This window comes from Lissotriton helveticus, chromosome 8 (genome assembly GCF_964261635.1).
Source record: "Lissotriton helveticus chromosome 8, aLisHel1.1, whole genome shotgun sequence".
NCBI lineage: Eukaryota > Metazoa > Chordata > Amphibia > Caudata > Salamandridae > Lissotriton > Lissotriton helveticus.
Window position 1 is genome coordinate 854,781,113 of NC_136069.1, and position 72,089 is coordinate 854,853,201.

Here is a 72,089-nt window from a genome sequence, read left to right on the forward strand (position 1 = left end):
AAAGGTTTTGGACCAAGAATGTTGCAGGCCTTGAAAGCTTTATATGTCTTGCCAACTGCCTCTATTAAAACAGCAGGAAATGAATCTGCTCCTCTACCGATATCTAGAGGAACCCGGCAAGGGGGCCCATGTTCCCCGCTTTTATTTGCCCTATATATTGATGTTTTTTTTAAATAAATTGAATTCAGCAAAAGATATATGGCCAGATTCATGAAAGGGCCGTTTTGCGAGTCTTTAATAGCGATTCATAAGGATTCGCTATTAAGGACTTGCAAAACGGGATTCATGTAGGAATTGCTAAATAAATAGCGATTCCTACACATTCCTTATTTGCGATTAGCAATTTGCTAATCGCAAATAAGGATGCGATTTCAAGGGTGCGGGGTGTCCAAAGGACACCCTGTAGCACCCCTGAAATGTGAATTTACACTGATGTTGTGCACACACATGTCCAAAGGACATGTGTGAGTCTAACATGCAACTTAGAAAAATGCATTAAAATTCATTTTTCTAAGTTTTCGCTATTTACCACGAGGTTTGACTTCATGGTAAATAGCGGTCCTAAATTGCGAATTCGCAATTTCAAAATGGTTCATGAATTGCATTTAAGGAATCTAAAATAGAGATTCCTTAAATGCAATTCCTCGCAAATATGCGATTTCTTTATTAGCGAATTTTGCATTTGGGATGATGAATCCCAAATGCAAAAATTGCACTTGCAAAGGGCCAGATTCTCAGAATCTGGCCCTTTGCGAGCGCAAATAAGCTTGATGAATCTAGTTGCTAGAGCCTGTCAAAATCTCTAGGATGAGTTACAGAGCATTAGCTTATGCTGATGACATCGTAGTAATAACCACAAATATTAAAAAAACAATTCCAGTTATAGAAAATTTGGGCTCCTTTTCTGGCTATAAATTGAACACCTCTAAAACCCAAATACTATATTTAGCAGAAGAGCCTTTACCTCGTATGCATTTTAAAACGGTCTCAGAGGCTACCTACTTAGGCGTTAAAATTGGCACCCCATTGTCTGATATCCCGCGTACAAACTTTGAGGTAGTTTTAAGAAAAACTAACTCAATGTTGGAAAGGATAGATCACCTTCATTTTTCACTAACTGGCAGGGCGAATATCTTCAAAATGATGGTCCTCCCAAAGTTTTTATACATGTTTCGAGCGATCCCCTTAGAATTTCCTCCTAGCTGTTTCAAAGAGCTAGAGAGAATGTCGACTAGATTTCTATGGAGTTATAGACGGTATAGGCGAGCATATAAAAGAATGATTCTACATAAAGAAAGAGGAGGGTGGGGTATCCCTCACTTTCTGTATTATTATTTGGCTGCTGCTTTACAGTACTTAGGTCCATTGGTGATAGGTGATAAAGCTAGATTAGCCCCGTGTCATTCCCCATCTATCTATGAATTTGCCTTGAGCCAGGAGCACAGAGCTGCTTTAACAAAAATAATTGAACCTAGCTATTTTAAAAAGACCCGATTTAAGGTTTGGAGAACCGCGTACAAGGTTTGGAGTTTAATCAAGCGCCAAAGCGGAATATCGAATGTAACACTATATACTCCAATTGACGCTTCACACATATTGCCATTGATTTGGCAAGATAATATGATGTCTAGATGGCGTTTGAAGGGCATCGGCTGGCTTGGCGACATAATTTCTAATGGGTCTCTTTTATCGTTCTCTGCCCTGCAGGATAAATTTAACTTATCTAGTTCTGACTACTTTAAATATGTACACATTCACAGCTACATTACTAAAGTAAAAGCACCTTTGGTTAGAATTCCTATCATGGACAGTTTACACAGAAAACTTCCATTGGCGTGTATTATAAATTGTTGTTAGAAACCCGCACTGATGATTTGGAAGAAATTAAAGGAAAATGGGCAGTAAGACTGGAATTGGAACTAATCCCTCTAGAGGAATCAATTAAATTAGCTAAAGAAGTCTTAATTACAGGGCGCTCCAAAGCACAACACTATATGGCAATTTTCGATCTTTACTACACTCCCAGTAAGATATCAAAATGGCAGACCTCCACAGGAACGGCGTGTAGCAGATGTGGGGAGGCTGCTGCAGATGCAACACATATGTTTTTTTCATGCTTAAAACTGAAGGGATGGTTTTCTTCCATTGAAAAATTCTTGACTATAGTTCTTCACTCGGAAGTAGGCATTACGGGGGAATTAGTTTTGTTTGGAGTAACTGCCGCAGTATTCCCGGTAGAGAGAAAACAATTATTATTTATATGCATGGCAGTTACTTGGTCTTGTATCACGCGAGAATGGATAAGTACTGCCCCTCCTGCCTTTGAGACTTGGCGAGCGGGGTTACTCGCCAAATTTAATCTTGAGCTGGCGATATATAGAACTAAAGGGTGGAGGAAAAGGAGTATGGGCATGAAAATGTGGTCGCCCCTGATGGATTGGTGCAAAGGGTAAAAATATGTAGATATGTAGCCAAGAGGCCGGATAAGTTCATTGCATAAAATGTACGGGTCACATTTATCTACCAATGTCCAAATGCTTTAATGTTTTTTTTTCACATATCATAATGTATTACTGTATACTGCTCTGTTTCATGTACTTGCTTGCATAAAAATATAAAAGTGTTAATAAAAAAAAAAAGGTTATTAGGGAGGTTATAGTTTGGCATCAGTGATATCATTTGAGATGCCATCAGTGATGTCATGAGTGATGTAATATGTGAGGTTATAAGCAGTGCATTGCGGGGGAGTAAGTTAACATTAGCTCGGGTAACTATAACTGTTGAATTTCTATGTTTTTTTACGACTCACATCTGAGCTAAACTATGACGTCGCTGTAACCTTTGGATTTGTATTGAATTTTGAAGATTTTTTACATTCTAGTCCCTAACTATAATGTCCCTGTAACCTTTGTTTTTTCAGTGAATTTCAACAGATTTGTTTAGATTTTATTTCCAAAGTGGAACCTGTCACCTTTGAGAGTGGTTGTGTGAGTGGCCGTATAGCTCAGTGAGTTGGTGTGTGTGTGACTGTACGGATTTGTGAGTGAGTGTGTTTTAATGGGTATGTCAGTCGATGAGAGAGTGACAGTATGGGTCGGTGAGTGGGTGTGTGATTGGTTATGGGTCTGTAGGAGGATGTGCGAATGCCTCTATGGGTTTATGAATGAGTGTGTGAGTAGCTCAATGAGTCAGTGAATGGGGTGTGCAGGTGGCTTTATGGGACTGTGAGTGGGTGTGTGAGTGTCCTAATGGATCTGTTAGTAGTTGTCAGTGTGTGAGTGCCTGCCCAGGTCTCTCAGTGGGTGTGTGAGTATCTGTATGGATCTGTGAGTATCTGTGTGGGTCTGTGAGTAGGTGTGTGAGTACCTGTGTGGACCTAGGAGGGGTTCTGTGAGTGGTTGTAAGGGTCTGTGAATGGATCTGTGAGTGTCTGTGTGGGTCTGTGAGTGGGTGTGTGAGTACATGTGTATGTCTGTTAGTGGGAGTATAAGTGGTGCTATAGATTTTGAAGTTTGTATACCCTAAGGTATTTAAAAGGACGGAAGAACCATGGACTATGCTATCACCAGGAGGCAACAAGAAAGAAACCACAGTCACATCAGATCAGATTGCACATGAATAGATTAATAATGCATTCACCTCCGTTACAGATTTCATATTGTTTTTCAATGTGTAATACAAGAGGAAATACACTTGTTTTGCCTTTTCGAAGCTCGAGAAGTGTTAGTTTGTGGTTTACCGAAGTAGAGCTTCAACTGGGGCACCTGCTATGTTTATATTTGTAACTGCTTCCCATTGACGTTTAATTTCTGTGAAATGAGCAACAAAGCTAGAATGGAACCTAGTTTTTTCCAAGAAGAGTTTTGCTGAAAATGCCTACCTAACTGGAATACTTTCTACTGGTTAATTTGTAACTGCTACCTCATTGGGTAAATGTCTAGTGCATATTCTACACTACAGCTGCATAAAGGACCACGAGATAATGTCTCCGGTGACCTTGTGTGCAAGTAATTTCAGGAATGTGAAATTTTATTCAGCGTCTTCACCAACAAATCTGAGATAACATGAATCCTCCGTAAGAGAAGAGAACACGGCTACAAAGAGGTGAATGTCCAACAAACAGAGGCCCTTTTTTAACTATATAAAGTAAGTGCTTGTTTGTTTGGTGACGATGCCCTCATATTCCTCTGCATGAAGAATGTGTCACCAAAGTCGCGCAGCGGACTATTTGTAAATTTACATCAATGTGGGAATAGGCGGGAAGATCTTTGCATACTACTAAAGAAAACAGGGAGGGGCCAAACAAGCAGCGCTTGCAAATGCTTTTGGACATTGGCATAGTCAGAGTAATTAAAAGGGAGACCAATTGTCTCTATTTTTTATATTTTTTTCAAGCAAGGGGGGATGCATCGCCCCTTCGCTGGACTTTTCTTTGCCCGGATATCCCATCCTTCAGGGCCTGGCCAAACCTTATTGGGGAGAGGGGCCGCGCTGCCCCCTCCCAGGGCTGATTATGGTCCCAGGGACCCCATCCCCTGGAGCCCAGACAAAATGTAATGGGGAACAGCGAGCAAGAAAACAGATGAAAACTCCGCTCCCAGTGTCAGGATTATGGGTACTGTCCGGGGCTCTAGGTCAGAATCTGTAGCAAGGTCGAGACGGCGCAAAAAGGTGCCATTAGTTCCCCGTGGGAGAAGAGGGTTCCTAGTGTCCAATCTTATGTGGAGACTATGTTTAAGGGCACTATGTAATCCTCATCAATATGGCCGCCAAAAGTCCAGTGATCGCTGTCCAACGGCAGCGGTCTAGCGCTCAAGAGCTCGCTCTGGCAGTACAGCTGAAGCTCCGTTTCGAACTAAGGAATGACGCACTTCAACTGAATTTGCACCGTAGCGGTCGCGTTATCTGTGAAGTCTGCCGTTCCAGTTTTCTGTTTCTTGTCAAGACTTTCAGCTTTCAAGGTTTCTACAGTCCTCGGAATCTTCTCCAAGCAAGTCGCATGCGCTACGTGGGATCACCAGCATCATTTGCAGTTCGGAGTCAAGTAAGCGTTTTCGAACTCAGTTTTGAGGCACAGGACGTTAGTGCCATCTACAGGTACTTTTCTAAAGACAGTTCGTCAAAAGACTTGTATTTAGTTTATTTCATTTCTGAAGGAACAATTTCATACTGAGGTCTTTGGGAGTATTCCTAGGGTTCTGACATTACCGCCATGACAGTGGTGAGGCGTAACTCTTCCTAGATACTCCCAGGGTTTCATTCAGTGATCTGGACTTATCTTTTCACAGTTGAAGTTAATATACCAGGAACTCTCAGTTAATTCTTGGTAACCTACAAGGCAACAAAACACATAGAGTTGGTGAGTAAAGGTTCTGGAATAAAAATTCTGAGGTGAAGTAAAGTTACCCACGCCATAGCAAAAGTATAAATAATAATATATTATACATATATGTTTTGCAGACATAGAACAGTCAAATCAAACGAGTAGCTGTCAGTCACTCATCATATAAGAGAGAAGCATATAGCCAGGTCTTCCAGGTAACGTTAGTGATAATTAGACTGGTTATTCTTTGTAAATTGTTTAAAGTATCGGTGAAGGTTAAGTGTGTGTCTTACTGCAGGTGCCAGAGTTATTCTTCGACGTTGGCAGAAGACCCGTGAAGAAAACCTTCAACCAGGCTGTCTCTCTTTTTCAATACACTTCCCCTTTTCCTTCTGCTTCAGAAGCGGCTTAGATAAGTTTCTGGCCGTTGCTGAGGTGGTGGGGCATTGGGAGCATTGTCGGCTTCGATGGACTTGGAGTAGCCTTCTGACAGATTGAAGTGCCAACTTCCCATCTAAGCCGCGATGGCAGAGGGATTTGATTTGAAAACTCTGGCAGGAATATTGGATGGACTGCAAAGTCAGTTGACTCAGTCCGTCGATGATAATAGGGTTTTAAGAGAGGAAATGAAAAGGTCCCAACAAGAGAATCATATAATTAGGTCAAAAATTGAGGAACTCATAGCAGGAAGGTCCTCGGAATCGAGTAGAAGTTCTGCTTCGGAAGCAGCTACTCAGGTAATTCATTCCGTTGCTCCAGTAGTACCATTGGCTAATCCAGAGAGATTTGGGGGAGACCCATACAAGGCCCAGATATTCCTCACGCAGTGTTCGCTGCACTTTCTCTGTCGACCGGTTGTATTTAAAGATGATAGAGTGAAGGTTGCGTTCATGCTGTTCTACATGAGCGGTGATGCGGCCGCGTGGTCAATGCCGTTGATTTCTAGAGATGACCCAGCCCTGTACAGCTTTGATGTCTTTAAAAAAGAATTTTTACGGATTTTTGATCGCAGAACTGCAGAACAGGCCACCGACAATGAACTTTTGGACCTAAAACAAGGAAACCGGGAGTTATTTGCCTACATAGCTCAATTTAACAAACTAATCGTAGAGACTGAATGGCCTGAAAGTAAACGCTCCGCCATTTTTTACAGAGGCCTGAGGGACAAGCTAAAAGATGCATTGGCGCAGATACCTAAGAGACCACAAGAGATATCAGAATTAATAGACCTGGTCTTGCAGCTGGAACATCGACTTTCAGGAAGGAAGTCAGAGAAGAAAAAAGATTTTCGGACCTATTTCCCATGTCTTGACCGGGTAAAGAGTGAAACAAGTCGATCTGAAAACAGTGTAGGGGAGGAACCTATGCAAATTGGCTCCATCAGGAGAACACTGTCTAAAGAGGAAAAGGAAAAAAGGCGAGCCAACAACTTGTGCCTGTACTGTGGTGTGTCAGGTCATTTCGTAAGAGATTGTTTGAAAAAACCTAAGGTCAGTGTAAGTTTAAAAGCCAAATCCCACCAGTAGAGGGAGTTGCTCTGGTGGGAAAAGAACAAAATTCTACTCCGGAGATGCAGCAGTTAATAAACACCCTTCAGTCGGCAGCTCCACATTTGACGGTCTCATTCGTTGTGAGATTCGGCACTAAAGAAATTTCTGGGGTATCAGTCATGATTGACTCCGGTGCCACAGGCAATTTTTGTGATCTGTCTTATGGCAAAGAAATGGGGATTCAGACTGTAACTAAGAAACACCCGGAAATAGTCAAAGCAGTCGATGGCACTAATCTCACTTCGGGACCCATCACTAAAAAAACTGAAACTTTAGAGCTGTTGGGATTACAGGGCCATTGAGAATTTCTTCGTTTCAATCTAATAGATGCTCCACAGTTCCAATTAATATTGGGACTGCCTTGGCTCACGGAGCATAATCCAAAAATCGATTGGGAACAGAGATCAGTGGAAATGATCTCGGCACATTGTCGTCAGTCTTGCTTTACCCCTTCTCATCAGAAAACAGAGGGTTCACCGGCTTGGGAATTGGCTCAACTTACCCATCAGATTTGTGCACTGAAAACTATGGAAATTCCCCCAGAATAGCAGGATTTGGCCAGTGTGTTCGATAAGGGTAATGCAGAAAAACTCCCACCGCATCGTGAGTACGATTGTAAAATTGAGCTTGAACCCGGTGCCAGGTTGCCGTGCAGTCGAATCTATGCACTTACAGAAGCGGAGAATAAGTTTTAAAAAAAATATTTGGATGATTATTTGAAGATTGGATTCATACGACCCTCTCAATCACCCGTCTCTTCGCCTCTGTTTTTTCGGCCGAAGAAGGATGGTACCTTACGCACTTGTATTGACTACCGAGCATTGAACTTGGTGACAGTAAAAAATCGCTATCCACTTCCACTCATCTCGCAGCTACTAGACCAAGTGAAGGGAGCGAAAATATATACTAAATTGGACTTAAGAGGGGCGTACCATCTGGTAAGAGTCGCTGAGGGTGAGGAGTGGAAGACAGCTTTTCGTACCAAGTACGGTCTTTACGAATATCAGGTAATGCCTTTTGGATTGAGCAATGCTCCGGCGGCATTTCAACACTTTGTAAACTACGTTTTAAGTGAATTTTTGGATCGAGTAGCCGTCGTTTACATTGATGATATCCTGATCTTTTCGGACAGCATTGAGGATCACGTTCTTCAGGTGCGAGCAATTTTAAAGAAATTGCTAGAAAACCATTTGTATGTCAAGCTGGAGAAGTGTTCTTTTCACGTGAGAAAAGTGGAGTTCCTAGGATTCATCTTGTCGGCTGACGGGGTGGCCATGGATCCTTCCAAGGTACGAGTCATCCAGGAGTGGTCATCTCCTAGGAGCGTCAAGGAAGTACAGAGCTTCTTAGGCTTTTCCAATCTTTACAGGAGGTTTATTCCGTATTTTTCGGCCAAGGTTCAACCCATTACTCAACTCCTTAAGAAAGGGAAGGAGTTCCTGTGGTCCCCTGAAGCGGAAGAGGCATTTCAGTTCCTTAAGAGGGCGTTTGTCACAGCCCCTATCTTAATGCATCCAGACCCTTTACGGATTTGTTGAAGCCCCTTTGCGGACCCTGATACTCGGAGGGAGGACCGTGCACTCCTGCACCTGAGGACACCGACACCGTTAGCACCTCGCCGGACCCGCTTCGCGGGTCCCGCAGCGCTGCTGACATTGACTCTGGGAGCTGTTTGTGGGAGTTGAGAGGAGCGCGGGGCAGGTGAGCGAGCTAGCGGGGCTGCGAGCATTGAGGCAGGGACTCCAGCGTCCAGGAGTCCCTGCGCGCCCAACCAGTCACACCTGGGCTGCTCTCCCCGCTGGCCACGCCCCCCGCCTACGGAGTCAAAAGCGGAACCATCACTTGACTTCCTGGGACCCTTTACGGATTTGTTGAAGCCCCTTTGCGGACCCTGATACTCGGAGGGAGGACCGTGCACTCCTGCACCTGAGGACACCGACACCGTTAGCACCTCGCCGGACCCGCTTCGCGGGTCCCGCAGCGCTGCTGACATTGACTCTGGGAGCTGTTTGTGGGAGTTGAGAGGAGCGCGGGGCAGGTGAGCGAGCTAGCGGGGCTGCGAGCATTGAGGCAGGGACTCCAGCGTCCAGGAGTCCCTGCGCGCCCAACCAGTCACACCTGGGCTGCTCTCCCCGCTGGCCACGCCCCCCGCCTACGGAGTCAAAAGCGGAACCATCACTTGACTTCCTGGGACCCTTTACGGATTTGTTGAAGCCCCTTTGCGGACCCTGATACTCGGAGGGAGGACCGTGCACTCCTGCACCTGAGGACACCGACACCGTTAGCACCTCGCCGGACCCGCTTCGCGGGTCCCGCAGCGCTGCTGACATTGACTCTGGGAGCTGTTTGTGGGAGTTGAGAGGAGCGCGGGGCAGGTGAGCGAGCTAGCGGGGCTGCGAGCATTGAGGCAGGGACTCCAGCGTCCAGGAGTCCCTGCGCGCCCAACCAGTCACACCTGGGCTGCTCTCCCCGCTGGCCACACCCCCCTGTCCGCCGACCAATCACGAACAGTAACAGGGCATAAGGCAGAGCACTATTCCCGCTCCGCGGGAGCGAGCGGGAGCGCGCCGGGAGAAGCCCGGGACAAGGGCGGGACCGTTTGAGGCCGTTCGAGGCCTAAGAGGACTGGCCTGGCCCACCCCCCTTGGTTTGCACTTTTTGACTTCGGCCCTGCCTTCTGATATCAGTGAGTACGCCACAAGATTTACATCTGCCATAGATCATGTGTACCAGGGGGAGCCGTAGTAAGACCGCACTGGGCCTGACCAAGCCAAATGGCACCCTGGATGACTTTCTAGTAAAGACAAATTTGGCAATAGACGCCGAAATTACCAAAATACAGAATAGGGTTTCTATTGAGCTGGACGCTGCGCGCAGGCTCTCCCAAACATTTGCTAACTCTAAAAAATCATCTTTGGGACACATTGCGTCCGCTGCATCCCCCAAACAGGCTGCACACCCCCTCCCTCTGCTAGTACATGCCGACATTCATCATTCCTATCCTTCTTCCTCTTCACCCCCATTAGATTCCTCTTTTATTTTTACACCCATGTCCCCTAAACCCACTGAGAATAATTTTTCTACTGCACAGGAAAAGCCTATCATTATGCGGGATATCCCTGCCCCCTCCTTTTCGGTAGCAAAAAGTAAACACCTACATCGTCAAACCACGAAAAGGAAGAACTTAGCTAAACTTGCCTATAACCGCAAGAAAGCAAAAATTGCTAGGCATCAGTTCTTCAATTCTAGAAGAACTCTGCCCAAATTAGGGGACCTTAAACAAACCTCACTTGCAGTTTTCCAGCAAATAGGGGGGGAGAGTGATCCTACCTATCTTAACACCACTTCTGTTCCGGCTGTAGAGAATTATGCTGTCTCTGGTGACAACTTAACATCGGGAGGCCAGAACGATCCGGGGAGGGATATGGGCAAGGCGGGTGAGGATGAACATTTTCTCAAAACAGTCTGGGTTACTTTGAAACAACTTCTGTCACCTTTTGAATTAAGACTGTCACGTATTGAGACTCACCTGCTTGAAATGGATAAAACTTTAGTTTCCTTGGCCACGCTTAGCCTAAAACAGCTGGAAGCTACATACCCCCAGATTACCGAGGGTCTCCCACAGGCGAGAAAAGATGGCTCCCAACCCGTATCAGCCTCAAATGCTGGCATTCAATCGGTACTAGTGCCTAACGGGGCACTCCCAGCTCCCAAAATTCTCCCCTCTCCTTTGCCCTCCCTACCACTCAAACCTATTCCAATTCCTAAACCCCGGAAAATCCCAAACGTCCTTGTTTCTTTGCCATCAAGTTCAGCAAATCCTGATACAAAATCACCCCTAATAAAAGTGCAGCCCAAAAATTCTTCTAGAAACGATCAAAATGTCACCAAGCCTATTATTCCCCTTTTACAGCGTACACTTGACCAACATCCAAATAAACAAAATTTTCGTGGGGGCTACATTGACCTCCCTCCCGATGCTGGGCCCTATGTTGCCATTTTGGCTGGGGTACCCACACTTGCCCCTGACACCGTGGAAACCCAGTGGTCCTTAAAGAACAAAGTGATCCACTGGCTAAATGCCAACAGGCAGCATCCACATACCACCACAAGCAGGGTCTTAATGGTTAGGCGAGTTCCATGGGTGGGACGCACTAATAAAACCATATCAGGAGACTGTATTGTGGTGTCATTTGCAGACCCCCATACAGCCCACCTTATTACCACATGGGATACACATGCGATGCACCATTCGATTGTGACTAAACCCCTTACCTTTTTCTACCCTCCTAAACAGATAGTGGAGCGTTCTGGTGGCTGGTCCATAGCCCACAATCACAGAGGGAAGGGGATCGGGCAGGGATGGCAAACCAATAATAATTGGTGGGAAGGCGCACCCACTATGAACAGGTTTGAATGCCTAGATCAGGTGGATTGACTGGAAATGCTTGAGCTTTCACCCCGGTCGAGCACTTTAAATCTTTCAACCAAGGCCAGCAACACTGACAATTACCCAACTGTAAATAAAAATAAAAATCATAATTCCCGGGGTGCAGAAGAACTATGCCCAGTCCACCGTCCCCTTGCTGTGTGCGCCACACAACATCTAGAGACGGTACACTCCGTAGCCTCGACCGACGCAAAGGGAAATCTTGATCAACCACTGCAGAAAAACAGCGACTCAAACCATTCACTGCTATCTTGGAATGTAGCAGGCCTGGGTAATAAGATCACCCATAAACCCTGGTTGGAGATTATACAGAAGCATGGCGTTTTATGCCTGCAAGAAACTTGGCTTGTTGTGGAAAGTCATATTCTGGGGTATCGAACATTTCATTCACCCGCTGTTCCCTCTCCCCAGGGTCGAAACAAAGGGGGCCTGTGCATATATATATCGAACGTGGGAGACATAAAGGTATATGACTTCCATTCCCACCAATACTTTCAAATTCTTTCATTTAAATGGGGCACCACACAAAAGGTGATATTGGTACATTTTTATAATAATATGCCAGTAAATGAAATGGAACAGACCTTGAATAAAATGTCACACCACATTCATAAAGTGAGAGATCAAAACATGGGGGACCACTTAGTGTTATGGGTGGGAGACTTTAACTGTGCCATCTGCCCATTTTCCGAGTCAGGTTTGTGCGGCCTTACGGATCGTGAGGAGGACGGCCCTTTCCATTTCTCACACACTAAGTTGGGGTCCCTCCTCAACAGCATTATCTTCTCTTTTGATCTCACTTTTATTAATCAGGCTTGTTCCCCCCCAGTTCCCTTTGCCCCAACATATAATGGCAGAGGCTGTGAGACCATAATTGACTTTGCACTAGCATCCCCCATCAATCCCAATTTTATAACTTTCTGGGAGATTGGGGACGATCCAATGAGCGATCATTATCCAATTTCTTTTGGGGTAATGATCACAGAGGAGAAAGCAAAGGAATCTAGTGGGCCGCTGTATCCACTGGAGGTCACTTTAACACAAATAAACGGCTATGTGATAAAGTGGGAGAAAATGAATCCTTTAACCTTCTTCCATAGCCTCATATCATCTTGCTTTACAGACATACTTGTCTGTTTAGAAGAGGATATGGATCCAAAGGCGATTATGGCAGCTTTCGCTAACATTCAGCGTTACATCAAAGACACGCTAACGAGGAGCCATAAAAAGAATGAGAAACACACACGTGGGTGGTTCGATTCTAGCTGCACAGCTGCCCTGAAGAAATTGAAGAAAGTTCTAAAGGCTACTCCAAAAGACAGGGTGCACATCTCCAAGGCCAGACAAGAGTATAAAAGGGAAATTAATCACCGCAAGGCCACAATGAAAAGGGAGGCCTGGGAAGCTCTGGGGGAAGCCGCAAGGAATAAGGATGCTAACCTCTTTTGGAAAGTTATAAGATCGGTATATAACATAAAAGCGAGCGAAAATTCCATAGATGTAGCAATCACGGCAGACCTCTGGGTAGAACATTATGGCAAACTTTATTCCAATAGCCAGGGGGTTACTCAGATCCAACAAAATGAACCCTTATCTTTGAATAACACATTTTATGATCACCAGTCAATTGACCCCCTAGTATCCCCCTATCCAATTGACTTGGTTTTTACTGCACTAGAAGTGGAAAATGCCATCAGGGAAAGCCCATCAGGGAAAGCTCCTGGCCCTGACTTCACCCCTGTGGATGTTTACAAAACAAACCTCGATTTTTGGGCCCCCCTCTTAACTAATGTTTTAAATATGGGAAACAAATGTGGCTTAATTAACACCTGGTCAGATGCAATTGTAGTGCCCATTTTTAAAAAGGGGAATAGGGACGATCCTGCTTGCTACCGTCCCATATCTTTATTGGACGGTCTTATGAAAATCGCAGGAAGGATCGTCCTTAAGAGAATTCAATACTGGGAGACAGAGAAAAAGGTTATTTCCGAAACCCAATATGGGTTCCGTAAGGGAATGGGTACCCAGGAACAATGCCTTAACCTGTCCCTATTGATCTCCAAATATACCGAGGCCAAAAAAGGGGACCTGTTTGTTACCTTTGTTGACCTCAGTACAGCATTTGATTGCGTGGACCACCTTCAGCTCTGGTCAACATTGGAACTTATCGGGGTGGATCCCACTATTATCATATTTATAAAAGAACTATATAGAGATGCCGGAGCTAGAGTGAGGTTCGGGTCCCAGGGTCAATGCACACAGAAATTTCCCATAAATAGAGGGGTTAGGCAAGGTTGCATACTTGCGCCACTCTTATTCTGTTTCTATATAAACTCTATTGCAGAGCACTTAATAAATATTCCGAGTGACTATCCAGCAATTAATGGTAGGCCTGTACCCATTCTTTTATATGCCGATGACGCGGCAATCATGTCTAGAACGAAGGTAGGGTTGCAGAGAGCAGTAACTGAATTCTCTTTCTATATGGGGAAGCGAAATTTGAAAGTGAACATTTCTAAAACCTTCACCATGGCATGCACCCAAAAATATAAAAGGCCACAATGTTCGATATATTTGGACGAGCAAAGAATTGAGTGCACAGACACCTTTTGCTACCTAGGTGTCGTTTTTGATAGAAAAGGAGGTTGGAAACATGCAGTATCTGCCAGGAAACTTGCCTTTAGTCACGCCATTGGGGCCCTGCGAACTTTCGCAGTAAAAATTGGGGGAAAACCAACTGCTGAGATGTTACAGATCTATCAAGCTAAGTGTATAGCGACAGTCACCTATGGAGCAGGCCTATGGGGCTTTGAAAACGTGTCCTCACTACAAACCTGTGAAAATCTTTTTATCCGTTATTTACTAGGTGTGAGCAAATCCACTTCGACTTTTTCCACCCACATTGAGACTGGCATCAAATACCTTAGCGACACTATAAAGTTATCACCGTGTTTGCTATGGCACAAAATCTGGACCACTATGGAATGCCAACTTAATAGAGAACTCATTATGGACTGTAAAAACTTGGATGGTGCACCCAAAATCAAGTGGTTACGACATGTCCAGCTGATGTTCTCTGAAATTGGTCACCCTGAATATTATGACACTCCAGAGTCCTTAGAAAACTTGTCCAGGCCAGCTCTTAAAAAACTTTTAATTATACAACTGGAAAGTGCCAGATGGAATATCGAGAAACATAAGAGTTCTACCCTCCTGTACCAAAAAATAACCCCTATTGAAGGTTTACAAAAGTATCTCAGGACCGAAACTATACCGTATCCACGTATGCTTCTTACAAGGCTGCGTTTAGGTACCTTCTTCCGAATGGTCACCCTTCCAAAACACAACGATTGGACTTTGGCGAATTTACTTTGCCCATGTGATGACCATTCTTCGCAAAGTAACATTCATATAATGTTCTTTTGTAAATTTTACTCTGCCCCGAGGAAATTAATCCTCTTACCCCTTCTTAAATCATGGGGCATAAGAACATGTAAATCTGCTTATCTGAAGTTACTAATGCTAGATGAGGTACATGTAATCTTTGTTGTTTCTCGCTTTTTAATGTCAGTGATAAAATACAGGAATTCGATGGTGTAAGTCTAACATGTTTAGATTCGCTAGAATTTCTTTAAACTTGAGACTTTTCGAGTACATGTTCATTGCTGACCTCTTATACATGGAAAATGTTTTACAGATTCTTTATAAATTTTTCCCAATTTTTTTTTTTAAAGTGGAAACCGTTTTAAAAATGTATGATATTAACTGTCTTGTATGCTTTTATGATTTCTTATGTAAATCGAATAAAGCTAAATTTGATTTGATTTGATTTGCATCCAGACCCAGAGCAGGAATTTTTTGTGGAAACAGATGCACCAGATTTCGCTACTGGTGGAATTTTGTCACAAAGAAACAAGCTTACTGGACAACTTCATCCTGTGGCTTATCGGTCGAGGAAATTGTCTGAAACTGAATTTAATTACACCATTGCAGACAAGGAGTTACTAGCAGTAAAGGAAGCATTTCAGGATTGGCGCCACTATCTGCTTGGGGCTAGGCACAAGGTAACTGTGTACACTGACCATCGGAATTTGCAATTTTTAAAATCAGCCAAAACTCTGACTCCTCGTCAACTTAGGTGGTCGTTATATTTTTCTGAGTTCGATTTCGTCATAACTTTCAAACCATGAGTGAAGAACGGCAAAGCTGACGCTTTATCACAAATGAATTGTTCAGAAGATAAAAGAGTCCCAGGTGATGAACCAATAATTCCTCGAGAGAGAATTGTGGGAGCTATTCAGTTAGAAGACTTCACCAAGGAGATATTGAAAAAATGCACGAATTGGAAAAGTGGGCAGCAGACGATGAGAAAAAATCGATAAAACATTCTTTACCATACTATGAAGAAGCTTTGTATTTGCCCACAAGAGAATTACAGGAAAAGGCATTGGCCAGTTGTCATGATGATCCGCTGGCTGGACACAAAGGCAGTAAGAAGACTTTGCAGTTGTTACAGAGGAATTTTTGGTGGCCAGGAATGGCAGCTCAAGTGGGACAGTATGTCGCAACCTGTGAACTGTGTATAAAAGGAAAGCCTTCCAGACAGAGTCCAGAGGGGTTATTACAACCTCTACCAAACGCCCCAGGCCCATGGCACACAGTATCATTAGACTTAATTGTAGATCTACCACTTAGTCAGGGGTACACTGCCATTTTGGTGATGGTAGACGCCTTTTCTAAAATGGGTCATTTTGTTCCTTTGGAAAAAGTTCCATCCGCCCCTCAGCTGGTGAAATTATTTAACCAGCATGTGGTGCGAGCTCATGGTATTCCTCAGATTCTAATCTCGGACAGAGGTGCTCAATTTGTGTTTTGTTTCTGGAAGAACTATATGCACAGTTTGGGCATAGACACTCGGTTCTCAACTAGTTTCCATCCGGAGACAGATGGGCAGACCGAGCGAGTTAACCAGGAGTTGGAGCAATACCTGAGATTATATTTAATGGAGCAAGAAGGGAACTGGTCAGAGCTGCTGTGGTCGGCTGAGTTCGCTTACAACAATGCTGTTTATGCCTCCACAGGGTTTACCCCATTCTATCTAAACTATGGCCGTCACCCTAAGATAACTTTGGGGAAAATTATTGAGGAAAATCCAACTGTGGTAGAGTGGGTAGCAAACTTGAAAAAATGTTACCAGCAGGCTCAGTTAAATCTCACCAAAGCGAAGATTTCATATAAACAGCAGGCTGATAAAAAGAGGAGGGTAGGAGAAAATTTTGAGGTAGGTGATCAGGTTTGGTTATCCACTAAACATCTAAGATTGAAAGGTATTAGGAAGTTTCAGCCTAGGTTTATTGGCCCTTTTAAAATACAGAGAAAAATAAACCCAGTAGTAGTCAAATTGCAACTTCCCCGCAGTTTAAAAATTCATCCAGCCTTTCATCTATCTTTGCTAAAGAAAAGTCCTCCTAAGGTTCGATACAAAGGTAAACCAGCATCAATCAGAGTAGAATCAAATGAGGAATTTGAAGTTAGTAGAATCTTAGATTCTAAAATCTCCAGGAAGAAATTGTTCTATCTAGTTGATTGGAAGGGTTTTGGCCCAGAGGAAAGATCATGGGAGCCTTCCAGTAACGTTCATGCTCCCAAATTAGTTAGACAATTTCATCAGACCAATCCCTCGAAGCCAAAATTGGGAGGGTTCCCTTTGGAGGGAGGTACTGTCAGGATTATGGGTACTGTCCGGGGCTCTAGGTCAGAATCTGTAGCAAGGTCGAGACGGCGCAAAAAGGTGCCATTAGTTCCCCATGGGAGAAGAGGGTTCCTAGTGTCCAATCTTATGTGGAGACTATGTTTAAGGGCACTATGTAATCCTCATGAATATGGCCGCCAAATGTCCAGTGATCGCTGTCCAGCGGCAGCGGTCTAGCGCTCAAGAGCTCGCGCTGGCAGTACAGCTGAAGCTCCGTTTCGAACTAAGGAATGACGCACTTCAACTGAATTTGCGCCGTAGCGGTCGCGTTATCTGTGAAGTCCGCCGTTCCAGTTTTCTGTTTCTTGTCAAGACTTTCAGCTTTCAATGTTTCTACAGTCCTCGGAATCTTCTCCAAGCAAGTCGCATGCGCTACGTGGGATCACCAGCATCATTTGCAGTTCGGAGTCAAGTAAGCGTTTTCGAACTCAGTTTTGAGGCACAGGACGTTGGTGCCATCTACAGGTACTTTTCCTAAGACAGTTCGTCAAAAGACTTGTATTTAGTTTATTTCATTTCTGAAGGAACAATTTCATACTGAGTTCTTTGGGAGTATTCCTAGGGTTCTGACATTAACGCCATGACAGTGGTAAGGCGTAACTCTTCCTAGATACTCCCAGGGTTTCATTCAGTGATCTGGACTTATCTTTTCACAGTTGAAGTTAATATACCAGGAACTCTCAGTTAATTCTTGGTAACCTACAAGGCAACAAAACACATAGAGTTGGTGAGTAAAGGTTCTGGAATAAAAATTCTGAGGTGAAGTAAAGTTACCCACGCCATAGAAAAAGTATAGATAATAATATATTATACATATATGTTTTGCAGACATAGAACAGTCAAATCAAACGAGTAGCTGTCAGTCACTCATCATATAAGAGAGAAGCATATAGCCAGGTCTTCCAGGTAACGTTAGTGATAATTAGACTGGTTATTCTTTGTAAATTGTTTAAAGTATCAGTGAAGGTTAAGTGTGTGTCTTACTGCAGGTGCCAGAGTTATTCTTCGACGTTGGCAGAAGACCCGTGAAGAAAACCTTCAACCAGGCTGTCTCTCTTTTTCAATCCACTTCCCCTTTCCCTTCTGCTTCAGAAGCGGCTTAGATAAGTTTCTGGCCGTTGCTGAGGTGGTGGGGCATTGGGAGCATCGTCGGCTTCGATGGACTTGGAGCAGCCTTCTGACACCCAGCAGTTTTCCTTCTCCCGCCTGCTGGGAGAGGAGTTACTGATTGCTTTCACTTGGCGAGAGCTGTCAACGCTCCTGCCAAGTGAAGGCAAACAGTTTTGTCCCTGTTATATTTATACATCCACAGGGAGGTGGTGGTTCCCAGATCCCTTAAGGGCCTCAGGATGGGAGCGGTGCGGCCCTCCAATTAAAATTAGATACAGTCTGCCTCGAGGAGGTGGCAGGCCCCGGGAACAAGATTGGCCAAGGGGAAGGGGGCCTCATCAGGATATTCCTACGTTGCCCTTCTTCTCTTTTATTTTAGCTTTTTGTTTGAGATTCATCTGAGACTGAGTCCCAAAATGGCTGCTAATACTTCCTGGTTGAAGTGTTGGCAGCTAATCAGATCTCTGCATGAGATTGGGGGGATTTGCAGAGGGTTTGCACCTCTAGACATAGAAATTAGTTTTTTTTAATATCTCCAAAACTACTGAACAGATTTACACCAAAACACAAAAAGGTTGCTTTCTTAACCAAGACCTACCTTTTTACAAAACTTAGTGTAATTCCTTTCAGTAGTTTGTGCTTGTAGTCATGTCTATAAATCGCTATGGAAATGACCATGTGAAATGCACATTTTTGACCCCCCTTTTTCTCAACCCCTGCTTGACGATCCTCCCCAAAACTTTCCATGTACAACTATACAGAGTACTGCACTTTTTGGGAAAATTTCCTGAAGATTTGTCTAACAGCACTAAAGTTCTAGGCAACTCACAAAAGGCGTTTCCTAAACTACCTTCTGGCGACCACCAGTAGGTGATATAAATATATGTTACACTGTGAAACATGACACTGGGTAATTATTTCAAATTTGGCACCATTTGATAAATCTTCATGAAACTTTCCAATGAAAGTGCTCTTTTTTGCATAGTTTATTTATTGAAGGTTTGGGTGTGATCTGTCAAGTGGGAGCTGAGAAATCTGGGGGGTCACAAGACAAAAAATCCCCATTCATTTTCAATAAACATGTTATGGAATGCAATATCGCAAAAACTGCTAAACAAACTATGCCAAATTTAGTAGGAAGCTAGATCTTGGTCCAGAAAACATGCTTTTTGTCATTTGGTGTAAATCCATTAAGAAGTTTTTGAGAAATACCAGAGCCGATTCACAAAGGTAATCCGAGACAAAAGTCTAACTTTACTACTTTTGGTATTCACAGAGATAATTTACGTGTCGTATCTTTACGTCCTTAGTAATGCCAGAATCTCCACACCCAGCCTAATCCTCTGCACCCAGGCTGTACTTTCCGGCTCAGGACTGGATGAAGTATAATCAATAGGACAGATGTAATTTTTACAAAAGGGAACATTAGGAACGTGTGATAAATGTTTGAGGAGGTCATGAAAATCGGTTTGGGCAGGGAAAAAGGTGTTTCCAGACCCTATATTATACTCCAGAAATGTTTGCTTCTTTGCATCATGGTACAATTTGTGCTCTTGGGAATGGGCCAAAAACAAGGCCCCAGTGGGTAGGGTCTCCCTGGCCGAAGTAGTTTGTGAAGTAGCATGACTTACAGACAAGTTTTTTAATCAAAACTTTATAAAAATAGTTTATAATAATCACTATGATTGTATTGTGTGAATTACTGAAATATTTATTTGATGAAAAATATTGGTGATTTTTTAAAAAAGATGATAGATCTGCATCATATATATATATATATATATATATATATATATATATATATATATATATATATATATATATATATATATATATATATATATATATATATACATACATATATACAGCTGAATGCTGCCTTGCCTTCAGCCATGCTCAGGGTTACTCATCTGCAAAGGGTGTTGAGAAAACCTGCTTTGTAAATGCGTGCAGAGTAAAGTGTCCTATTCCACATACACATCAATCTGGACCACCCATAGTTGTCGAGCTATAAACATTGGGCTCAATGACCCACAAAATACTTCTTACCAAATTGCAACCGATAATTAGTTGACTGGACAGAAAATTAGTCTGTGGTGGTTCTGGTGTTCACAGCTAATTCCACGTGCAACTGCAGTTGGTGATAGTCCTTTGCTGGGGCAACAGAGTTCATGTTAAATAGAAAAGTCTATATAATCTCACTTTGTACTCATAAAAAATTAAGGGGTGTATGCAAGTTTCACTGGGCATATTATATCAAATATCCTTAAAATGGTGAATCTCCGTTTTTTTCTAAAAGAAATAACATGATAGGCTTTGTAATTGCTTCCTTTTTTAACTACATTTAAGCCTTATTGAAAACAATTCTGTTTTGTGAAAAATACCTTGACGTTGCTTTACTGTAGGTTAGCCAACACGTACATTGCTCATAGTGGTGTCTCCTGCCTAAGGCTTTTTCAAGGGTTTGGGCCTTATTCAGAGTTTGACAGGCAAGATAATATGCCACAAAGGTGACAGATAATCCTGTCTATTAAACTGACAGCCTGTCCACTCTATTCAGAGTTGAGTGGGCTGTAATGTTTCTGTCAGAAATGCCTTTGGCCGGCTCGCCAGCAGAAACCTTAAATGGGTAGCCTGACAGTCTTCCGGCTACTGCTGTAATTGCATCTGGTTCTCCACCCTATTTAGGGCAGAGATTCAATTAAACAGAAAAAAGAAACATAACCCCCATGCCCTGAGAGAAAACTCCAGGATGTCAGGGTCAATATATATGGCTTTGAGTAACATGGGGCCATATATATATATGATGCATTTTTGTTCGTGATTTGGTATTTGGAAGGGGTATGTTCAGGGCATCCCCTTGAACTACTGAATCTGAATTGGGATGTATGAATGTTTTGCGATGAAATTATGGTCGTGAAAAACATTTGCACTTTACCACCAACTCAAAGTTGTTGGAAACCCATTGGCAAATGGGAAGGAGTCCCCAAGGGAATGCAAAACAAATATTTTTTAAGAGCGGACAGTAGTCCAACGGACCAGCTGCATAGCACGGGTTGACAGCACCTAAAGCAAAATTTGAAAGTGTTACGCTCCCTAACCTGTGGACCGTTAGCGCAGGAAGTGCTAAGGGACCATGGGTTAGGGGGCACAATACTTTATTTTTAAAATTTTATGCCCCATAGAATTTTGCAGCCCCGGCAACCCCTCCCCCCTGCATATCCCCCTCACGCTATGCCACTGCTACGGACCACTGCCTACTCCTAACATTTTTTTAAAAATCTCTTTTTATTTTTTTTTTATGTTTCCTGTTTTTCTTTGAAGGAAAACTGGATGCATTTAAAAACAAATATATATTGCTTTATTTAACAGTAATCACTGGCATGGTGACCTGCTGATCCCAGGAGGCCACCATCCCTGTGATTTTTGCGATTCCTAATGTGTCGCAAACTGAGACCTACACTCAATAATATTCATGAGGTAGGTCTATTTGTGGCCTACTAGGATTCGCAAAAAGTGTAAAACACACTTTTGCACATTAGTATTTGCGATTAAAAACAGCAAATCACAAACATTCGCTATTTGGTCAACTCAAAAACTAATGTTAGTATATCTGGCCCATGCTGACTGTTCTGCAAACTTACAGTGTCTTCAGAAGAGCTGCTGTGGTTGTGACTCCTTTGACGGTATAGAGATCTCTGCCAGTTGGGTGCACATTTCTATGTGTGGCAGATGGCAGGCCTTCTGCCACAACTCTAAATGAGGTTGTTTGTTCCTCCAATATGTTGGTAAATTTCTTATTTGCGTATCAATTAGTTCAGTCAGATAAGTTTAACCTGTCTCTCTGTTGGTGGTAGTGAAGTGCAGTGGCAGCTCCCCCATTGGGGCATGGGGGTGTTGCTCCCCTGCTTTCTCGTAGTCCGAGAAGGCAGAAACATAAATGGTAATAACTACCGTTTTATGTTTCTGCTTCTCGCGCTGCAAGAAAGCAGAAGTGCCTGGTTGGGGTGGGCGGTCCTACTCGAGGGCAGGGGGAGTGGCTTGCCCACTGTTGTGTAAAGTAATCCAGGTACAGAGATAAGTTGATAGCAGAAGGTTTAATGATGAGACAGCTTAAACAACCACCTTCAACAGATATCTAACACTAACCCCCCAACTCCCACATACAGAACATTGAGGCATGAATGTACAATAACAATTCAATTGGAACGATTAACTAAGAATGCTACACACCTTCCCCCTTTGAAAAAAAAAAATAAGAGCCTTAAAATGAAAAAAAACCCAACATAAAAAAAACAATTCAATGAAAATAATCACGCAACTTAACAGGAGTCTGTTTAACACGGGCACTTTTTCTTAGAACAACATCTGTAGCATCAGTATTTTGTACTACAACATTATCAATATTTTCGTAGACAATCTCCCTTGAAGCATCAGTTTGTGTACAATCATCAATTGCAGGAATAAAAACATCAGAATTTTAACTTTCACACCCAAAGGTATCTAGCATGGCAGAGCAAGATTTATCATTATCTTTGTCTAGACTTTGTGATACATTTTCAGCATGGTTCAACATGGAATTATTAATGGTTAAAGGTAGACTTAACTGTGAACTCACTTCAGAATTCAAAGCTTTGCATAAAGAAATCCGTCTAAAATTCCATATTTTACCACCCTCAACTCTCACTGCCTTGGAGAATATTTCTGTTACCTTACATGGATCAGACCACTTGTTCCATTTATTGCCAAAAACTCTACCAAACTTGACACGTACAAAATCACCAACCTTGATCTTCCCACTACAGTTGTTTAATGCCAAATAACTACCTTTCATCTTCTCCTGATATTTCAAAACTCTGTCTCTTACCTTAGAAGGATCAAATGAAGCCTCACAAGGAATTTCAACCTTCATCCACCAAGGAAGAAGCTTAGAGCCAGGTTTCCTACCTCTAAGCATTTCAAACGGAGAAAGACCCGTAACAGAATTAGGAGAAATATGATATGACAATAATGTAGCCCGTAATGTTTTCTTCCAATCCAGATCACTTTTAATAGCCAATTGGATGGATTCTTTAACAACTCTGTTGAGGCGTTCTGTTTGACCATTGGCTTGGGGATTGTAATTTGACACACGTTTATGCACAATACCACACCTTTCAAGTAAAGATACAAATTCTTTACTAATAAATTGCGGACCGTTGTCCGACACAATTTCTGCCGGAATACCTTCCCTACAAAAAACCTCATCTAAAAATTGAATCACTTGAGTTGAACCAATCTTGTCAACAATCTTTAGCTCTGGCCATTTCGAGAAGTAATCAATCAACACTAATGCAACAACATCCTTGTGAGTAGACAAATCAAGAGGGCCAATAATGTCAACCCCTAACTTTTTCCAGGGACATGTGACAAATTTAATAGGAGAAATACCTACAGCCAATGGTTTAACAGTCTTGTCACTTCTAGCACAAGAACATGAACTGACCCATTTGTCAACCATTCTATCAATGCTAGGCCACCAATAGAACTCACGAATACACCTCTTTGTACTGGACATTCCCATATAACCTTCATGGGCCATAGAAATGATTTTTTCCCTCAACCCTACTGGAGGGATTATTTTGTCGCCCCTGATTATGAAACCCTGGTCGAACATAAGTTCATCTTTTACCTTATAAAAAGATAACATGTCACCAGAAAGATTTCTTTCATGTGGCCAACCATGCTGCAAGTAATTTACAACAAAAGATAAATTAGTGTCATTACTCATCGCTACCTTCCATTCGGTTTCAGAAATGCTGTTAGACAACTCTCCACTACCACTACCATTGACAATTGTAAAAACAACATCTGAGTCGCTACCAAAATTTGCAAAATCAATCGAATTGACTAAGGGCAATCTGGACATACAGTCAGCGTGTACATTTAAACGACCAGGAACATATTCAACTACACTCTGAAACTCCTGCAATTTTGCAGCCAAGCGTGCTAAACGCGCAGTGAGGGTCCTACCACCACCAGCAGCCAACATGCTTATCAAAGGCTTGTGATCTGTCCGTAACCAAAATTTTGTTCCCCAGATAAATTGTCTGAAATGTTCAGCAGCCCAAGTGCATGCCAATAATTCCTTCTCGATTGTGGAATAATTATATTCAGCACCCCGTAATTTTCTGGATGCATAAGAAACAACATATTCTTCGCCCTTGTCCTTCTGCATTAACACAGAGCCCCATCCCACATTGCTTGCATCCACACACACTATGCATTCTTTACCCAACTCAAATGGTCTTAAAAATGGAGCATTAATGATCTCTGGTTTAAGTAATTCAAATGCAAATTGTTGCTCATTATTCCATACAAACTTAACATCTTTTTTTAACAAGGTTCTTAAGGGATGTACTTTTGAAGCATAGTCTTGAACAAACTTACTATAAAATTCAGTGAGACACAAAAATGACACAAGTTGTTCTTTACTTGATGGAGTAGGCACCTTTGATATGCTCTGAATATGATTAAACTTTGGTTTAATACCTTGAGAAGAGATCTCATGGCCAAGATATTCCACCTTGCTTTGTCTAAACCTGCATTTAGATAATTTTAAGGTCAAACCCTTTTTTTGTACACATTCTAAAACATTTTCCAGATTCCTGTCATGATCCTCAAAACCTTTACCATAAATCAGAATATCGTCCTGAAAGGCAATAGCTCCATTGCAACCCTCCAAAACCTCTTAGATGAGTCTTTGAAATACAGATGCCGCACTGGCAAAGCCGAATGGCATGCGACGAAATTGAAACATACCTTCAGGTGTTAAAAAACTGGTTAAAAATTTAGACTCATCATGTAAAACCACCTGGTGGTATGCACTAGCCAGGTCTAATGTTGAATACACACATGCACCTGATAAAGTGGAAATAAGCTCATGAATATGGGGTAAAGGATGCCTTTCAATCCAGATCTCTTTGTTAAGGCGTCGAAGGTCTACACATAAACGGAGTTCGCCGTTGCTTTTAAGGGACAAAACTACTGGCGAAACCCAAGGTGAGGATTCAACAGGTTCGATAATTTCCTTAGCAACTAAATCAGACAAAAATTTTTCAATTTATCACGATACGCCAAAGGTACATTCCTGACCTTATTTCGAACTGGAATTGCTGATTCTTTAAGAATGAAGCGGTGTTTAAAATTAGCAAATACACCCAAATCATCACTGAAAATGGAAGGAAATTTGTTCTTCATTTGGGTTATGTAATTATTTTCAGGTGGTACCACATACACTGGTGGTGAAGCATTCGGATCAAGTTTAATGCCTAAATCGTGTTAATGAGGCCATCCAAGAATTGATGCACCTTTAATTGCAATATACACCTTCCCCTTAGTTGTTCTGTCCTTAAATTTAATATCAGCCCACATAAACCCCTCCAAGTCAATTTTTTGGCCTGAGTATCCACCTGGATGTACATCAGGAGGTGACAGTTTCATTGTGCCCCAAAATTTGTTAAAAACATTTTTACCTATAATAGTATACCAAGCACAAGAATCAATGAGCATTGACATTTTTGCCCCGTTGATAATGATAATGTCACTAGGAAAACCCTTACATTTGGTATCTCCAACACACAATAAACTGTTGATTTCTGAAATTTGCCTTGAACTTTCACCCTCATCATAGGCCAATAAATTCACCTTTTGTGACGATTTACACATCTTGTTAAAGTGACCTGGCCTCTTGCACTTTAGACATATTTTGTTTTATGCTGGACAACCCCTGTAGCTTCCCACATGATCGTTAGCTCCACATCTGTAACAAATAATCTGGGATTTTTTCCCAAACAATTTATTTTCTTTCTCAAAAGTCTCTTTTTTAGCAACAGGAAATGGAGATTTCTTATAATTAGGGAATGTCTTTCTTAATGAAACTTCAGTAATGACTACTTTGCTTTTGACTTCCTGGCCCCTTATCTCACTCACGAATAACTCAGATTGTTCAATCCCTGTTGCAATGTTCAACACTGCACTGAGAGTAGATTCAGTCCCCATCCACAGACGTTCTTGGATCTTTTTACTTTTTGTTTGCATCATAATCTGATCCCTCAAGACCTGCTCAAAATGTATTGTCTCAAAAGCACAGGATCCAGCTAAAGTGCGTAATGAAGCTACATAGTTTTCAATGGATTCATCTTCTTTTTGTGCACGGGAATAAAATTTCAATCTCTCCATGACCGTATTAATTTTCCTTCCAAACCTAACACTTAATTGTTTTACAACAATTTCAAAAATATTCAAATCACCAGCACCTACATTTTCAATGGGAGGTAAATTTTCTAATTCTTTAAGCCCTGCACCTCCTAAACAGTTCTTTAAAAGAGCTAATTTCCTCTTAGGTGAACAACCATCTTCTTCCACCACATCTACATATGCTGAGAAAGTTGGATACCATAAATCCATTCCCTCTTGGGATCACCAGCTACTGGTAAAAAATGCGCAGGTGAGGTGATATTATTAGACATATTTAAATATAACCCAATAACACTGAGTACCTGTAAAATAAAACTAGACTGGATTACAATTAAATTCGGGAATAAAAACAAATGCTAAAAATAGAAGAGAAAGAAAGAAAAAAATAAGATAGTCACTGTAGTCTGTTGTAGGTTAGTAAATCCGCTTAAAGACGAAGATTTAAAAGGATCTTATCCATTACGAGAAGAATAAAAAAAAAACAGTCTGTAGAACTTGCGATGACACCATATCCTTCTTGCACAGTTTTAAATACCTTTAATCAAAAGAAACGCTGTCCATAGGTGAGTAAATCCATTTAAACAAAATTGTGTGTTTGAACACGTACACTCGGCAAACTTAAATCCATTACAACGATATTGTGTGCTTGAACACGTACACACGGCTAAGTTGACTGGTTGCCAAGGAAACAGGTGCTTAGATTTTTAAAATGGCCACTGTGCGTAACCTTTCAACGTGATGAGCTTATTCCTGTCAATGACTTTCTTCCTGTCAATTGACCTTTCTTGGAGGTGAGCGCTGGAGAATGGTGGGGATTACCATACGTCATACAAGACTGGTGCTCGAGCTCTCCGCGTGAGGAATCCAGCGGCAGATTTAAAAGTAAGCAGCTTGAGCGGTCACTCACCAACAGCACAGAAACTTCACAAAACAGCCTTCGAAATTAAAAAAAAATGAATTGCTGGTCTTTTGAAAGCTACTGAATAGCCTCCGGAGCAAAACTAAATTACAAAATCAGTTCCACACACAAAAATGCATATATTCCAAAAAGAACGAAAAATGTAGATCAATAAACTCCCGCTGGTGCAATCAAAGCACTAAGGTAAAACCGCCGCTGGTGCAATCAACTTACACACAGATAATAAATACTTTTTTTTGTAAGGTCAATGCTGTCTCCAATTTCTTTTACTAAAAAAAAAAAATCTCTGCGGAGATAAACGGGTTCTTTCTTCTTTCTTTAAATATCCCGATCGTCGCCAAATTATAAAGTAATCCAGGTACAGAGATAAGTTGATAGCAGAAGGTTTAATGATGAGAGACAGCTTAAACAACCACCTTCAACAGGTATCTAACACTAACTCCCCAACTCCCACATACAGAACATTGAGGCATGAATGTACAATAACAATTCTATTGGAACGATTAACTAAGAATGCTACATTGTGCATACGGACTGTTTGGGCAGGCTGAGGCCGCCCAAACAGTCAGTATGCACAACAGTGGGCAAGCCACTCCCCCCTGCCCTCGAGCAGGACCACACACTCTCCCTTTTTAGGTTTTGACTGGCCATGCGCTTTGCGCATGTGCCAAAAAAACCTCTTGAGTTGTGTGTGTGGGTCGGGATACGCCCCCTCCTCTGATTGGCTAGCTCCATAAATGGAGGCTAGCCATTGGACGAGGGGCCTGTCCGTCAATGCCGGACCAGATTCGGGGGCGTTCCCGAGATTCTTTGGCTTTTGCCGACGTCACGCGACGTCAGCCAAAAGCCGGGAACGCCCCCGAATCTGTCCCGGCATTGAGCCGGCACCCGCCTTCCGATGCAGCATTTTCATTGTTACTATAAGCTTGTTTATTTTATACGTTTTAGCGTTGTGGACATTAAAAAGGACTGAAATGATGTACATATATGTGAATATCCGTTTTAGAGTTAGGTCCTTTGCTGGATGTGTTTTATTTCATGGGAGTAAAGTATACCGAATTCACGCTGGTTTCTCTTTATTTTAATGAGACGAAAACAGACTAATTTGTGCGGTGATAAATGTCCCAGCGGCGAGCATGCTACTTTTTTTTATTTAATGACAGCCTCATTAGATGAAGTTATTTATTTAGAGCTTCCCATGTGTTACCTATTATAGGGCACCGACCCCCACTGTGAAACCACTAACTTTCCACTTTCCGACCAGAAAAGTGCACCCGGGATCACAGCATCGCCTAATTGTGCACTTCCCGCGGCAGCGAAAGGCCACGAGGCAGCAATATTGTGCTACTGAACACTGCCTGACCCGCTGGGCATTGACAAACATTGCATGCGTATTAACACGAGGAATAAAAAGGTCTGCTTACTACAGAACAAAGGGAATATTTCAAGTAGATAAACTTCCAAATAAGGTAGGAATCGTAAGCTGATAGTTAAAAAAAATGTTTATGCTGTCGCACTTTGAAACTTCCTGCTCACCTTTTAATAAAATTTCGTAACGAACATCAGGCAAACAAAGGAACCGAGAGTGGATTTTAAGGCGTGCAGATTCAGAGTCAGAGTGCAGATTCAGAGTCAGAGTGCAGATTCAGAGTCAGAGTGCAGATTCAGAGTCAGAGTGCAGATTCAGAGTGCAGAGTGCAGAGTGCGAGTGCAGAGTGCGAGTGCGAGTGCAGAGTGCGAGTGCAGAGTGCAGACTGATAGTGCATACTGATAGTGCAGACTGATAGTGCAGACTGATAGTGCAGACTGATAGTGCAGACTGATAGTGCAGACTGAGAGTGCAGATTGAGTGCAGATTGAGAGTGCAGATTGAGAGTGCAGATTGAGAGTGCAGATTGAGAGTGCAGAGTGCAGATTGAGAGTGCAGAGTGCAGATTGAGAGTGCAGAGTGCAGATTGAGAGTGCAGAGTGCAGATTTAGAGTGCAGAGTGCAGATTGAGAGTGCAGATTGAGAGTGCAGATTGAGAGTGCAGATTGAGAGTGCAGATTGAGAGTGCAGATTCAGAGTGCAGATTGAGAGTGCAGATTGAGAGTGCAGATTCAGAGTGCAGATTGAGAGTGCAGATTCAGAGTGCAGATTCAGAGTGCAGATTCAGAGTGTAGAGTGCAGATTCAGAGTGCAGATTGAGAGTGCAGAGTGCAGATTGAGAGTGCAGAGTGCAGATTGAGAGTGCAGATTGAGAGTGCAGATTGAGAGTGCAGAGTGCAGATTGAGAGTGCAGATTGAGAGTGCAGATTGAGAGTGCAGATTGAGAGTGCAGATTCAGAGTGCAGATTCAGAGTGCAGATTCAGAGTGCAGATTCAGAGTGTAGAGTGCAGATTCAGAGTGCAGATTCAGAGTGCAGAGTGGAGATTCAGAGTGCAGATTGAGAGTGTAGAGTGCAGATTCAGAGTGCAGATTCAGAGTGTAGAGTGCAGATTCAGAGTGCAGATTCAGAGTGCAGATTCAGAGTGCAGATTCAGAGTGCAGATTCAGAGTGCAGATTCAGAGTGCAGATTCAGAGTGCATATTCAGAGTGCAGATTCAGAGTGCAGAGTGCAGATTCAGAGTGCAGAGTGCAGATTCAGAGTGCAGAGTGCAGATTCAGAGTGCAGATTCAGAGTGCAGATTCAGAGTGCAGATTCAGAGTGGAGATTCAGAGTGGAGATTCAGAGTGCAGATTCAGAGTGCAGATTCAGAGTGCAGATTCAGAGTGCAGATTCAGAGTGTAGAGTGGAGATTCAGAGTGGAGATTCAGAGTGCAGATTCAGAGTGCAGAGTGGAGATTCAGAGTGCAGATTCAGAGTGCAGATTCAGAGTGCAGATTCAGAGTGCAGATTCAGAGTGCAGATTCAGAGTGCAGATTCAGAGTGCAGATGCAGAGTGCAGATGCAGAGTGCAGATTCAGAGTGCAGATTCAGAGTGCAGATTCAGAGTGCAGAGTGGAGATTCAGAGTGGAGATTCAGAGTGGAGATTCAGAGTGGAGAGTGGAGATTCAGAGTGGAGATTCAGAGTGCAGATTCAGAGTGCAGATTCAGAGTGCAGATTCAGAGTGCAGATTCAGAGTGCAGATTCAGAGTCAGAGTGCAGATTCAGAGTCAGAGTGCAGATTCAGAGTCAGAGTGCAGATTCAGAGTCAGAGTGCAGATTCAGAGTGCAGAGTGCAGAGTGCGAGTGTGAGTGCAGAGTGCGAGTGCAGAGTGCAGACTGATAGTGCAGACTGATAGTGCAGACTGATAGTGCAGACTGATAGTGCAGACTGATAGTGCAGACTAAGAGTGCAGATTGAGTGCAGATTGAGAGTGCAGATTGAGAGTGCAGATTGAGAGTGCAGAGTGCAGATTGAGAGTGCAGAGTGCAGATTGAGAGTGCAGAGTGCAGATTGAGAGTGCAGAGTGCAGATTGAGAGTGCAGAGTGCAGATTGAGAGTGTAGATTGAGAGTGCAGATTGAGAGTGCAGATTGAGAGTGCAGATTGAGAGTGCAGATTCAGAGTGCAGATTGAGAGTGCAGATTCAGAGTGCAGATTCAGAGTGCAGATTGAGAGTGCAGATTCAGAGTGCAGATTCAGAGTGCAGATTCAGAGTGTAGAGTGCAGATTCAGAGTGCAGATTGAGAGTGCAGAGTGCAGATTGAGAGTGCAGAGTGCAGATTGAGAGTGCAGATTGAGAGTGCAGATTGAGAGTGCAGAGTGCAGATTGAGAGTGCAGATTGAGAGTGCAGATTGAGAGTGCAGATTGAGAGTGCAGATTCAGAGTGCAGATTCAGAGTGCAGATTCAGAGTGCAGATTCAGAGTGTAGAGTGCAGATTCAGAGTGCAGATTCAGAGTGCAGAGTGCAGATTCAGAGTGCAGATTGAGAGTGTAGAGTGCAGATTCAGAGTGCAGATTCAGAGTGTAGAGTGCAGATTCAGAGTGCAGATTCAGAGTGCAGATTCAGAGTGCAGATTCAGAGTGCAGATTCAGAGTGCATATTCAGAGTGCAGATTCAGAGTGCAGATTCAGAGTGCAGAGTACAGATTCAGAGTGCAGAGTGCAGATTCAGAGTGCAGAGTGCAGATTCAGAGTGCAGAGTGCAGATTCAGAGTGCAGATTCAGAGTGCAGATTCAGAGTGCAGATTCAGAGTGGAGATTCAGAGTGGAGATTCAGAGTGGAGATTCAGAGTGCAGATTCAGAGTGCAGATTCAGAGTGCAGATTCAGAGTGCAGATTCAGAGTGCAGAGTGGAGATTCAGAGTGGAGATTCAGAGTGCAGATTCAGAGTGCAGAGTGGAGATTCAGAGTGCAGATTCAGAGTGCAGATTCAGAGTGCAGATTCAGAGTGCAGATTCAGAGTGCAGATTCAGAGTGCAGATGCAGAGTGCAGATGCAGAGTGCAGATTCAGAGTGCAGATTCAGAGTGCAGATTCAGAGTGCAGAGTGGAGATTCAGAGTGGAGATTCAGAGTGGAGATTCAGAGTGGAGAGTGGAGATTCAGAGTGGAGATTCAGAGTGCAGATTCAGAGTGCAGATTCAGAGTGCAGATTCAGAGTGCAGATTCAGAGTGCAGATTCAGAGTGCAGAGTGCAGATTCAGAGTGCAGATTCAGAGTGCAGATTCAGAGTGCAGAGTGGAGATTCAGAGTGGAGATTCAGAGTGCAGATTCAGAGTGCAGAGTGGAGATTCAGAGTGCAGATTCAGAGTGCAGATTCAGAGTGCAGATTCAGAGTGCAGATTCAGAGTGCAGATGCAGAGTGCAGATGCAGAGTGCAGATTCAGAGTGCAGATTCAGAGTGCAGATTCAGAGTGCAGAGTGGAGATTCAGAGTGGAGATTCAGAGTGGAGAGTGGAGATTCAGAGTGGAGATTCAGAGTGCAGATTCAGAGTGCAGATTCAGAGTGCAGATTCAGAGTGCAGATTCAGAGTCAGAGTGCAGATTCAGAGTCAGAGTGCAGATTCAGAGTCAGAGTGCAGATTCAGAGTGCAGAGTGCAGAGTGCAGAGTGCAGAGTGCGAGTGCAGAGTGCGAGTGTGAGTGCAGAGTGCGAGTGCAGAGTGCAGACTGATAGTGCAGACTGATAGTGCAGACTGATAGTGCAGACTGATAGTGCAGACTGATAGTGCAGACTAAGAGTGCAGATTGAGTGCAGATTGAGAGTGCAGATTGAGAGTGCAGATTGAGAGTGCAGATTGAGAGTGCAGAGTGCAGATTGAGAGTGCAGAGTGCAGATTGAGAGTGCAGAGTGCAGATTGAGAGTGCAGAGTGCAGATTGAGAGTGCAGAGTGCAGATTGAGAGTGCAGATTGAGAGTGCAGATTGAGAGTGCAGATTGAGAGTGCAGATTGAGAGTGCAGATTCAGAGTGCAGATTGAGAGTGCAGATTGAGAGTGCAGATTCAGAGTGCAGATTGAGAGTGCAGATTCAGAGTGCAGATTCAGAGTGCAGATTCAGAGTGTAGAGTGCAGATTCAGAGTGCAGATTGAGAGTGCAGAGTGCAGATTGAGAGTGCAGAGTGCAGATTGAGAGTGCAGATTGAGAGTGCAGATTGAGAGTGCAGAGTGCAGATTGAGAGTGCAGATTGAGAGTGCAGATTGAGAGTGCAGATTGAGAGTGCAGATTGAGAGTGCAGATTCAGAGTGCAGATTCAGAGTGCAGATTCAGAGTGTAGAGTGCAGATTCAGAGTGCAGATTCAGAGTGCAGAGTGGAGATTCAGAGTGCAGATTGAGAGTGTAGAGTGCAGATTCAGAGTGCAGATTCAGAGTGTAGAGTGCAGATTCAGAGTGCAGATTCAGAGTGCAGATTCAGAGTGCAGATTCAGAGTGCATATTCAGAGTGCAGATTCAGAGTGCAGATTCAGAGTGCAGAGTACAGATTCAGAGTGCAGAGTGCAGATTCAGAGTGCAGAGTGCAGATTCAGAGTGCAGAGTGCAGATTCAGAGTGCAGATTCAGAGTGCAGATTCAGAGTGCAGATTCAGAGTGCAGATTCAGAGTGGAGATTCAGAGTGGAGATTCAGAGTGGAGATTCAGAGTGGAGATTCAGAGTGCAGATTCAGAGTGCAGATTCAGAGTGCAGATTCAGAGTGCAGATTCAGAGTGCAGATTCAGAGTGCAGATTCAGAGTGCAGATGCAGAGTGCAGATGCAGAGTGCAGATTCAGAGTGCAGATTCAGAGTGCAGATTCAGAGTGCAGATTCAGAGTGCAGAGTGGAGATTCAGAGTGGAGATTCAGAGTGGAGATTCAGAGTGGAGAGTGGAGATTCAGAGTGGAGATTCAGAGTGCAGATTCAGAGTGCAGATTCAGAGTGCAGATTCAGAGTGCAGATTCAGAGTGCAGATTCAGAGTGCAGAGTGCAGATTCAGAGTGCAGATTCAGAGTGCAGAGTGCAGATTCAGAGTGCAGATTCAGAGTGCAGAGTGCAGATGCAGAGTGCAGATCCAGAGTGCAGATTCAGAGTGCAGATTCAGAGTGCAGAGTGGAGATTCAGAGTGGAGATTCAGAGTGGAGATTCAGAGTGGAGATTCAGAGTGCAGATTCAGAGTGCAGATTCAGAGTGCAGATTCAGAGTGCAGAGTGGAGATTCAGAGTGCAGATTCAGAGTGCAGATTCAGAGTGCAGAGTGCAGAGTGCAGATTCAGAGTGCAGAGTGCAGATTCAGAGTGCAGAGTGCAGATTCAGAGTGCAGATTCAGAGTGCAGAGTGCAGATTCAGAGTGCAGATTCAGAGTGCAGAGTGCAGATTCAGAGTGCAGATTCAGAGTGCAGAGTGCAGATTCAGAGTGCAGAGTGCAGATTCAGAGTGCAGATTCAGAGTGCAGATGCAGAGTGCAGATTCAGAGTGCAGATTCAGAGTGCAGATTCAGAGTGCAGATGCAGAGTGCAGATGCAGAGTGCAGATTCAGAGTGCAGATTCAGAGTGCAGATTCAGAGTGGAGATTCAGAGTGGAGATTCAGAGTGCAGATTCAGAGTGCAGATTCAGAGTGCAGAGTGGAGATTCAGAGTGCAGATTCAGAGTGCAGATTCAGAGTGCAGAGTGCAGATTCAGAGTGCAGATTCAGAGTGCAGATTCAGAGTGCAGAGTGCAGATTCAGAGTGCAGATTCAGAGTGCAGAGTGCAGATTCAGAGTGCAGATTCAGAGTGCAGAGTGCAGATTCAGAGTGCAGATTCAGAGTGCAGAGTGGAGATTCAGAGTGCAGATTCAGAGTGCAGATTCAGAGTGCAGAGTGCAGATTCAGAGTGCAGATTCAGAGTGCAGATTCAGAGTGCAGATTCAGAGTGCAGATTCAGAGTGCAGATGCAGAGTGCAGATTCAGAGTGCAGAGTGGAGATTCAGAGTGGAGATTCAGAGTGCAGATTCAGAGTGCAGAGTGCAGATTCAGAGTGCAGAGTGGAGATTCAGAGTGCAGAGTGGAGATTCAGAGTGCAGATTCAGAGTGCAGAGTGGAGATTCAGAGTTCAGAGTGCAGAGTGCAGATTCAGAGTGCAGATTCAAGATTCAGAGTGCAGATTCAGAGTGCAGAGTGCAGATTCAGAGTGCAAAGTGCAGATTCAGAGTGCAGAGTGCAGATTCAGAGTGCAGATTCAGAGTGCAGAGTGGAGATTCAGAGTGCAGATTCAGAGTGCAGATTCAGAGTGCAGAGTGCAGATTCAGAGTGCAGAGTGCAGATTCAGAGTGCAGATTCAGAGTGCAGATTCAGAGTGCAGATTCAGAGTGCAGATTCAGAGTGCAGATGCAGAGTGCAGATTCAGAGTGCAGAGTGGAGATTCAGAGTGGAGATTCAGAGTGGAGATTCAGAGTGCAGATTCAGAGTGCAGAGTGGAGATTCAGAGTGCAGATTCAGAGTGCAGATTCAGAGTGCAGATGCAGAGTGCAGAGTGCAGAGTGCAGATGCAGAGTGCAGATGCAGAGTGTAGATTCAGAGTGCAGATTCAGAGTGCAGATTCAGAGTGCAGATTCAGAGTGCAGATTCAGAGTGCAGATTCAGAGTGCAGATTCAGAGTGCAGAGTGGAGATTCAGAGTGGAGATTCAGAGTGCAGATTCAGAGTGCAGATTCAGAGTGCAGATTCAGAGTGCAGATTCAGAGTGCAGATTCAGAGTGCAGAGTGGAGATTCAGAGTGGAGATTCAGAGTGGAGATTCAGAGTGGAGATTCAGAGTGCAGATTCAGAGTGCAGAGTGGAGATTCAGAGTGCAGATTCAGAGTGGAGATTCAGAGTGCAGATTCAGAGTGCAGATTCAGAGTGCAGAGTGCAGATGCAGAGTGCAGATGCAGAGTGTAGATTCAGAGTGCAGATTCAGAGTGCAGATTCAGAGTGCAGATTCAGAGTGCAGATTCAGAGTGCAGAGTGGAGATTCAGAGTGCATTTTCATAGTGCAGAGTGGAGATTCAGAGTGCAGAGTGGAGATTCAGAGTGCAGAGTGGAGATTCAGAGTGCAGATTCAGAGTGCAGATTCAGAGTGCAGAGTGGAGATTCAGAGTGCAGAGTGGAGATTCAGAGTGCAGAGTGCAGATTCAGAGTGCAGAGTGCAGATTCAGAGTGCAGAGTGCAGATTCAGAGTGCAGATTCAGAGTGCAGAGTGCAGATTCAGAGTGCAGATTCAGAGTGCAGATTCAGAGTGCAGAGTGCAGATTCAGAGTGCAGAGTGCAGATTCAGAGTGCAGAGTGCAGATTCAGAGTGCAGATTCAGAGTGCAGAGTGCAGATTCAGAGTGCAGATTCAGAGTGCAGATTCAGAGTGCAGAGTGCAGATTCAGAGTGCAGAGTGCAGATTCAGAGTGCAGAGTGCAGATTCAGAGTGCAGAGTGCAGATTCAGAGTGCAGAGTGCAGATTCAGAGTGCAGAGTGCAGATTCAGAGTGCAGATTCAGAGTGCAGAGTGGAGATTCAGAGTGCAGAGTGGAGATTCGGAGTGCAGAGTGGAGATTCAGAGTGCAGAGTGGAGATTCAGAGTGCAGAGTGGAGATTCAGAGTGGAGATTCAGAGTGCAGATTCAGAGTGCAGAGTGCAGATTCAGAGTGCAGATTCAGAGTGCAGAGTGCAGATTCAGAGTGCAGATTCAGAGTGCAGAGTGGAGATTCAGAGTGCAGATTCAGAGTGCAGATTCAGAGTGCAGAGTGCAGATTCAGAGTGCAGATTCAGAGTGCAGAGTGCAGATTCAGAGTGCAGATTCAGAGTGCAGATTCAGAGTGCAGATTCAGAGTGCAGATGCAGAGTGCAGATTCAGAGTGCAGAGTGGAGATTCAGAGTGGAGATTCAGAGTGCAGATTCAGAGTGCAGAGTGGAGATTCAGAGTGCAGATTCAGAGTGCAGATTCAGAGTGCAGATGCAGAGTGCAGAGTGCAGAGTGCAGATGCAGAGTGCAGATGCAGAGTGTAGATTCAGAGTGCAGATTCAGAGTGCAGATTCAGAGTGCAGATTCAGAGTGCAGATTCAGAGTGCAGAGTGGAGATTCAGAGTGCAGAGTGGAGATTCAGAGTGCAGAGTGGAGATTCAGAGTGCAGATTCAGAGTGCAGATTCAGAGTGCAGAGTGGAGATTCAGAGTGCAGAGTGGAGATTCAGAGTGCAGAGTGCAGATTCAGAGTGCAGAGTGCAGATTCAGAGTGCAGATTCAGAGTGCAGAGTGCAGATTCAGAGTGCAGATTCAGAGTGCAGATTCAGAGTGCAGATTCAGAGTGCAGAGTGCAGATTCAGAGTGCAGAGTGCAGATTCAGAGTGCAGAGTGCAGATTCAGAGTGCAGATTCAGAGTGCAGAGTGCAGATTCAGAGTGCAGATTCAGAGTGCAGATTCAGAGTGCAGAGTGCAGATTCAGAGTGCAGATTCAGAGTGCAGAGTGGAGATTCAGAGTGCAGATTCAGAGTGAAGATTCAGAGTGCAGAGTGCAGATTCAGAGTGCAGATTCAGAGTGCAGAGTGCAGATTCAGAGTGCAGATTCAGAGTGCAGATTCAGAGTGCAGATTCAGAGTGCAGATGCAGAGTGCAGATTCAGAGTGCAGAGTGGAGATTCAGAGTGGAGATTCAGAGTGCAGATTCAGAGTGCAGAGTGGAGATTCAGAGTGCAGATTCAGAGTGCAGATTCAGAGTGCAGATGCAGAGTGCAGAGTGCAGAGTGCAGATGCAGAGTGCAGATGCAGAGTGTAGATTCAGAGTGCAGATTCAGAGTGCAGATTCAGAGTGCAGATTCAGAGTGCAGATTCAGAGTGCAGAGTGGAGATTCAGAGTGCAGAGTGGAGATTCAGAGTGCAGAGTGGAGATTCAGAGTGCAGATTCAGAGTGCAGATTCAGAGTGCAGAGTGGAGATTCAGAGTGCAGAGTGGAGATTCAGAGTGCAGAGTGCAGATTCAGAGTGCAGAGTGCAGATTCAGAGTGCAGATTCAGAGTGCAGAGTGCAGATTCAGAGTGCAGATTCAGAGTGCAGATTCAGAGTGCAGATTCAGAGTGCAGAGTGCAGATTCAGAGTGCAGAGTGCAGATTCAGAGTGCAGAGTGCAGATTCAGAGTGCAGATTCAGAGTGCAGAGTGCAGATTCAGAGTGCAGATTCAGAGTGCAGATTCAGAGTGCAGAGTGCAGATTCAGAGTGCAGAGTGCAGATTCAGAGTGCAGAGTGCAGATTCAGAGTGCAGATTCAGAGTGCAGAGTGGAGATTCAGAGTGCAGAGTGGAGATTCAGAGTGCAGAGTGGAGATTCAGAGTGCAGAGTGGAGATTCAGAGTGCAGAGTGGAGATTCAGAGTGCAGAGTGGAGATTCAGAGTGGAGATTCAGAGTGCAGATTCAGAGTGCAGAGTGCAGATTCAGAGTGCAGATTCAGAGTGCAGAGTGCAGATTCAGAGTGCAGATTCAGAGTGCAGAGTGGAGATTCAGAGTGCAGATTCAGAGTGCAGATTCAGAGTGCAGAGTGCAGATTCAGAGTGCAGATTCAGAGTGCAGAGTGCAGATTCAGAGTGCAGATTCAGAGTGCAGATTCAGAGTGCAGATTCAGAGTGCAGATTCAGAGTGCAGATGCAGAGTGCAGATTCAGAGTGCAGAGTGGAGATTCAGAGTGGAGATTCAGAGTGGAGATTCAGAGTGCAGATTCAGAGTGCAGAGTGGAGATTCAGAGTGCAGATTCAGAGTGCAGATTCAGAGTGCAGATGCAGAGTGCAGAGTGCAGAGTGCAGATGCAGAGTGCAGATGCAGAGTGTAGATTCAGAGTGCAGATTCAGAGTGCAGATTCAGAGTGCAGATTCAGAGTGCAGATTCAGAGTGCAGATTCAGAGTGCAGAGTGGAGATTCAGAGTGGAGATTCAGAGTGCAGATTCAGAGTGCAGATTCAGAGTGCAGATTCAGAGTGCAGATTCAGAGTGCAGATTCAGAGTGCAGAGTGGAGATTCAGAGTGGAGATTCAGAGTGGAGATTCAGAGTGCAGATTCAGAGTGCAGAGTGGAGATTCAGAGTGCAGAGTGCAGATTCAGAGTGCAGATTCAGAGTGCAGAGTGCAGAGTGCAGAGTGCAGAGTGGAGAGTGCAGATGCAGAGTGCAGATGCAGAGTGCAGATGCAGAGTGCAGATTCAGAGTGCAGATTCAGAGTGCAGATTCAGAGTGCAGATTCAGAGTGCAGATTCAGAGTGCAGATTCAGAGTGCAGAGTGCAGATTCAGAGTGCAGAGTGCAGATTCAGAGTGCAGATTCAGAGTGCAGATTCAGAGTGCAGAGTGGAGATTCAGAGTGCAGATTCAGAGTGCAGAGTGGAGATTCAGAGTGCAGAGTGGAGATTCAGAGTGCAGAGTGGAGATTCAGAGTGCAGATTCAGAGTGCAGATTCAGAGTGCAGAGTGCAGATTCAGAGTGCAGAGTGGAGATTCAGAGTGCAGAGTGGAGATTCAGAGTGCAGAGTGCAGATTCAGAGTGCAGAGTGCAGATTCAGAGTGCAGAGTGCAGATTCAGAGTGCAGATTCAGAGTGCAGAGTGCAGATTCAGAGTGCAGAGTGCAGATTCAGAGTGCAGATTCAGAGTGCAGATTCAGAGTGCAGATTCAGAGTGCAGAGTGCAGATTCAGAGTGCAGAGTGCAGATTCAGAGTGCAGAGTGCAGATTCAGAGTGCAGAGTGCAGATTCAGAGTGCAGATTCAGAGTGCAGATTCAGAGTGCAGAGTGCAGATTCAGAGTGCAGAGTGCAGATTCAGAGTGCAGAGTGCAGATTCAGAGTGCAGATTCAGAGTGCAGAGTGGAGATTCAGAGTGCAGAGTGGAGATTCAGAGTGCAGAGTGGAGATTCAGAGTGGAGATTCAGAGTGCAGAGTGGAGATTCAGAGTGCAGAGTGGAGATTCAGAGTGCAGAGTGGAGATTCAGAGTGCAGAGTGGAGATTCAGAGTAGAGATTCAGAGTGCAGATTCAGAGTGCAGATTCAGAGTGCAGATTCAGAGTGCAGATTCAGAGTGCAGATTCAGAGTGTAGAGTGCAGATTCAGAGTGTAGAGTGCAGATGCAGAGTGCAGATGCAGAGTGCAGATGCAGAGTGCAGATGCAGAGTGCAGAGGCAGAGTGCAGATTCAGAGTGGAGATTCAGAGTGGAGATTCAGAGTGGAGATTCAGAGTGGAGATTCAGAGTGCAGATTCAGAGTGGAGATTCAGAGTGCAGAGTGGAGATTCAGAGTGCAGATTCAGAGTGCAGAGTGGAGATTCAGAGTGCAGAGTGCAGATTCAGAGTGCAGAGTGGAGATTCAGAGTGGAGATTTAGCGTGGAGATTCAGAGTGCAGAGTGGAGATTCAGAGTGCAGATTCAGAGTGCAGAGTGGAGATTCAGAGTGCAGATTCAGAGTGCAGAGTGCAGATTCAGAGTGCAGAGTGCAGATTCAGAGTGCAGATTCAGAGTGCAGAGTGCAGATTCAGAGTGCAGATTCAGAGTGCAGATTCAGAGTGCAGATTCAGAGTGCAGATTCAGAGTGCAGATTCAGAGTGCAGAGTGCAGATTCAGAGTGCAGATTCAGAGTGCAGATTCAGAGTGCAGATTCAGATTCAGAGTGCAGATTCAGAGTGCAGAGTGCAGATTCAGAGTGCAGATTCAGAGTGCAGATTCAAGATTCAGAGTGCAGATTCAGAGTGCAGATTCAAGATTCAGAGTGCAGATTCAGAGTGCAGATTCAGAGTGCAGAGTGCAGATTCAGAGTGCAGATTCAGAGTGCAGAGTGGAGATTCAGAGTGCAGATTCAGAGTGCAGAGTGGAGATTCAGAGTGCAGATTCAGAGTGCAGAGTGGAGATTCAGAGTGCAGATTCAGAGTGCAGAGTGGAGATTCAGAGTGCAGATTCAGAGTGCAGAGTGGAGATTCAGAGTGCAGATTCAGAGTGCAGAGTGCAGATTCAGAGTGCAGATTCAGAGTGCAGAGTGGAGATTCAGAGTGCAGATTCAGAGTGCAGAGTGGAGATTCAGAGTGCAGATTCAGAGTGCAGAGTGGAGATTCAGAGTGCAGAGTGGAGATTCAGAGTGCAGATTCAGAGTGCAGAGTGGAGATTCAGAGTTCAGAGTGCAGAGTGCAGATTCAGAGTGCAGATTCAAGATTCAGAGTGCAGATTCAGAGTGCAGAGTGCAGATTCAGAGTGCAAAGTGCAGATTCAGAGTGCAGAGTGCAGATTCAGAGTGCAGATTCAAGATTCAGAGTGCAGATTCAAGATTCAGAGTGCAGATTCAGAGTGCAGAGTGCAGATTCAGAGTGCAGAGTGCAGATTCAGAGTGCAGAGTGCAGATTCAGAGTGCAGATTCAGAGTGCAGATTCAGCCCTGTGTGTGGTGAGGAGGGCCCCTCAGTGTTTCACATGCTTCTACGGAGGTTTAGGGACCTTGTTGCTTCACTGCTGATTGGGCTCTGAGACGACCATCCTGCCTAGTTACCTGTTGTGAATGGGTATAAACAATAAACGTCCGATTATGGTGCCGGTTGGACCTATCCCCCCCTCAAGAACACAAAGAACCTACTGACATTTTCTACCTGAAATAGACCATCTAATTTGGAAAGACCACCCTGTGTCCTTCCTGATTTTATTTTCACCCAGTCACTAATCTCAAACTTATACTCCTTTCTCTCCATGCTCACATTTGTCCCCTTGCCTCCTACACCATTTCAACCTTTCAGCCATGCATGGACCAATTTAGTACCAGGTAAGCATCACACATCTATTGAAATGGGGGTCGCAGTGTGTAGGGCTTGCAGTGTGTGGGGGGGGTCGCAGTGTGTGGGGGGGCTCTGTGTGGGTGTGTGTGGAGGGCTCCGTGTGGGTGTGTGTGTGGGGGGGCTTTGTGTGGCTGTGTGTGTGGGGGGCTCTGTGTGGGTGTGTGTGTGGGGGGCTCTGTGTGTGTGTGTGGGGGGGCTCTGTGTGTGTGTGGGGGGCTCTCTGTGGGTGTTTGTGTGTGTCATTTGCGAGAGATAAAGCTAGTTGCATTGTAAATGACAATGCCATTTATTTATGTTTTAAAAAAACACATAAATAAAAATAATGTCAAGAGCAATGCCAATAGCTCTAACTTTAACAAAGGCAAAACCATTGCATTGTAAATGCTTGTTCTCTATGTATGCTGCTGCATGCGTCAGCATACATAGAGAAAATGACCCGGGTGGGGCGCGGCCTCACCAATCACAACGCTGCCATTGCAGCGTTGTGATTAAAAGAGGGGAGGGAGGGATGCTGCCTTTCCCAATGATGATGAGAGCTGCAGCCGGAATTGAAAAGTGCAGGGTGGCGGGATACATCCAGAACAGAAGCTGAGGTGGCGCAGGACGGTAAGTTTGTGTGCATTTTATTTTTTAATGAAACCCCTCCCGCATCCCCCTCAAAGTGGTGTCATCAAATGTCCTGAACTCAACCATATAGAAAATTCACTCCGCATTTTATCTCATCGCTTGGTAAAATTTGTTTTATATATTGCACTTTTGCCATCTCCCGAGTGTGTGAGGGCTTTGTCTCCTCAGTGCGCTTAGGGCTGTCACAGTGGCCCCTTTTGTTAGTGTGCATGGGGTCAGTGACTATCCTTACTGTTTGTGTTGCTGTAGGCGGACGATTAAGGCTGGGGGCTACGGACTGAGATGTATGTGAATGTGTGTTTATGAATAGGTGTGAGTTATAAATGAGTGAGTGTGTTTATTAATAGGTGTGAGTTAGCTTGGTCTGGTGTGTGCATGTGACTTTTATTAATTGGTTGTGTGTAGGCATGTGCATGATTGTTTTATGACTCAGAGGGTATGGGGAACTGGTAGGAGATTATCAGCAAGACAGTGAAACTTTCTTAAAGCTATCTGTGGGAGAATACACATATGTGCAAGTTGTCTAATTAGGTTCGAGGGTGTTTACAGGTGCTTTGTGACAAGTGAAGGGACCATGACTATCAGTGGAAACAAAGCCAGCAAGTAGAGAATTGGGTGATGTTTAGTCATGTTATGCATGAGGCAGGCCCTAAATGTGATAACTGCTAATGGAGGCCTGGGTAACTCAAATGTGCTGTAAAATGCACCAACTGCCACTTATTTTGAACTTAGCATTTCCTCAAAGGCGAAAACACTCCTGGACCCTCTGAAAGTAAGGTGTCTTGCACTTTTGCGCGGTCTAATTTGAGAAAGAAAATTACGCCCACCTCTTTCAAAGTTCAGCAGCCGCCACTATTTAAGTGTCCTTTTGAGTAATGTGTCTGTGCTTCCCAAATGACCCAAACTGGCCTTTGTCAGGGTTTGGTGGACTAGTCTGTTAAATGATGACCTATCTGATAACGGATTTGTAGGCATGTCTGTCACTTTGTACATTTGCCTCCAAGATACATGTTTGTGGATTACTTTGTCAACCCATAAGTGTACTTAAATTATGGATGTTCGCTTTTATTTGGTGGATTACCCTGTAAAAGTTGTGACGATGTTTTTGTTGTTATAGATGCTTAGACTTGCTTATCATGTTTGGTACTTTTAAAACCCTGAAGGTCATATATTGTCCCCCAATTATTTGACTAAAAAAAAATTCAATAATTTTGAGCCCTTGCTTGGAGTGACTGAAAAAAAAGCCATAGAGATGCTATACTAATATCTGCACAGTAGACTGCAGGAACCGTAAACACATTTTATTGTTACAGGTGGTGAGAAGTATATTATCCTCAAAATATGTCTCTGGGGTGTTGAATCCACATTTTTGAGGAAAATGTAGTGCACACCATGCTCTCTTAGACAAGATGAAATAATCTTGTTCGTACACTTTTCGGATTTCTTGCTTATTTTCATCCATCCTTGCCTCAGCGTGGTGTGTAAAAAAACTATTTCATTCTGGTGAAATAAGTACATCTATTCTGCCAATTCACGTCTTACAGGAAACGTGAGAACTATGACTTCTGAATATTCAGCAACACTCTGCCAAAAAGCAATCTTATCGTCTGTGAAGGCCTCATTTCTGCTGAACTACTCACAAGGGTTTAGATTTGATTCTGTTCCAGGAAAGGATATAATCAAATATTACATTTGACATTTTTAGGTTGCCTTAGATACAAGGATATTTCATATCTTGTGCAGTAATACAAACAAATATGACAACGGATGCTGTAAATCTACATTGCTGTTGTTGGGATTCCTTGAGCCTGAATCACCATAAAAAGTTGAAAATCTGGACTCGTGAACATGTTCTTTGTTCACACGGGCAAATTTACAACTTTAGGCTTTTGAGAAAACTTCCCACAAGTAAATTTGGATAGTTGCCCCAGTCGCTGTTTTCCTGTTAAAGCCACGATTTATTATTTAGTGTATCTCAATATAGGGCAGCCCTTTAACCACCCGGAGCAAGGACATTATATTAAGTAAGCCATAAGTGTTTGCTTCTGGAGAAATTGTTAATTCTGGCATACATTTGTATGATTCAAAGCAATCGTTGAGCATCCAGAGTTAGCAAAAGTATCCTAACAAAGGTATCATTCAAGCATTTAAGTCTCTAAACGTTCAAATATAATAATTATGACCATTCCGATGCAGAATGTATATGCGTTAATGATCAAATCATTACAATCGTATGTGCCCAGTGCAGTGAATCAAGAAAGATGTAAACAACTGTTATCAATCAATGGACTCCAGCAATAGCTTTTTGTAAGTCGACCCATTAAATGAATTCGAAAATGGGTCAGACAATAAGCGTATTGGCAAATGCGTATTGCCTGTAGCATCAACGGCAGGTTGCCCTAGACAAATTACAGGTTGTCATCAGGCCTGAAAAGATTGGAGCATGAGCAAGACCTGAAAATAAGGAAAGTGGCAAAGAAAAAACGTGAGAACTGTGGGGAATATTATCAAGGACCGGTGTTAAAATTATCGCAGTTTTATTGGCAGGAAACTGCCGATAAAACGGCGATAATGGGCTTGATAATAAGGTATGAATGGGCCGTGGGGTAAACTTTGAAAATAGCTGTAAGTACTGGAGACAATGGTGCAAGAGCATTACCACATTACCTACAGTTCTTAGGGTTGTGCAAGCACAACATTAGGCGAGCCCCAGGGATGACAACATGGACCCATGCTGAATAACCCTAGGTACAAATGTAAGAATGCACAGGGGAAGGAGGGGCTCTAAGAATTCTTCTGTCAGTGGTGATTTGGGACCCTGTGGCCTATGTCCTATAGTTTTTGCAGTGAGACCAGATAGTGCTACTTAGGTGTGTCAAGTGCTAGTGCATGATAGGCTTGCTGCATGGCTTACAGGCGAGTCAACGTCACTGGGCTGTCCAATCTGATGTATAGCTGTTCCATATCCTGTATGGCCAACTACAGTGGGTCAACTGAGCTTGTCGCTGTTATTTTCTGGGCTATTATATTTTGAACTCTGCAACGAAGGATAGTTTTGTATTCCTCCCACAGGGAAATAGGGGAGGGCACTGAAACTTTGTTTATCTCAAAGTATTGGGTGGATGCAAGCCGCAGGCTGCTTACCACATCTCTATCTTGAACCTCCCAACTGCTACTGCACCACCCTCCTTTCTCAGTGCCAGTCTGCATCCCGAGCAGTACAAATAGTGGTATATGATCTGAGATGCCTATTGATATATATTCCACCCAGAGGTGTGCAGGGCATTCACAACGGGGATGAATATGTAGTCCAGTCGGGGGAAGGTCCTGTGGGCCCCAGAAAAAGGAGTAGTGCCTGTACATTAAGTGTTTATCCCTCCAGCCTTCGAGGAGGCCCATTGCTCGAGAGACTTGTGCAAGTAGGTGTTCTGTGGACATCAATGCTGTGCTTGCATGGGATCTGTACATACATTTATCCATATCCTCATTAAAAGCTCCACCCACCACATGCATATCTTCTTCTGTCTCCAGGAGGAGAGGCCAAGGGAATCCAGAACTGGCTGCTTAAGTAAAGGGGTGTGTACGCATGTAAGGCGAATACATAGGTTCATGCCCAAGACCCCCACTTATATTTTCTATCTGGAAAGGTTCATTGCCCCCAGGTCTCTCCGTCCTCGACGCCTTCATAACAAAGTGAGATAATCCATCTCACAGACAGAAAAAAAGAACGAAGGAATGCTTGACCTTCCCTCCCCCTCCCGCTGAGAGTACATAAGCGTACCGGTCCCAGCATTCCCTCTGTTCTTTTTTTCTGTCTCCGACAGATTAGGACGTGTTTACTGCTTACCTGTTTGTTCCGTGGAGTTCCGCTTCTCCTGGCCTGGCGGGCTTGCTGGGAGTCGCATTGATGGGCACCCGGCCCTTTGCGGCTGGGGCGCCGCTCCTCCAGGATTCCTTCCGGTTTACGGCGCGTGTCTTCTTATGCCCGGGCCTGTTGGAAGACGCATGGTTGAGGCTGTTTTGGGGGCCCAGGGGCTTAGCTGGGCGGTGCTCCTGGTCCCCCTACCTGACTTATTGGCATGATGGCAGGCTACCCTTCTTGGATACTCCGGGGTGAAAGGAGGAGACGCCGTGTGATGCAGAGGTTTACCCGGGTCCTCATGCATGTGCTGCATGTCATCTCCTACTGGGTTTCTTCCCCTGTTCTGTAGAGGTGCTGCTGGCCTTCTTCCTCTCTGTCGCCACTGCTGTTTGTGGTGTCATTGCAGGGGCTGGATTTGTGGAGGTTGATGTCAGACCCGTGGCTGCAGTCTTCTTCCCCGCCCGTCGCTGGTGTCTTGGGTGGCGCCTGGGCTGGCTCTTGGGGGCAGGACTCTTGGTGTCAATCCTGCCCCTGTGGTGAGTACCGCATAGCGGTCCCGTTTTTTCCCAGTTGCCTCGCACTTACCTGCTACTCTGGACGTGTGTTTTGTGCTTTGCCTGGGTTGGCCTGGATGTATTTTTCCCTGTGCTGGTGCCTCGCTGCGCGCGGGGGTCTCCTGGTGATGCCGGGATTTGAACCCAGGGCCTCATGCATGTTGTGCATGCTCTCTGTCACTGAGCTACGTCCCCGCTTCTGTCCTCCATGGCGCGTCGGCTCTCGCGGCTGCCTCCTGGTGCTCTGTTATCATGGTTTTGGGAGGTGGTGTGGCGCGCCATCCAAGGCGTCTAACAACGTATGCTGGGGCTCACGGTTCAGTGATGTTCCCTGGCACTGGTGGCAGGCCAGCCCGGTTTAGTGTGTCTCTGGGCTTTAGCTTGCTTGCTCTTCCTGACAGGCCCCCGCTCCGGGATGCCTGCGGGTGGCTGTGCGCTTTGCTTTCTTGCTTTTGTGCTCCCGGGGGTTGGTTGCCTCTGGTTGAGTGTGCCTTCGGGTGGGTCTGTACTTCCTGTGTGGGCTCCATCCTGGTGCTCTTTGGGGTTCTCTGCCCCGCCCCGCCTTGGGTGGTTGCGTCTGTTCGTGTGGTGCCGTCCTGCCCGTGTCTTGGCACTGGCCGTCTGCTTCAGAGTGCTTCTTGTTTATGAGCCTGCGGCCATGCCACCGTGGAGGCGCCTGCTCTCGTCTGCTCTCCACTCGCTGGTGGTGGGGTGTGGCGCTGCTGTTCTGGGTTCCCTTGCAGACGGGCGCTGTGGTTCCGGGTTCAGTGCTGGTCATCGGCGCCGGTTCCTGGGCTCCTCTCCCTTGGTCTCCGTGGCCTGCGGCCTTGCCTCCTCCTACCCTCTGCTCTCTCTTTGGTTCTATGGGGTCGGGCGTGATGCGGGTCTTCTGCCTTTGGGTCGCTTCTTCCTACCTGGTATTGGAGTGGGTTCTTGTCGCCTTGGTGGTGGCTTGTTCCTTTTTTGGCTGGCTATGCTTGTGCTTGCTTTTTGGGTTCCCTGTGTTGTTGGTGTCTCCCTGCCTGCTTGCTTATGCCTTGCCCTCTGCTGCTCTTGTGTCGTTGTTGCCTCTCGCTTCTTCGGCAGCGGCCTGTTGGGAGTGCGGCTCTATTCCCTCCTGCTTCTGGCTCCTCCGAGTTCGCCGCTGCCTTCCCCCTGCTGGTGGTGGGTCGTTTTTTTTGCTGCTTGGGCCGCGGGGGGGGGGGGGTGTCCTGTTGCCTCCCCTGGGTTCCTGCTGGCCGGCTGCGGTTTTCTCCGCTTTCTTGGCTGCCCCTCTGCATCCCTGCATCTCGGGGTATCGCGGATGCATGTGTCCTGGCTTTGGGTGTGCTGAGTGCACAGTTTTTTTTTCTGATCCCTTCCCTCCACTGTGGGCTGGCTGTTGTGGCCTCTGCTCCGCTTGGGTGTCCTGGTTCTTTGCCTCTGCTTCCTGGCTTCTGCTTGGTTAGTTGGTCCTCAGTCGGGTTGGCCCTGGGGTCTCAGGCACCGTTCTCCTGGGAGCTGGCTCTTCGACTTCGCCGTGCCTTCTCGTCCCCTCGGTTTTGGGGCTCCTGGTTTCTTGCTTTGTTGGTCTGCGTCTGGTTCCTCCTGCTCCTTCCCGGGTTTCTCCCTTGCTCCATCCTGGGGCTTCTGGTGTTTGTCCCGGGGCCCTCTGTGTGCTTGGGTTGCTTTGGGGGTCTGGCTGCTTCAGCCCTGACTCTTCCTGTGCCTGCCTTTGGCTTGCTTCTGGTGTTCTTGGACACCCCTCCTGGTTCTTTCTTAGTTCCTGCCTGGTTGTTCCTGGCTGGGGGGCCTCCTGAGGGTGTCTGTTGGAGGTTTCGGGCTGGGTGTGGTTCGGTGTCTGTTCTTCTTACCTGCCGTCCTGCCCATCCCCCCTTCCCCCCCCCCGGGTTTGTTTCCGGTGGTGGTTCGCGTTTTGGTCCCTGGGGTTCATGCCGCTGCTGTCTGGGCCTGGTTGTCTTTGCTGCTTCCTTTTTCCCGGCGTGCTGCCTGTTTTCCTCTTCTGCAGTTCTCCGGGTTGGTGGCCTGTGGTCGTGTCCCCCTTTCTGAGCCGGCTTTGTCTACTCTCTGTTTTTTTGTGTGGTTGGGCCGGGTTGGTCCCTGCCTTGCCTCCTGGGGCTGCCGGGTGCTGTTGGCTTCTTGTTCCGTCTGCACTCGGGTTTGTTTGCTTCTTGGGTTTTTCTGGTCTCAGCTGGTTCCCATGCCTGGGTGTCTGCTGAGGCTTTTCTGCTCCTTGTCGAGCTCTGCTTCCTTGCCTGGGCTCTCTTTTGGGTCCTGGTGGGGGGCTCTGCTGTTGTGGCGGCGTCCTGGTGGGTCCTTCTGGGGTCCTTTGGATCCTGGTCTGCGTGCTTCCTGCTGGTTCGGGCTGGCCTCGGGCTGGGCTTCTCGGTTCTTTGGCTGTGCTGCCCCTTTCTGGCTGCAATTGGGAGTGTTTTGCTGGTTGTTTCCTGTTTTTTTTCCTGGTTCTGGTGTCCTGGCTCGCTTCTGTCTCCCTTGCTCCACGGGCTTTGTTCCTGGTGTGAGTCTGTTTGGGTGCCCCCCTCCCTCTGTGGTTGGGGTGCGGTTCTGTGGTGCTCTTGCCTCTGTGGGCCACTCCCTCCTGGCTGCGGATTGTCTGGAGTTTTCCTGGTGCTTGGCCCTCTGCCTTTCTGCTTCCTCCTGCTTCCGCTTTGGCCTTGCGTGTGGTCCTGCGGTGTTGTGCTGGTGGTTCCCGGTTCCTCCTGCCCTTTGTTTTGGTTTGGGCACTGCGTGGGCTACTTATGGAGTTGTTGGCCCTGCCTGTCCTCCTGCATGCTCGGGTTGCTTGGCTCTGGTCCTGGCTTTCTGGTTCCTTTGTCGTCTGTTGCCCTGCCTTTTTGATGTTTACTTGGCTCCTCTCCGGTGTTGCTGGGTTCGGGCCGTGTGCTTGTGGCCTGGTTGCTGTGCGCCCTGGGGTTTTCTTTTTGTCCGCTGCTCCTGCCCTGGTGGCTTGCCTGCCCTGGGTGTGGGGTGGCTGGGCGGTCCTGTATCGTGTGGGCGCCTCCTTTGTGCTGTCCTCTGTGCCTGGCTTTGGGGCTGCTGGGGTTTTCCGTTTGCTCTGTGCTCCCCTCCTGCCTTGTTTTCCCTCCCTTTTGGGGTTGGGGTTTTCTGGGGGTTGTGGCCGATGGCTCTGTGCCAGCCCTTGTTGTGGTTCTTTGTTTTTGGTTTCCGGTCTTGCTTGGTCATTTTTCGGCTAGTGTTTGGGGGCGTCTCTGTGTGTTGGTCTTTGGATTGGACTACTCTGCCCTTGCTGCTCTGGGTTTGGCGGCCTTCCTGGTTTGGTTGGTGGCCTCCTTCCCTGTTGGGTTTTTGGTCTTCTGTTCTTTTCTTTTTTCCCCTTCCCTGTATGTCGGTTCGGTTCGGGTTCTCACTCCTGTTCGGCTCCTGGGTTCTTGTTGCTACCATGGGCCTCCTCGGCCGGCTTTCCTCCTCTGGTCTCTTTTGGGCCATGCATGTTCTTTTGGCTTGGGGTTGTGGGCCAGTTTCTTGGCCTGTGCTTTCTCCTTTCTTTTTGGTCTGGGTGCTTGTGCCTGCACTCTGTTGGCTGTTTCTTTCTTTGGCGTTCTTGGGGGTTGTCTTGGTTTCCTTATGGGTCTTCCGGGTCCTGTGCGCCTTCCTGCTGGTTCTGGGCTTGGCTGTGTTCGCTCCTGGTTTCTTCTGTTTTTGTCGATTAATCCCTGGGTTCTTTTCAGTCCTGGTGGTTTGTTGTGTTTTTGGATGAATGCCGGGTTTGCTTTGGTATTTCTCACTTTATTATGAAGTTGTCGAGGACGGAGAGACCTGGGGGTAATGTCCTATTACTTACCAGTAATCTTCATTACTCCGGGTCCCGTAGTCCTCGACACCTTCATCGATTCCCTCCCTCTCTCCTGTTCTGCCGGCCGTCATCCATGGCTTGGTATTTCAGAGGGAATGCTGGGACCGGTACGCTTATGTACTCCCAGCGGGAGGGGGAGGGTAGGTCCAGCATTCCTTCGTTCTTTTTTTCTGTCTGTAAGATGGATTATCTCACTTTGTTATGAAGGTGTCAAGGACTACGGGACCCGGAGTAATGAAGATTACCGGTAAGTAATAGGACATTCTTTTTTCACGAGGATCACCACCCCTCTGGGCCCCTAGTATATACCAAAGGGGCCAAGGTTTTGCATTGCTCTCTGTTAAGTCACAGGATTATATTGCCTGCTAGATGTGTTCATAGTAGAAGTATTAGATCAGGAGACTCTCTCCTAATGTATTGTGCCAATATCTTGTATTTGAGATTGTTATGGGGGCCATTGATATTCCAGGACAAAACGTTCCCCTGATGTGGCTTACCTCCCTGTGTATAATGTGTTGTGATCATACATCCAAGTGTTCCCTTTTACTGATGTCGCTACTTTAAGGTTTGTGTTTCCTGGGTCTGCCAGGCAATATGGTATCTTGGTTCACCCTCCCAATGTAGGGGGCCTTTCTTGTTGACTAATGACCTGGTGGAGTTCAAACTAGAACTTTCCAACTGTGGAAGGCAACTGACCTCACCAGCACTAATTACCCCCACCCTACACTTCTTGAAAGGAAGTATATGTTGCCCTAGCTCTAAACTCACCAACATATTTAACACTAGAGAATGGCATGTGACCATTTCTCCATCCCTTCTCACTCTATAGCCTATTGTTTGTGCATCAATTGGGTCCCCCCTTGGCTTCCGCTAATCTGTGGTTTTATCACTTAAACAATTCAAAGAACCGGGGGCTATCCCCGCTATGAGGACTCAGGCACGTCCAGAACATTGTCTCTGGTCGGATGATCAAAACCATGCCAGGCCACGCCTCACCCTTGCAGGAAGATCCTATCGACTACTGGGCGTGGGGTAAGGCGATTACTCAATGACTAGCAATAAGATATTTTATATCTCCTGGAACGTTAACGGGCTTAGCTGTCCCAGAAGATGAAGGTTGATCCTGAAGTATATTGAACAATCCCTGGCCAAAATAGTTCTCCTCCAAGAAACTCATTTAAGTCTCAGTGAGGGCAATGAGATTTTTGGGAAACTCAGTTGGATAGGGGCATTTTGCTGTTCAGTGCAGTCAGTCGCAAATAAGGGGTTGCAATTTTAATAAAGACAGGGGTGGGGGCCCCATCAAGTCAATATCAACCGACCAATCAGGAAGGTGGGTTATGGCGCAGGTTGATTTCGGTGGAACTGTGCAGACAATTGTTTCTTACTATGGGCCGAATATAGATGACCCCCACCACCAACTTAAAGTACAGTCCAACCTGGTGGAGGTCATTTCACCTACTATTATAGGGGGGGACTTTAATGTCCTGCTTGACCCTCGGCAAGATCGCTCTAACTACTCTCAGCATGCTGCTGTACCGCGACCTCGGCGTGCCATGGTCAATATGATGCATGAGCTTGGTTTAACAGATGCCTGGAAGGTTAAGGGGGGACTGTACCCGGCCTCACATATTTTAGCAAAAAACATGGCCACGCGTCAAGATTGGACTATATTCTGGTCGATAGGTCATGTCTAGAGGCCCTGGAGGATATAAGAATATCTGATCATGCACCTATTATGTTCTCGGTCCTAATTGGAAGGGCCAGAACTACAACATTACCCAGGTGGACTCTAAAAAGGGCAGCACTAAATAATCAAGAGATAGCCACTACTGTCAGAACATCTATAGTTAATTATTTCTCCGATAATGTTGGCTCTACTCTCCCCAAATACGTCTGGGATGCCTGGAAAGCTCAAACAAGAGGTCTCCTCCATAGTCTGATCTGCTCGAAAAATAAGGAGGAGGAGAGAAAATGTAAGATTCTGGAAAATAAAATAGCCTCGCTAGAGAATGCAAGATTTGGAGCTCACCCACAAAATCTACCACTGGTCTTAGAGGAGTTGGAACTCCTCCAATCAGAATACAGAGGGCTCTTAGATTTAAAAATAAAGGCCCAATGGGATGTTCATGCTATGGAAAATTACGAGTATGGAGAAAGAGCTGGGGCAATCCTGGCAAGTAAGATCAGAGCGGTGAGGAATAATATAGATAGGCTAATGCTCGATGACCAGGGAAATATATCATGCCATCAGAAGGATATAGAAGAGCATTTGCTCTCCATGTTCTCTAAACTTTATGAGGAAGAACCGTCTCCAAGCCCTGAGAACACCCTACGGTGGCTGGAGAGTAAGGCCCTGCCTAGCTTGACCGATGAAGGTCGAACCATGCTCAATAGCCCCTTTACGGAGGAAGAAATCAGGGATCATATAAAAAAATAAAAAACAACAAAGCAGCGGGGCCGATGCTCTTTCCGGCGAAGTGTATAAAGTCTTCTAAGATAGCCTGGTGCCAAGGCTATGTGAGATGTTCAACCATGTCTATAGTTCGGAGGGTAGGGCACCAGCATCGTGGAAGGAGTCCATCATTGTACTCATACTAAAGCCAGGGAAAGACCCCCTCAAGGCAGATTCTTACAGGCCTATCTCCCTGCTAATCGCTGACTATAAGATCTTTACCGGTGTTTTGGCAGGGAGACTGGCTAAACTGGCCCCACAACTTATTAGCCCGGACCAGAAGGGCTTTGTACCTGGAAGATACATTCATGAGCTGACCCTGCAGTTGATCGGCAGTATAGATCTAGCGGTGGCATGGTCGGAGCCCTTGACGGTTGCCGCATATAACGCGGCGAAGGCCTTCGACCGTGTCAACTGGGGATTCTTGTGGAATGTACTTAACGTTATAGGCTTTGGTAGGACCTTCACTCAAACATTGAGAGGGTGCTATGAGGGCGCCTCTGCTGTGATACTATTGAATGGCCTCCTGACATCAAGCTTTAGTAGAAAGAGGGGTACCAGGCAGGGGTGCCCCATCTCGCCCCTCCTGTTTGACCTTAATATTGAGCCCTTGGCACAGGCATTGCGGATTGATGAGTCAATTACACCTTTTAGAGTCAATGATTACAGTTGTAAGCTGGCTCTACATGCTGATGATCTTCTGGTCTATACCTGCAATCCGGCTGAGGTGTTCCCTAGAGCAGAGGAGATAATGACTGATTTCGGCCTCCACTCGGGATACCACATTAACAACTTGAAAACTGAAATAATGTGCTGGGGGGTCGATAACTGGGAGGGTGCTCGAAGCAGCCAGTTTAGATATCTGGGCATAATTATAACATCGGATCTTAACAGTATAGTTCAAGCCAATACAAAGAAGATAGGCAAGGATATCGGCCACCTTTTCTCTAGATGGCAGAACCTCCCCCTGACAATCTATGGCCGAGTTAACTTGGTCAAGATGGTAATCCTCCCCAAATTAATCTACTTGTTTAATTCGATACCCCTGATTATTCCTGATAAAAGTTTGGCGAGTATTCAGGGAAAAATCTGCAGTTTTATTTGGGCTAATAAAAAATCTAGGCTTTCTTGGAAAAAGTTGAAAAGAAGACTTAAAATGGGGAATTGCTCTTCCAGATATACATTGGTATGCTCTATCTTTTCAGCTGAAAAACTTCCAAAGTCTTCTTTCAAGCCCTGATGCTTCTAACTGGGGGCGGATTTTGAATACAATGGTGGATCAAGAGGGAGGCGGGTCTGGGTTTTTGTATAAATTTGGAGCAGTAAAGTTTTACAAAAAGGTACGCCTCAAGGCACTAAAACTAGCTCTTTCTGTATGGTATAGAGTCAAAGGAAGGTGGGGCATAAAATACTATTCTGGTTGTGCCCCAATTTGGGAATCTCCGGGCCTGCCCCCATGCCTCAGGGACAGTCTGTCCCTTCCCATTAGGAGAGCAGGAATAAGAATTTGGTCGGACCTAGTAACATCAGAAGGGGTCCTCCCCTGGGGGGGTGTGAGATCTAAGATTGGGGACTCCTACTCCAGATTTAAATACATCGAACTCTGTTCCTGGTTCTCCGCCGAGAAAGAAAACATCAGTGGTAACTGGGAAATCGAGTGTGCTCTCCTATCCCCGGGGCCTAGGAAGAAGGAAGTTGGACTCTGGTACAGGAAAATGCTGCAGGCAGGGGAATTACAGTCTCCCCCACTATATCGTGTCTGGAGCTCTACTAGGCTCGAGGCAGTATCAGTCATTTTATATGATACATCTCTTCAATTACTCTATAAATATGTCAGGTCTCCTACTCTTAAAAAAATCATTTCTATACTATAAACAGGCTATATTACACCCCAAAAAAAGTAGCGAAGTTCGTAAGTCCGTCTCTGCTCTGTCCAAGATGTGGACTTACTGAGGCAGATGATATCCATATGTGGATCCCTTCTGGGGTAGAGTGGAGCAGGCTATGGAGAGTATCTTTAAAGTAAAATTAAGCCTGAACATAGCTAGAGTTATGTTTGGCATGGATGCGGACCTTATTAGTGGATTAAGGGAGACACAAGTTGCTTTATTTTTCTGTTTTATCCTAATTGCTCGAAGAGAAATCTGTAAGATCTGGAAGGATGCTAGCCCTCCACTCTATGAAAACTGTCTCCGAGCAACATTGAGAATCGCACGGTTAGAATCTGCAATGACACATAATATAAATATCACCGTTTGGGAACCTTTCATAGAATGGGGAATAGCAATGAGGATGGCTTAAAGCCGTGAAAGGTCCTATGACTACACCATACCTTGGTATAAAAGGGCAGGCCGGGCTGGCCCCAGGTGAAAGCAAGAACTCCGGCCCGGGGTGCTCAGGTCAAGAATGGGCTGTAGGGGATAATTTGCACTCGCTAGTGGTGAAATGAGGACTTAAAAAAAAAAGGCCACGCCTCACCCGCGTACGGTGATTGTGCAAAATTGGGGTTATTTGTTGAGTGGGATGCTAACCCTGCTCAAGCAACAGCCACCAAGTTAGTAAACTGACCTGTGCTTAATCCTGTGGTAGTTTGGAACAAATTCAGTCAGGCTTAACTGAGAAGCATTGTGTAAAGTATTTGTGCAGCATACAAACAGTATTAAAGTGAAAGCACGACACCGGAAAAATCCCACACCAATTGGAAATATTAGAATAAGTTTTAATAAATTATTTGACATCATAATTACAAAAATCCAATCAGTACAACTAGAGATTTGAAATTTCAAAGATTTAAAGTAAATACGGCACCAGAAAGCACAAAGCTCAGTCCTCTGAGCGTCCTTTTTCACGTCCAGAAACTAATTTGAAGTGTGGGTCAGAGGCTTTTAGCTTTATGCCTGGTGCTTTCTTTAAAGTATGAGACGTTTTTAAAGAATGTCCTTTAAATTGTTTGGCGTTTCCTGGCTTTCCTGCCCTCGCTCTACCCTGGCTGCCTGAACAATGAAGTGGTGTCCAGTCCTTTATAGGAAGGCAGGGCAAAACCTATTGATTTGCAATTGCAGATGTACCCAGCTCTACCACCCCATCTTGTGAGTGAGGGATAATCCAGGCACATCTAATCCCTCTATTGTGTTACTGCCTAGAAGGAGTAAACAAAGTCCTGCTGTAAATTACAACCAGTCATGTGACACAGAAACAGACTGCAGACACCAAATATCTAGGGCTGGAAAACACCAACTTTCTACAAGTTAAACAAACAACAATAGGGCAACCCAGTAACCTCACAAGAGACTGGGTATCTCTATCAATATTCAAACAAACTCCTAAAGGAAAATATGTTTTTGAATTGCAGTAATACACATACAGACATACATACACATTCAGACGTTTTGTTATGTATTTGGATAAAATAAATCATATATGAGAGGATTGCACCCTGTCCAAGTAGGGGCCACAATCCTAGTCAGTATAAGTCAGATACACAACCTACATTAATCTGTGTTCACCCTCTGATAGTTTGGAACAGAGTAGTCAGGCTTAATTTAGGAGGCAAGACGTAAAGTGTTTGTGCAACACTTAAATTACAGTAACACAGTCAAAACACCACAAAAAGACTCCACACTAGTTTAGAAAAATAGAGAATATTTATCGGAGTTAAACAAGACCACAATGACAAAAATTCAATAAGTAGAAATTGAGATATGACGTTTTAAAGATTAAATCTTAAAACACTGCTTAGAAGTCGTTAGCTTTTAAAAAGTTAATTAAGTTCTTGAGGAACCGGTGCAAATCCAATGTTCAGGCACACCACGCTGGAGGGCAGGCTGGCGACAGAAACCATGCAGGGTCCAATGAAAAAAGTATCTTGTATGGAGCAAAGCATTGACGCTGAGGGCATGATGTGTCAATCTTTTCCATGCAGTTGGGTTGCTGCGTCACAGTTGAGCTCTGTTGAAATGCTGGCAATGTGTCATAGTCGAGCTGCGCAGAGCATCGTCACCGCGCTACGCAGGCTGTGGAACTGCTGTCATCGAAAAGCCTCTGTGTCAGCATCAAAGGGTAATGCATTGGTTCTGACTGGTGCAAAGGTGACGATGCATCCTTTTTCACAGAAAACACGTGCAGAACCCACTTCTGAGATCCAGGATTGGAGAGGGCGTCACAGGCAAAAGTAGGACACACAGATGGCAGAGTCCAGAAGCACCAGGAGAGTTGCAAGAAGTCTTTTGTGTCCCTGAGACTTCAGAAAACAGGAGGTAAGCCAGAAATCCCATGGAGAATCATGTGTTCAAGGATGTAGAGAACAGAACCAGCTCTTTTCTCTCCCAACAAGAAGCAGTAGGCCAACACAGCAGAGCAGTTAGCAAAGTGCAGAACCTCCTACAGCATAGCAATCAGCAGGCAGCAGGCAAACACAGCAATGCAGTTAGCAAAGTAGCAGTCCCTCCTACAGCACAGCAGCTCTCCTTCCAGGCAGAATGTTCTTGGTTCCAGTAGAGTTCTGCTTTGGTGGTGTCAGGGGACCAGTACTTATACCAAAATGTGCCTCAGAAGTGCGGGAGGCTTACAAGAGGCCTGTGAAGATCACAAGGTCCTTGCCTTGCCTTTCCTGCCATGGCTCCAGACTCACTACCGAGGGGTATACAGCTCTTTGTGGGGGGACAAGCACAGCCCTTTTCAGGTGCAAGTGTCTGCTCCTCCCTCCAATCCAACTCAGGAAGGTCTTTTAGGCTGGTGATTGACCATCAGGATGCAAATGTCACACCCCAGCTCCCTTTGTGTGACTGTCTAAAGGGAATGCATAAAGCCTAGCTGTCACCCAAACCAGATTTGTATTCAGAGACAGGCAGAGATGCAGAATGGTTAAAGTAAGAAAATAATATCTTTCTAACAGTGGCATAATCAGATTTACACTTTAAAATCCGACTTCATCATAAGTTTTGATTTTGAATTGTGAGTCCAGAGACACCAAACTCCAAATCTCTATATTTTCCCAATTGGAGATTACACTTAAAACATGTTTTAAGGCAACCCCATTGTTAACCTACGGGTGAATTAGTCCTTGCAGTATTGAAAAACGGATTTAGCAGTTTGTCACTACCATGACATGTAATTCTCAAAAGTTAATTTTCTGCCTTTTAAATACACTGCACACTGCCATTAGGGCTGCCTAAGGCCTACCTTAGAGGTGATGTTTATATAATAAAAGGGAAGGTTTGGTCCTGGTAGGTTAACTTTCCAGGTCAAAATGGCAGTTTAAAACTGCACACACATGCTCTGCAGTGGCAAGCCTGAGCCATATTAAAAGGGCTACTAAGTGGGTGGCACAATCAGTGCTGCAGGCCAACTAGTAACATTTAATTTATAAGCCCTGAGCACATATTGTGTATTTTACTGGGGGCTTACAAGTAAATTAAATATGCCAGTTTTAGATAAACCAATGTTACTAGGTTAAGACAACAGAGCATATGCACTTTAGCACTGGTTACAGTGGTAAAGCAACCAGAATGCTAAAGCACTCAAAAATGAAATCAGCAAAACAGGAGGCAAAAAAATCAGGGTAAACCACAGCAAGGATGTCAGGTCTAACAGTAACACTGACTTACAAAAAAGCATGCCTTAATGGTCAACCTAAATTGACAATTACATATAACTAAGTTAGCAGATACATGTGTTACTGTCATTCTGGAACGTATTATCCTCAGGGCATTTTTTGTATATTAACTTTCTAAAAGTGGCATTTTCCAAATTGTGACTTAAATATGATTTTACCATTAAATTGGATTATAAATTACAATTACTCAGACACAAAACTTTAAATCCTTACATGCTCTCAATTAAAAGTTAGCACTTGTTAAATGTAAAAAGATAACCAAATGTCATCCTTGCAGAAGTGGAAAACAAATTGAAGAGTTTTTCACAACCAGAACATGTAAAACGTACGTCCAACTTTTAAAATACAATGCATCCTGCACGACCCTGTTTAGGGCCTACATGACTTATATGCATTAAAAAGGAAGGTTTAGGCCTGGCAAAATATATATTTATTTTGCCAGGTTGAAATAGCATTTTAACACTTCACACACAGGCGGCAAAATCAGGCCTGAGCCATGTTTCAAGGGCTACTTAAGTGGGTATCACAATCAGTGCTGCAGGCCCAGTAGTAGCATTTAATTTACAGGCCCGGGTACATATAGTACACTTATAAGTAAATTAATTGTGCCAATTGGGTGTAATCCGATTGCACCATATTTTTAGAAGAGATAACAAGCACTTTAACACTGGCTAGCAGTGGCAAAGTGTGCAGCGGCCAACAAGTAAAAAAAATTGGTTCAGAAAACAGAAGGGTAATGGCAAAATATCTGGGAGATGACCCTGCAGAAAAGGCCAAGTCCAACATTTATGCAGTTTTGCTTTGCAGAAAGGGAAATAATGGTTTGATCATAATGCTTATTCAATGGCATTATGTTTGGTGTCCAGGTTTTCTTTCATTGTTACTTCGTAACCATAGCTATACATTGCTGTGATTTTATAGTGAAATTCATAGGGTTTTTTAAGGATTCACTAATGTATTGTAGACACTCCTAAGCGTAACTTCACTTTAACTGCAGTTTTGTTTGTGTGTGTGGCTACACAGAATAAAATATCTTATTCCAATGTGGAGTGTGTGGAGGAGCCATTAGTCATGAGATGTTAAGCCCTAAATGAATTATACTGCTCCATATGCAGTATATTATCCCTCTCAAAAATGGCAAATAGCATACTGCAGTCAAAGTCTATGTATGTAAGGTTTATGCAATGCTATTCTTTCATGTGTATGGGTTATAAATGGAGGCATTTAACTAGAGCCAGACACAACCTCATTGCGTACGTCAACCTGTGAAACAGTGAAGACTACAAATGTGATTGCTAACCATGAACAGTATCACACTTAGGGGGTGATTACAATGGTGGAGGTCCGCCACCGCCAGATATGCAGTGGCAGGCCCCCCGCCATCGGACGACGATTCTCGGCCTGCCAAATTAGGATGGCGGGGGGAATCACACCGCCACAGATCCGCCACTGGCAATTGTTCCGATTGCCTGGGGGACCGTCGAGATAGCCTAAAATGGTGGCATGCTAGCAGGCACCCTCCGCCAGATTACGATGCTGGTCACAGCCAGCCGTTCCGTGGCGGGTAAACTGCCATTGAAAGGATGGCGGAAAATGCATTCGGGGGCTGTTGGTGGTGTACCACCCTACATTTCACTGCACTAAGTGGCAGGCACCACGCTGTGCCTACCATGCAGTGCAGTGAAAAGCACAACATGCATGTTTAGCATTGTGGCAGAACCATGCACGATGCGACCGCCATGGTGGAGGTCGTATGGTAATCTGATGTGCGGCAGCACCGTGTTGCAGGCGGATGGTCCCAGGCACCTCTACGGTGGCTGGCGGACTCAAGTCCGCCCGCCATCGTAATGACCCCCTTAGCTCCAGTATGGATGTAAGGATGGTGACTTGACCTCTACAATGTAATAACACGTGTATGAATAGACATTCATCAATAAATGTCCTTCAAATAACATGTTGTTTATATATATTTTACATATATTTGTAAGCCATTACAGTAGAAATCAGTTTGGCCTAAAACATGCTGTATAGAGCAACTGCATTAATAAAAATACATTCACACATTTATTTACTATAGTGTAAAGGTTAAATTCAAGGATAGTACCACAGTGCAGCACAACGGACATGAAATAAGCACTGTTGGATGCCTCACAGACTGCATGTAACTATTACTTTACAAAAGGAAACAACTCTCTAATAGTGATGAGGTCTAATCAATATGACTTTAAATTACTGCTCAAATGTAACCCCTTGCATCATGGTTGCTGTTAAATACCTTTTGTTACGCAACATACACACATAACAATGTCATGACATAAGCAATTAATGCAGATTGCAGAGTGTAATTTGATATTTTTACTCATTGTTGAGAGCAGGGAGGGCCATATTGACCCACTCAAGGCTCCACCCCTTGGGAGTCATGGCCTCTCCCCACATTTAACAATTGCGGGTTTATATAGCGCTAGGAATCAACTCCCGGAGGAGTATCTCCACGCTTCGACCGCTGGGGAACCCGTCCTGGCTCACCCTGAGAGATGGTCCCTGATGGGTATCTCTAAGGTGCGACCAAGCATCCCCGGCAGTCTGGGGGGGCTGTTGTGAATATGAGGCAAGCTGATGCCCAGAGTTGCCGAGTGTGGTTTCTGACTAGAGTAGGCACCGAGGCAAGAATTATCAAGTCCGCTGACCCTGGTCCACGACCCTGCCGCGTCGGGAATCGAACCCTGGTCCCAGGCCGTTCTCTGCTTATGGGTCTGCCGCCTCTAACCAGTGAGCCACACTTCTCCAATGGTAATAAAGAGTATTTTACACTCTGCAGATCTGCATGCATGTCTTATGCAATGCTATTTTTCCATGTACCGAAATTATAAACAAAGACCCGGGAGATAAATATATGTAAAGAGACAGAATCACAAAACTAAGTTTTTGTGTGGGAGCCGTGCTTTGTCTCACAATTTGAAGTTATAAACAAACAACAATTCTGGTTTAAAGAAATAAAAATAACATGGCACGTATTGCCACTAAATTTGGCTTTCCTTCCTGCATAAGTTAAATTACACTGCTACATAATTTGATCCTCCATTGCTGCATAATCCTAGTTGCTCTGAAAATTGTGAAGTTCTGCAATGGGTTAAAGCGTTGTCATTGTTCAAAACACTATGGCTATATTTCTGAAGGAAAGCTTGAGAATTTAACCTCACCATAGCAACTTCAAGAAGATCAACACTTCTGTACTCTGTATTTCTGTAGTGTGCTTTATCACAAGAGGACCTGGGGGAAAATGTTTGTCTTTTCCACAAAATGGGATTGTTAAAAGGCAGCAATTAGAAGTCTAATCAGAGATTAACTCCAGAACTCACTTCTGACTTTTCTGAGCTGACATTCTTCATACACCAACTGAATCTGTCACTAAAATAATCACTGTAATAGGTGTATCATTACTTATGCAACTCTGCATATCTGCTTAGAGTCTGCCAACATGTTAAGCCTTGTAGACAAACTTATACAGATCAGATAAACTTTATTCCCCATAGATCAGGTAAAAGCAACCTACTCATTTCTGACCTGTAACCTCCACAATACAAGATCAGCAGATGCATATCAGAAAGATATTGTTGATCTTGTCATTTAATTCATTTGCATGTTGCTAAATATCACCAGACCAAACTCATGCTATCTTTGAATGCAATACTTCTTTGTGGCCTTAGTATTGGCTAGGGTAATCACTTGTACAAACCTTTTAAATCTCCTTCAATTACATATTCTTCTGCCATATTCCTTACCCAAAATGCACCTGCAGGACGCATACTCGATCTCATCATTTCCAGCCAGTTGCACATAAATAGCTTAACCTCACAGAAAATTGACTGATATGACAATTTCCCAACAATCTTTCAAATATGTATCTCTCACAGACTTAGAATGGTCACAACTCACTTACAGAAAGTCTATAAATGCCCACTCAGAATGTATCTGATCGCAGCATCTCATAGCTGAACTGCTACCATTCAAACCTTTTCACATCAATAATATGTTCACCAACTACACTGAGATCAAAGATTTCAAAGTAGATAATTTTGCTCCATTTACAGTAAAACTATTTCAGAGGAGACCCAGAAAACCGTGGTTCTCAGAAGTTCATGCCAGAAAGAAAGAAATATACCAATCTGAAAATGCTTAGCAAATGTCCAAGCTTCCAATCCTTCTTACAGAACGAGAATCCTTACAGAGAAAATGCCAACATGTAATTTGACCTCTGTAAATTATTGTTTTTTGGTCCGAAACAAATTCCCTTGCCGGTATCTTTTATTTTACATATTTTGCCCGAGCCCGCTAGGGTATATTGGGTCACCCACTTTTTTCAAAACATGTAATTATAACAGCAATATCAATGTTATATTAAACACACTATGAGAAGTCCTCCATTCCATCAAGGATTGTATTTCAATTCATAGACTCCAATACTACGCCTGCATTAAACTCTGTAGCATACCCTACTGACAAATGCAATGAGTTTCTGTCCTACTTCAAGGTAAGGTTCTGCAAAATTAGAGACTCACTTTTCTCTTGTAACACACTGTTTGCTACCTCTTACATTTTGTTTGCTTTAGATACTTGCACGAGTGCCACCATTGCCTACGTAACGTTTGTTCTTGTGTTTGAGTGTCTGCCATTTATTGCAGTACTTTACGTCTACTTGTATTTTGTACGCGTTTGTAACCTGCACACATTTCACTTTTTCCTCCTGTAATGCACGGTTTGCTACCTCTTGTATTTTGTTTGCTCACAATTGTCACTTTTGCCTCCTGTAACTTAATGTTTGCTTTTGTAATTTGTAATTTTTTCACTGGTAATTTTCTCCTCATGTATCAGTTCTGTTCCTATTGTGAAGTGCTCTGACACCTTCGGGTAAAGTCCGTGCTATACAAAAAGGCATAAAATAAATAAATAAATAAATAAATCCCAAAACTCTTACATATTGGTTTCACTTCGAACCAGTATGTTTGGAGGAGCTCACTGGGATCATTCAGAACAGCAAACCTGCAGATTACTTTCAAGGGGAATTATTAATGTACATCATCAAAGATAATGTAACTTTTTTGCTGAGAAATGGTGTGAAATAAGCCAAGGTTCCTTATTGATATTATAAAATGTGGTCAAATGAGACCTAACCTAAAGAAACCAAACCTTGAGCTGAATCCACCTTCAAACAATAGACCCATAACCAACCACCAGTGACTATGCACCCAATCAATCAATCAATCAATCAATCACAACATTTATAAAGCACGCTACTCACCTGTAATGGTCTCAAGGCACGAGGGGGGGGGTGCTGCTACTGCTCGAACAGCCAGGTCTTGAGCAGCCTCCTGAAGGTTAGAAGGTCTTCGGTCTGCCGTAGGAGGATGGGGAGGGTGTTCCAGGACTTGGCTGCAAGGTGGGAGAATGATCTGCAACTGGTGGTCGTTCTCCTGATGCGAGGGATGGTGGCGAGGCCGAGGTCAGTGGAGCGGAGCTGGCGGTTAGGGGTGTGGAAGGTGAGCCATTTGTTGAGGTATGCTGGACCGGTGTTGTGGAGGGCTTTGTGTGCGTGGGTGAGGAGCTTGAAAGTGATCCTCTTATTGACGGGGAGCCAGTGCAGGTCTCTCAGGTGGGGTGTGATGTGGCTGTGGCGAGGGATGTCGAGGATCAGGCAGGCAGAGGCGTTCTGTATGTTGTTTCAGTAGTTTGGCCGGGGCTCCCGTGAAGAGGGCGATTCCGTAGTCCAGTCTGCTGTTGACGAGGGCCTGGGTGACTGTTCTTCTAGTGTCGGTGGGGATCCACTTGTAGATCTTTCGGAGCATGCAGAGGGTGTTGAAGAAGGAGGATGAGATGGCGTTGACTTGCTTTGTCATGGAGAGTGTGGAGTCGAGGATGAATCCCAGGTTGCGTGAGTGGTCGGTGGGTGTTGGAGCAGCTCCCAGGGCGGTTGCCACCAGAAGTCATCCCAGGCTGAAGGTGAGGAGCCGAGGATGAGGACCTCAGTTTTGTCCGAGTTCAGCTTCAGGCGGCTGTTCTTCATCCAATCGGCGACGGCTTTCATACCTTTGTGGAGGTTCATTTTGGCGGTGACAGGTTCCTTGATGAGTGAGAGGATCAGTTGTGTGTCGTCGGCGCAGGAGATGATGTTGAGGTTGTGCAGTCTGGCGATGTGGGCGAGTGGGGCCATGTATATGTTCAACAGTGTCGGGCTGAGGGAGGATCCTTGGAGTACGCCGCAGATGATCTTGGTGGCTTTTGATCTGAAGGGAGGGAGGGGGACACTCTGTGTTCTGCCAGAGAGGAAGGAGGTGGTCCAGTCTAGGGCTTTGCCTCATATTTCTGCGTCGTGGAGGCGGGTGCGTAGGGTGTGGTGGCAGACAGTGGCGAAGGCGGCTGACAGGTCCAGGAGGATGAGGGCCGCAGTCTCGGCCTTGGTCTGCGGCCTTACAACCATAGCATTTCTTACCTTGTTTTAAATCAGGTTTCTTATGGGATGTAGCAACCAGACAGCCAGCCTGACAATTCTGGACTACATTCACTGGACACTGGATACTCTTGTTTTCTAGTAATTTTAGTTCTTCCGAGGGGATTCAATAAATTTTACTATGGGTACCTATTGCCAATTGTGTAGCACCACATATGAACCAGATGAACAGTGTTGAACTTGCTTGCCTCCTTTCTACAAAATGGTGCCAAATTGTAAAGGTCGGATGCCACACTTTGACATCAATGTTAGAGTCCTGTGGTGTCCCTCAGTGTTCTATCTAAGCACTCATGCTCTTCAACATATACATTGAATCAGTAGGATATGTATATGAAGGTACAGGACTATCACTACACAAGAATGCCAATAATAAACAGGCCAGCCTTAAATCATACTCAATTCAGGACATCGTCACTCTCCGTTCAGTGTTCACGAAGTTGCAAACATGGATAACGCCTGTTTTCAACTGAAACCAAAAAGATATCATTTATACCTTTCTCACTCAAATTTTGAAAACGACTAGGTCCTAGAACTACCATTGGAGATTTCCTGTCTGTTCTCCCCCTCCCTGGTCTCACTGGGGTTTACTGTTGAAATATCCCTCTCATGATATGTCATTGGAACAGAATCCCACAAACTGCAAATTCCCACTTGAAGGCTCTAAAGAAACTTTAACATATTCTGATGTGTGACTAACTCAAATTTGCTTCTCATGCACTGCCCTTATCAAGAATGGGCTTTGTTATGCACTACTGGCAAGTTTGTCACAACCCATGCTTAATCCACTGTGAATCAGCTTCCATGCCACTGCAAAATTCCTATCTTCATCAAACAAATATGATCACATATCACCAATCATTTCTGCACTACATAGACTTATTATAGCGAGATGAACTAAGCTCACTCTGGAATGGCTCATATACAAGGCACATAACCCACTGTCTTGCCTCAATGACCTACTATCATATCTATCACCAAACAAGACCAACTAAATAACGACTAAGGTCAAGATGCATCAATACACAGTTTTATGATTCCCTAATTGCGAATCATTGCGATTAGCAATTAGGAAATCGCAAAGCAGCATGCATGATTATGTGTTGAACACTTTCTGCGATTCCTAGGAGATCGCAAATGACCTACCTTATAAAAATTAATGATGTAGGTGGGAATTTGCGACCCCCTAGGAATCACAAAAATCACAGGGATGGTGGCCTGCTGGGGTCAGCAGACCACCATCTTTGTGATTGCGTTTAAATGAAGCAATCTTTTTTTTGTAAAGGAAAACGCGATGCTTTACAAAAATAAAAATGAAATGCTTTCCTTTCATTTTTAGGTCTTGTGGCGTTTACAGCGCGTAAGCGCTGTCTTGCCGAGACCTATTGTTAGCGAGTCTGCTTCCCAGGAGACAGGAGCTGGCCGCGCGCATCTTGCAAAAGGCGATCGTAGCGGGCCGCGCGCGCGAGAACGCGCTCGCCGTGGCCCTTTCCTGTCTCCTGGGAAGCGCAAACATACACAGGCACACCTCCCCCTGCACGCGTGCGCACACACAGAGACACACATACATGAGCGCACATACACGCACATACACGCATGGACACATACAGAGACTTCCCCCCACCCCCCTGCCGTCTCACACAGAGACACACACACAAGCGCACATACACGCACGCACACATACAGAGACTCCCACCCACCCCCCCGCCATCGCACACAGAGACACACACACAGGCACACATACAGACACACCCGGCCGTCGCACACATACACACACACACGCGTGCACACATACACACACGAGCGTGCCCGCCCCCCAGCCCCACTCACCGGCACTCCGGACTTCTGCAGCCTCCGCGGGGCTCTGCCTCGGGCATGGGAGCCCCACGTCACCGCTGCTCCTTTCGCCAGGCACTCCGTGGGCGCAGGCTTCACAAAACGGAAGTCCCACCCCACGATAGGTTTCGTTTTGCGCGCACACGTCTTGTTTTTCCCCGTCACCACTGCCAGGAATGTACTTTCACTCTGCCTTATGATGCTGGTGCCTGTGACGGCTCGTAGCCACAGTCCATTATATTTTGAAAAATCCACACCCCACAGTGACTACGTGAGAACAAAGTCACATATCAAACGCAGAGAGAGAAAATATTAACGATGTAGAAAAAACATTTTCCACCTCGTCCGATGACTAGATAGTTGTCATTTGCTAAAAAGCATAGGCATCGAAAAGCAGAACATGTTGATTTTTTTAGAATGCGTATTTTGTCGATACATGTATGTAGCGTTCAAACCCCATTGCGGGGCACCTACTTTAAATTCCAAATGAGTAACGTGCTATAAAACCGACGGAGGAAGTTCGATACAAACCATAACATCAAAAAAAATGTTATGGAGCCCGATTGTCCAATAGTTATTCCCGTAGTGGAGCTAGCAGTGAAAAAACCAAAACCATGCATTGCCGATTACTATAGAGGCCACCTACGCAGCTGTATGGTGTGAATTTAAAAAGACGGGCAACGGGTACTATTTACTGTAAACTAGGCATGGCCTCCTACTTAACAGAGTACAGCTGCCTTTGTTGATGCAATTAATACGAGTCTGGAACTTTGTGGTTAAATGATAGACGCAGTAATGTTTGAGGTAAACATCACCAACGTCAATTTGAGCTTCGCCTAGAAGTTTCTCAGCTATTTTTTAAAGGCACGTTTTTTTAACCAATGTATAAGGAACTCTTGGCACAGGGAGGAATACGTCATCATATGAGTACATAAAGACATTGAGCACATACAAATGCGCACAGACAAGGGCCCTCCTTCACAGGTAATAACTAGCATACAGGCTAGAGGCCAGAAGTACTATGAACTAGTCACAAAATACAAGTCGCAATTTGAGCCCAGTATTTTTACGACGAGTATGGTATTTTGCAAACCAGTTTGTGTACTAATAGGTCGGTTAACAAAATACAGAATCAAAGTTTGTCACAATTTGACCTACATCATGAATATTAATGAGATAAGTCATAAATTGCGAGCCACAATGATCTGTAGACATCACACAGATGGTGCAGTCTGCAAAGGTCACAGACCACCATGATTGTTTTTAAATAAAGCAATCATTTTTTAAACAAATGCATTGCTTTCCTTAAAGGAAAAAGAGAAGTACTTAAAAAAAATGAGTTAAAACTCATTTTTAGGTCTCGTGGCAACCGCGCGAAAGGAAGCAGTACATCAAATATGCACACTAGTTTATTGTGCAAGGACAACAACACTGAGGGTCGCTTAACTAGTTTCCCTTGGACAATAAACTGGTGGAACACTGAGCAGCAAATGCAAATGAACCACTGCTCCTCTATGCACAGCACATTGGCACTGTTTTGTCCGTTAGTGAAGAGTGCGGAGATAAGATAAAAGGCGCTATGTACTTTTGTTAACAGTGCAGGGTGGAGTGGCCGTGTGCCTCGGTGAGTGCCACGGAAAAGACACTCATCCTCCTGAGTAGGCAACGCAGACAAAGAAGGCGCTGAATGCCTCAGTGAGCACCACAGTGATAAAGGCACCCCTTGCATTCAGTGAGCAGCTCAGCCAGAGAATGCAGCATTGCCCGCAATGAGCAGCACGGCGGACATCCTATGCACTCAGTGAGCTGCCTAGACAGACGTGAGTGTTTCAGTGAGCAGCAGAGCGAGGATAGGCATGCCGCTGCGTGCGCCTCAGTGAGCTGCACAGCGAGGGGAGGCTGCGTGCGCCTCAGTGAGCAACACAGTGAGGGGAGGCTGCGTGCGCCTCAGTGAGCAGCACAGTGAGGGGAGGCCTCAGTGAGCAGCAGGAGGACCCTGAGAGGCCTTCTGCGCCGTCCCTCATTACTGGTTGCTATTGCGTCCCGTTGCTAAGTTAACACGTTTTTTTTTGGCCTGCACTGCTGGGCAAGCCTCGGGGCAAGACTCGTAACAGCACTTTTTGAAGCTCTTGTGTGATGACTGCATGCTAGACAGAATTTAAAGACAATATCTGACCCTGTCACCCTGCACCCCAGCGACCCCAGCCTGCCAGTGGGGTACCTTATCAATGTGGGATGTGCAGCAAAAAAGCAGGGGTATTAGGGCTGGGGTGGGAGACGGCCCAGAGTGAGATGGGCTGATTACAACAAGCTGTAGAATATCCGCCTCCCTGTTCATCAGAAGTGAAATATTTTGATCGAAACATTACCAGCACAGCTATACAATTCAAAAGGCGCGTGCTTTAATTGAAATCAAAGAAAAATGAAAACAAATGAGAGTGATAGTCTATGGGAGCAGAGGTGATCAAAAAACGTAAAATTTTTAAAACACATTCCCCTAGAGACAGGAAACAAGACAGATTCTTAGTGTCAACAAACCTTGTAGCATCGTTACTGTGTGAAAATGATGGGACAAGCACTGGTAACAGGCCAGAACCCGCTTTCATCAGAAGCGAGGACTCCAAGCTTTGAAGGAGACCAGCTCTACTTTTTCATTTTAAGTGGTGCCCATCCATGGGTAGGTAGTATGTCAGAACCCCCCTGCCCCCTTTTACACCAATACAGACTTTGCTAAATATTTCATGCAACACATTGTCATATACAATGCCAATAACTCAAACTTTAATGCTGCGAGACCTATTGCATTGCAAATGCTTGTTTAAGAACAGGCAATGGTCCGTGGGACCACTGCCTGCTCTTAAAAAGTGCATTTACAAACATTCACAAAGGGGAAGGTTCCCTTTGGGAACCCTTACCATTTGTGAATGGGTTACCACCTACTTGAAGTAGGTGGTAAAATGCAAATGTTTTGCAACCACATTTCAGTCGCAAAACATTCATACATACTGATGCGATTGGGTATTATGAAGGGACGCCCTGAACACGCCCCTTTCTAATACTGAATCGCAATCCCAAATTGCGATTCGGTAACATGTTAATGAATAGCAATTTGTGTTGATACATGTGAAAACCCTTTTTTATGTTTGCAAATGGGTAGATTCTGCGAATCGGCCCATTTGCGAATGCAACAGTGGTTGAAATATGTGGCCCATAATCTTTCTCAAAAGCCTGCAATTTGGAGCCTCAGCTGCCCAAGATCAACCATCTTTAGGGGCTACAACTACATTCTGAAACCTCATTTGAAGGGATTTGAAATTGAACCCCAATGTCACCTGTAAGAAATTGGGTTATCAGTAGGGGGGGCTAAGTATTCACCTAAGTGTTAATCACAGTCCTTGTCAGGGTGCACCCTTTAAGTCATTAAATTTGCCTGAGCTTAACCTTCTGTCAGCTCTGGCACAGAGCAGACATCCATAACTTGGAGGCAATATGTAAAGGAGTTTCTACAGATGGGCAGTGGGGTCTTTACTGCGCAAAGTCTGATGGGTTAAATATTTCAAATTCACAAAGTTTGCTTCCAAGGGAACCCTGAACAGCCACCACCCCTTGTTGTTAATTCGCAATTGCAAGCAATTGCTAAAGACCCAAAAAAAATCGGATTCCCTGAGCAGTAACACAGTGTAAGTATCTCTATATTGTATAGTAAAGTTTTCAATCATGTATTCAAAAAAAGGTTCAATAGCATCCAATATGAGTCCGTAGTTACTATTTCCGTATTCTTGTAATTTCTTACGAAGACTTGTTATACACAGACCCAATTTTCAGATAATACAGTGAAAACCGCCAATAATACAGCGAAAACAGCCAACACGCGTGTTTCGTCTAAGGTGAATTTTTCCAAAAGACTTCATCAGGGCTGTAAGTAAATAGATGTGCCTAACTAGTTACAAGTCTTCGTAAGAAATCACAAGAATATGGAAATAAAAACTACGGACTTATATTGGATGCTATTAAACCTTTTTTTTAATATATGATTGAAAACTTTACCATACAATATAGAGGTACTTACACTGTGTTACTGCTCAGGGAATCTGAAAAAAACTTTGGCAATATGTAAAGTACTTATGCAGTCCTAAACAATAATCAAGCTGAAATGCAAAACAATAATACAGCTCAAAACAAATTTGAAAGAGTGAAATGTAATATACAGAATTGTATCAAAATGACAGAGATCCAATAGGAGAAAGAGAAAAATATATTTTTTTTAAATCTAAGTGGAACTAGTTCTAAGACGCACAAAATGGCAATGAAAGTCAATGGTCATGTTGCAACAGGACCAAAGTGCAATTTGATGCTGACTGCGATAAAGCATCAGTCGGATACACAGACACGGTTCAGCCTGGGGAAAAAATCCTATCTCTGACTTTATTCCTTTAATCACAAGCCATCACAGGAGCACACTTTTAAAGCTTCCAATGACCTTAGGGGAGGTACTTAGAGACTCACATGTTGGCAGGCAGAGGTAGGCAGGTGAGTATAGTCCAGGTCTAGTTGCCACTGGTCAGCTAGGCAGTTGCAGGAATAGGCTTCTTGTAACTTGCTGTGTCCCTGGATCTTTAACAGGGGGTCAAACATATGACCCTTGGAGCCCACTTCTTTGCCCTGGGTACAAGAGCGAGAGCATGCCCAGATTTCAGGGCTCTTCTCTGGTCACGTACAGCAAACCTAGCCCTCTTTTGTTCTTCCACAGATCCAGAAAGAGCCTCAAGTGGGTGTCTGGAGATGTTGCATTTATCAGGGGTAAAAACTGATTTGCATATTGCTGGGTCCAAACTGGGGTGGCATAGTGAGCAAAAGAACGATGGATTAAACCTAGATCTGTGACTGGGGGTGAGTGGTTGGAAAGTTTCATCACTCCATCCGTCATCTTGTTGTGTTTTCTATGTTCATCCTAAGAGGCCAAGGTAATGTCCAGACATAGATCTCTTGCTCACTGTGCCACTGGATTCAAGCTAGCCTGGCTGATGAGGGGTATTATTCAGAAACCGGTCCCAGAATGCTTGTTTCTGATCCAGGGAGGACCTGGACTGGCAGTTTGGGCTGGACTGTTCCCATGAAGAACAAGGTCAAGAATGATTTGAAAATGGCTGGGTCTAAACTGGGGTGCCATAATGAGCAAAAGAAAGATGGATTAAACCCAGATCTGTGACTGGGGGTGAGTGGTTGAAAGGTTTCAGCACCCGGCCATCATCTTGTTGTGTTTGCTATGTTTGCTCTAAGTGGCCAAGGGTATGCCCAGACGT